This window comes from Phacochoerus africanus, chromosome 4, assembly GCF_016906955.1.
Source record: "Phacochoerus africanus isolate WHEZ1 chromosome 4, ROS_Pafr_v1, whole genome shotgun sequence".
NCBI classification, from domain to species: Eukaryota; Metazoa; Chordata; class Mammalia; order Artiodactyla; family Suidae; genus Phacochoerus; species Phacochoerus africanus.
This window is the reverse complement of record NC_062547.1, coordinates 64,224,921-64,297,009: the sequence shown is the minus strand read 5'-3', so window position 1 is coordinate 64,297,009 and position 72,089 is coordinate 64,224,921. Positions and strand designations below refer to the sequence as shown.

The 72,089-nt window shown below is 37.0% G+C and overlaps 2 protein-coding genes and 3 pseudogenes across 2 annotated transcripts; 3 read left to right on the top strand and 2 right to left on the bottom strand.

Moving 5' to 3' along the window:
• The first annotated feature begins 19,700 nt into the window (after positions 1 to 19,700).
• On the top strand, positions 19,701 to 20,664 carry LOC125124246 (olfactory receptor 7A17-like). Its single transcript, XM_047774395.1, has one exon. It carries the CDS (start codon positions 19,732 to 19,734, stop codon positions 20,662 to 20,664), a length of 933 nt encoding a protein of 310 aa, XP_047630351.1. The 5' UTR covers positions 19,701 to 19,731.
• Positions 20,665 to 27,166: 6,502 nt separating this feature from the next.
• Positions 27,167 to 37,176, bottom strand: LOC125124627 (putative olfactory receptor 7A2; annotated as a pseudogene).
• Positions 37,177 to 38,092: 916 nt separating this feature from the next.
• LOC125124626 (olfactory receptor 7C2-like) lies at positions 38,093 to 38,664 on the top strand (annotated as a pseudogene).
• Positions 38,665 to 54,957: 16,293 nt separating this feature from the next.
• Positions 54,958 to 55,890, top strand: LOC125124245 (olfactory receptor 7A17-like). The gene has a single exon (XM_047774394.1). The coding sequence runs from the start codon at positions 54,958 to 54,960 to the stop codon at positions 55,888 to 55,890; it is 933 nt and encodes a 310-aa protein (XP_047630350.1).
• Positions 55,891 to 62,135: 6,245 nt separating this feature from the next.
• On the bottom strand, positions 62,136 to 68,284 carry LOC125124625 (olfactory receptor-like protein OLF4; annotated as a pseudogene).
• Positions 68,285 to 72,089: the final 3,805 nt, after the last annotated feature.

Here is a 72,089-nt window from a genome sequence, read left to right as displayed (position 1 = left end):
ACTACTTTCAGAAAATCAAGGCTCAAAAGTCATTGTGTCCAGGGGAATGTACATGAGTGAGAGCTATGATAGATGCTGTCAGAGTATTTGGAGGGACAAGGTGGCCTCTCTGCTACCACTGAAACTTCAAATCACAGGGAGTCCCTGGTTCTCATGTTGTTACTTGCACTTTATTAGTTTGTGTCCACAAAATCCTGTGATTTGAAATGGGCCACCTTCATGTTTTTATATGTTGGTTAATATTACAGCACCTGTAAATGGAGTCATTTGCAGCACCTGTAAATTGGAGAATATGGGCTCAGGTATCCTATTCTTTGCATTGAGAAGTGTTCATGCCCCACAACAACAACAACAACAACAACAACAACAACACATACACACACACACAAACTGTAGCCTCCTGGATGATGCTACTACCAGGCTATTTTCACCCTTAGCCACAATAATTAGGAAAACAGTGATACAAGGCAAGATGTTAATATTGGATTATCTTTCCCAGAAACTGTACTATCTATATTCCAGTTGTTAAGTCTCCTCTAAACATGTAAACATGTGGCTTCATCTTTTTTTAATTTTTAATTTTTAAAATACTGCTGATTTACAATGTTGTGCCAATTTTTGCTGTACAGAAAAGCAACCCAGTCATACGCATACATACATTCTTTTTCTCATATTATCTTCTATCATATTCTTTCCAAAATACTCATACAACTCAACAACAACAAAAACAGCCCAAGCAAAAATGGGCAGAAAATCTATGGACATATGGATGGCCCAAAGATAATTGAAAAGATGTTCAACATAATTTTTTTTTAGAGAAAGGCAAATTAAAACCACAATGAGGTATCACCTCACACAGGTCAGAGAGGCTCCATCTTAATATGAATATTTTGTATAAAATATTTAAGGAAACAAAAATTCAGTTTAAAAAACAGACAAGAAAAAATGATATGTGGGGGAAAATAATCAAATAAACTGAGGTGGTCCCTAAAGTTTGTGATGAAGATAAAGTTTCCTTGGTTCAGCAGCTTTCCAACCCCAGTTATATCCCCCTGATGCCCAGAATAAAAAAGCAGCAAAAAAGCATTTTATTTAAAAAAGAAAGGAATGAAATATTTGCATTATCAGATATTTTACCAAATGTACATTGCATTAGAAAAACGAACAAAGGGAATAAACTCACAGTTTACAATAGCAAATACACAAAGCACAAAACTGGAGGATTTTTAAAAACATGAATTGATAAAAGACTTTTCTAAAGGATATCAAATGCAAAACCTTTGTAGCTTGGAGCTCTAGATTTGAATTTTGGATTTTCATATATTTGATGTTTGAATGTGGAGAGCCACCAGAACCATTCTAGGTGTTAGTATCCTTACTTAAATTGTAGGGGTATTGGTATCAATCCAAAGGTAGTTGACCAATTTAATCAATACATATATATAAAGCTTAGCATAGTTTCTTCCTGTTAGTAAATGAATGGTTACTTCTGGCAATGAGATTTGACTGTTTTTCTCTTCTCTCTCTCAAATGTGCCCATTGCTTTCTCATCTCTTGGTCCACATTTCCACAGCCTTTTTTCAGTTACTTGTCATCTTTGGCACCCCTCTATCCAATATTCACATTAACCCAGAAAAATATTTCCATGTTACAAAGCTGAGTGTCCAACTCCTTAACTTAACTCTCTTCCAAAAACTCTCTACTGGAGAAGGAACCCCAAATTCCATAGTTTCAAATCCTAGGCTTGCCTGACTGTACTGCCAAATTTACATTCATGCAGTCCTCACCCATATGAATCTTATAAATATTGAACTTGAGTTTGGGGTTGGTAAATGCAAACTGTGATGTTAGATTGGATAAGCAATGAGATCCTACTATACAGCACAGGGAACTGTACCCAACCTGGTGGGATAGAACATGATGGAAGATAGCATGAGAAAAAGAATATACATATGTACGACTGGGTCACTTTGCTGTACAGAAGAAATTGTCATAATGTTGTAAATCAGCTATAGCCTAATAAAAATAAAGTTAATTTAAAAAAGAAATGAAAGTACAAAAAGTATTGAAGTTGAGTCACAACTTCACTTGATGCCACAGGCTCAAGACTCAGAGCCTATACACACCTGTTTCCCTCTGCTTGGAGAGTCATCACTGGTCTGTTTGGAATTTTTCACTCCTATCTTCAAAACTCCATCTCCTTTTTCAGACTGCCTGGATCATGTTCTTCATGAAATCTTTTTATACATTCTCACAGAAAAAGGACACTTTTTCTTGCAATGATTTAGATATAGGTTATTTATTGTATAATTTTTATTCAACTCCATATCTTTTATTTACTGCTAGACTGTGAGTATCTTGAGGCATGAATCAATGTTATAAATATTCTCCAAACTCCCTAAACAGTAGATGAATAAATATTTATTGCATAAAGAATTGAAAGAATATATCTTCACAGAAATTTCCAATGATGAAATAACAAAAAGAAGCAGGGAAATATTAACAGAGGAATGGAAGACATGATGCAGGAATGTTTTTACATACTCTGAGATCAGACCTATTAGGAGGGCAAATTATGGTTTGGAAGAATAAAATAGAATAGAATAAATTAAACACAAAAGAAATAATCAGGGTGCATCATATATAGAAAGGTCTTTTAGTTCTCTTTGTTCAAGTGTGTGTGTATGTGTGTGTGAGTGAATGTGTGTGTATACACATACACAGTCATGTATATATATATATATTGCTTTTTCAGCCCCACTTGTGGCATATGTAAGTTCCTGGGCCAGGGATCGTATCAGAGCCATGGCTGTGATCTGCTGCAATGCTGGATTCTTAAGCCACTGTGCCAGGCCAGGGATCAAACTGGCAACATCATAAAGACAAACCAGATTATTAACTCACTGCCCTGCAGTGGGAACTCTGATACATATGTTTTTCTTACTTGCCTGTGGGCATTTCTGGATCACATGTAAAGGGCATGTTTTCTCTGAGACATATGCAAAAAAGTTTCTTATCCCCTGAAGTAAATTCAGGAATGACTTTTATTTATTTATTTTTAGGGCCACACCCATGGCATATGGAAGTTCCCAGGCTAGCTGTTGAAATGGAGCTGCAGCTGCCAGCCTATTCCACAGCCAGAGCAGCACAGGATCTAAGCCACATCTGCGACCTACATCACAGCTCATGGCAATGTCGAATCCTTAACCCAATGTGCAGTGCCATGGATTGAACCCACATCCTCATGGATAGTAGTTGGATCTATTTCCACTGAGCCATGACAGGAACACCCTCAGGGATTATTTTAAATAAAGGCTACTTCCTGCTGAGGGAGAAGCAATATAAACAAAGGATTCAAGAGAAGAGTCTGGTTACAGAGAGCACAGGCAGCAGCATGGGTGATGAAGTGAAATAAGACTCAAGGGATCATACATTGTCTGCATATTCATTTCTCCATTTACCTTATTATCACATCCACATCAGGCCCTGATCAGATTTTAATTCCATTTTTATTCCTATGTATTTGTCCACACTTTTTTTTATATGATTCATTAGTGGATGAGGCTGCCTTTTCGAATTTTCCTCTTGTGGCATCTTTTGTCTTATTCTTGGGCTTTAAGCTTTGATCTTTTTTTTATTTTTAAAATTTTGTATTAAAGTATAATTGATTTATATTATTGTGCCAATTTCTGCTGTATAGCATAGTGACACAGTCATTCATACACACACACACACACACACACACACACACACGCACATTCCCTTTCTCATACAATTTTCCATCACATTAAATCACAAGAGACTGGATATAGTTCTCTGTGTTATATAGCAGGACCTCTCTTAATCCATTCTGAATATAATAGTTTGCATTTACCAACTACAAATTCCCCATCCTTCCCAACTCCCTCCTCCTCCCCCTTAGCAACCGCTAGTCTGTTTTCTATGATTGTGCATCTGTTTCTGTTTTGTACATAGGTTCATTTGTGCCTTTTTTTGTTTTTAGGGCCACATCTGCAACATGTGGAAATTCCAGGGTTAGGGGATCTATAACTGCCAGCCTATACCACAGCCACAGCAACAGGCAACATGGGAATGGAGCTGTATCTGACACCTGCATTGCAACTTTCTGCAATCCTGAACCCAATGAGTGAGGCCAGGGATTGAACTCACATTGTCATGGATACTAGTCATGGCTAGTTCCCTCTGAGCCACAATGGGAACTCCCATTTGTGCCTCTTTTTGACAAACCCATTTGGCACACTTTAGTTCTGGTTTTGAATTTGTTCCACAGGCAAGGGCCACCCTGAAATATACTCTATAATGAGCTACATATGCCACAAAATTCTACCCTTTCCTTTAATTGATATATGCCTGAGGATATTTTGTCATATATTCATTTATCTTATCTTAATCTTCTTTCTCCATTAAAATGTGATCAAGATGGGCAGGTACCTACCTGCTTTGTTCAGCTTTCATGCTCTTATAAAAGTTAACATTTATATGGAAACAATTTTTTTTATAATTCTTTTTATTTTCCCACTGTACAGCAAAGGGGTCAGGTTATCCTTACATGTATACATTACAATCACATTTTTCCCCCACCCTTTGTTCTGTTGCAACATGAGTATCTAGACAAAGTTCTCAATGCTATTCAGCAGGATCTCCTTGTAAATCTATTCTAAGTTGTGTCTGATAAACCCAAGCTCCTGATCCCTCCCACTCCCTCCCCCTCCCATCAGGCAGCCACAAGTCTCTTCTCCAAGTCCATGATTTTCTTTTCTGAGGAGATGTTCATTTGTGCTGGATATTAGATTCCAGGTATAAGTGATATCATATGGTATTTGTCTTTGTCTTTCTGGCTCATTTCACTCAGTAGGAGAGTCTCTAGTTCCATCCATGTTGCTGCAAATGGCATTCTGTCATTCTTTTTTATGGCTGAGTAGTATCCCATTGTGTATATATACCACCTCTCCCTAATCCAATCATCTGTTGATGGACATTTGGGTTGTTTCCATGTCCTGGCTATTGTGAATAGGGCTGCAATGAACATGCGGGTGCATGTGTCTCTTTTAAGTAGAGTTGTGTCCGGATAGATGCCCAAGAGTGGGATTGTGGGGTCATATGGAAGGTCTATGTATAGATTGCTAAGGTATCTCCAAACTGTTCTCCATAGTGGCTGTACCAGTTTACATTCCCACCAACAGTGCAGGAGGGTTCCCTTTTCTCCACAGCTCCTCCAGCACTTGTTATTTGTGGATTTATGAATGATGGCCATTCTGACTGGTGTGAGGTGATATCTCATGGTAGTTTTGATTTGCATTTCTCTTATAATCAGCAATGTTGAGCATTTTTTCATGTGTTTGTTGGCCATCTGTATATCCTCTTTGGAGAAATGTCTATTCAGGTCTTTTGCCCATTTTTCCATTGATTGATTGGCTTTTTTGCTGTTGGGTTGCATAAGTTGTTTATATATTCTACAGATTAAGCCATTGTCCATTGCATCATTTGAAACTATTTTCTCCCATTCTGTAAGTTGTCTTTTTGTTTTCTTTTGGGGGGGGGTTGCCTTTGCTGTGCAAAAGCTTTTCAGTTTGATGAGGTCCCATGGGTTTATGTTTGCTCTTATTTCTATTGCTTTGGGAGACTGACCTGAGAAAATATTCATGATGTTGATGTCAGAGAGTGTTTTGCCTATGTTTTCTTCTAGGAGTTTGATGGTGTCCTGTCGTATATTGAAGTCTTTCAGCCATTTGGAGTTTATTTTTGTGCATGGTGTGAGGGTGTGTTCTAGTTTCATTGCTTTGCATGCAGCTGTGCAGGTTTCCCAGCAAGGCTTGCTGAAGAGACTTTCTTTTTCCCATTTGATGTTCTTGCCTCCCTTGTCAAAGATTCATTGACCCTAGGTGTCAGGGTTTATTTCCGGGTTCTCTATTCTGTTCCATTGGTCTGTCTGTCTGTTTTGATACCAGTACCACACTGTTTTGATGACTGTGGTTTTGTAGTATTTCTTGAAGTCTGGGAGAGTTATGCCTCCTGCTTGGTTTTTGTTTTTCAGGATTGCTTTGGCGATTCTGGGTCCTTTGTGGTTCCATAGAAATGTTTGGATTGTTTGTTCTAGTTCTGTGAAAAATGTCCTGGGTAATTTGATAGGGATTGCATTGAATCTGTAGATTGCTTTGGGTAGTATGGCCATTTTTACAGTATTGATTTTCCCAATCCAGGAACATGGAATATCTTTCCATCTTCTTTGATTTCTTTGATTAAAGTGTTATAGTTCTCGGCATAGAGGTCCTTTACCTCCTTTGTCAGCTGTATTCTGAGGTATTTGATTTTGTGAGGTGCAATTTTAAAAGGTATCATATTTTTGTATTCCTTTTCTAATGTTTCATTGCTGGTATACAGAAATGCAACTGACTTCTGAATGTTAATCTTATAGCCTGCTACTTTGCTGAATTTATTAATCAGTTCAAGGAGTTTTGAGGTTGAGTCCTTAGGGTTTTTTATGTATAGTATCATGTCGTCTTCATACAGTGACAGTTTGATCTCTTCTCTTCCTATATGGATGCTTTTTATTTCTTTTCTTTGTCTAATTGCTGTGGCTAGGACTTCCAGAACTATGTTGAAGAGCAGTGGTGAGAGTGGGCATCCCTGTCTTGTTCCAGATTTGAGTGAGAAGGTTTTCCGTTTTTCCCCATTGAGTATTATATTTGCTGTGGGTTTCTCATAAATGGCTTTGATTATATTCAGGAATGTTCCTTCTATACCCACTTTTGCGAGGGACTTCATCATGAATGGATGTTGGACTTTGTCCAATGCTTTTTCTGCGTCTATTGAGATGATCTTATGATTTTTGACTTATTTTTTTGTTAGTGTGGTGTATGATGCTGATTGATTTGCATAGGTTGAACCATACTTGTGAACCTGGGATAAACCCAATCTGGTCATGGTGTATAATTTTTTAGATATGTTGTTGGATTCAGTTGGCTAAGATTTTGTTGAGAATTTTTGCATCTATATTCATCAATGATATTGGGCGATAGTTTTCTTTTTTGGAATGAGGGTGATGGTGGCATCATAGAATGTCTTTGGGAGTATTCCTTCTTCTTCAACCTTTTGAAAGAGTTTAAGGAGGATGGGCACCAATTCCTCTTTGAATTTTTGATAGAATTCGGCTGTGAAGCCATCTGGTCCTGGACTTTTATTTGTAGGGAGTGTTTTTATGACCTCTTCCATTTCTTTTCTAGTGATTGGTCTGTTCAGTTGGTCTGTTACTACTTGATTCAGTTTTGGCAGGCTGTAAGATTCTAGAAAATTGTCCATTTCTTCCAGATTGTCAAAGTTGTTGCCGTATAGTTGTTCATAGTATTCTCTTATGGTTTTTTGTATTTCTGCTATATCCGTTGTGATTTCTCCTTTTTCATTTATAATTTTAGTTATTTGGGTTCTTTCTCTCCTCTTTTTAGTGAGTCTGGCCAGGGGTTTGTCAATTTTGTTCACCTTTTCAAAGAACCAGCTCTTGGTTTTATTCATTTTCTCTATTGTTTTTTGAGTCTCTATTTTATTGATTTCTTCTTTGATCTTTATAATTTCCTTCCTTCTGCTGACTTTAGGACTTTTTTGTTCTTCTTTTTCTAATTCATTGAGGTGGAGGGTTAAGTTGTCCATTTGGGATCTTTCTTCTATTTTGAGAAAGGCCTGTATTGCTGTAAATTTCCTTCTGAGCACTGCTCTCACAGCATCCCATAGATTTTGAGCGGTTGTGTCTTCATTATCATTTGTCTCAAAGTAGATTTTAATTTCCTTCTTGATTTCCTCATTGACCCATTGGTTTTTGAGTAGCATGTTGTTTAGTCTCCATGCAGTCGGTTTTTTCTCTTTCCTTTTCCCATGATTGGTTTCTAATTTCATGGCATTGTGGTCAGAGAAGATACTTGAGATAATTTCTATGCTCCTAAATTTATTCAGGTTAGTTTTGTGTCCCAATATGTGGTCGATTCTTGAGAATGTTCCATGAGCATTTAAGAAGAATGTATATTCTGATTTTTTTTGGATGTAGTGTCCTGAAGATATCAATGACATCTAACTTTTCTATTGTTTCCTTTAGGCTCTCTGTTGCTTTATTGGTTTTCTGTCTAGAGGATCTGTCCATTGATGTGAGGGGGGTATTAAGGTCTCCTACTATGATTGTATTCTCATCAATATCTCCCTTTATGTCTGTTAATATTTGTTGTATGTATCTGGGTGCTCCTGTATTTGGGGCATATATGTTGACGATAGTAACATCCTCTCCTTGGATGGATCCCTTAATCATTAAGTAGTGTCCTTCTTTGTCTTTCTTTATGTCTTTTGTTTTAAAGTCTATTTTGTCTGATATGAGCGTTGCAACTCCTGCTTTTCTGTCATGTCTATTGGCGTGAAATATTTTTCCCCACCCTTTCACTTTCAATCTATATGTATCTTTTGTCCCAAGGTGAGTTTCTTGTAGGCAGCATATTGGAGGTTTTTGCCTTTTTATCCACTCAGGCACTCTGTGTCTTTTGATTGGGGCATTCAGTCCATTGACATTTAAGGTGGTAATTATTTATTGCCATTTGAACCTCGTGTTCCAGTTGATTCTATGGTTCTCCATTCTTCCTTTCTTTTTTTTTTTTTTTTTCTGGTTGGATGGTCTCCTGTTATTATCTGCTTGAGTGTTTTTTTTTTTTCATTTTTTGGGAATGCAATATTTGGTTTTGGCTTGTGGGTGCCCTGTTTTTTAAGTATGCTAACCCCTTCCCATAATTGTGTGTTTTAGCCTGATGGTCCTGTAGGTTCAACCACTTCATTACTATATTAAAAATTAAGAAGAGAAACATACAAACAAACAAAAAGGGTTATTTACTTCCTAACATCCCTTGCCCACATTTTATGGTTTTGATGACTCTTTTCTATTTTTTTCTTTTTAATTTTATTTTGTTTGAAGCATGTTCATGATTAAATCTGTATGCTGGGTTATTTGAGTGACTGCTCTCTGATTGCGCTTTCCTCAGTCCTAGTTCTTCCTCCTCTTCTTCTTTTTTTTTTTTCTTTTCTTTTTACTTCCCTTTCCTTCCTTTCTTTTTGGTTTGGAGAAGCCCTTTCAGTATTTCTTTCAACCTGGGTTTTGTGTTGCTGTATTCTTTAAGTTTTTGTTTGTTGGAAAAAATTTTTACATCCCCTTCTATTTTAAATGATATTCTTGCTGGATAGAGTATTCTAGGTTGCATATTTTTTCCTTTTAGCACTTTAAATATCTCTTGCCATTCCCTCCTGGCCTGTAGTGTTTCTGTAGAGAAGTCAGCTGATATTCTCATGGGGGTTCCCTTGTAGGTAACATTCTGTTTTTCTCTTGCTGCCTTTAGGATCCTCTCTTTATCACTAACTTTTGCCATTTTTATTATGATGTGTCTTGCTGTGGGTCTATTTGGGTTCAGTTTGTTTGGGGCCCTCTGTGCTTCCTGTATCTTGAACCCAGTATCCTTTAGATTTGGGAAGTTTCCAGCGATAATTTCTTCAAATATATTTTCCATCCCCTTATTTTTTTCTTCTCCTTCTGGAATTCCTATTATGCATATATTGGCCCACTTTATATTATCCCATAGGTCTCTTAGATTGCTTTCCTGTTTTTTGATTCAGTTTTCTGTCTGCTGACCTGATTGGGTGATTTCCATTATTCTATCTTCCATATCACTGATTCATCCTTCTGCATTATTCATTCTGGTTTTTACTGCCCTTAGTTCAGTTTGTATCTCTGCAAATGAATGTTCTAGTTTTCTTGGCTCCTCCTTATATTTTCTAGTTCCTTTCTGAGGGTATCTTCATTACTGTTCATATCTTCTCTGAATTCCTTCAGTATTTTCACTATTTCTCTTTTGAACTCCGGGTCTGTCAGACTGCAGAGATCTGTTTTAGGTGAGTTCTCCTGTTGGTTTGACTGGGGTGATTTCTCAGCTTCTTCGTCTTGCTTGTTGTTTTCTTTCTCCTGAGGGAGTTGTACTCTCCGTGATTGGGCAGTGTTTGCCTTGTCACTGCCATGGAATGTTTCCTGAGAGCTGGCGTTGTTGGTCAATCTTTTTTGAGGCAGTGTGGCTTTTCTGGAGTGTTGATGGGGCTAACAGGGTCTCTTTGAAGCAAAGGAGGACTTCCTGTGGGCAGACAGGACTGGGAGGTCCACACCACGATGGTAGCAGATTTCACTCGGTCATGCAGAGCTTGCTCTGGTGTTTTTAGGCTGTGGGGTTCTTGCAGGGGGTTGGCAGTGTTGGGCAGCTGTTCCTCAGGAGTGCAGCGCACCCTGGGGGCTGGAGCAGCTATCTGGGTCACTGAGAACCTAAGAGGCTCTTCCCTAGGGCAGCCCAACTCAGAAGGATGGCCTGAGAATGTAGGTGGATCTTTTAACAGTCTGGCCAAGCTTGTTGCAGCTTTTCTGGGCTGCAGGTGCTCCTCCAGGGGGCTGGTGGTGCTGAGCAGCTATTCCGCGGGAGTGGGGCACCCCTGAGTGCTTTGGCAGCTATCAGGGCCACTGAAAACCCAAGAGGCTCCTCCCCAGGGCAGCCCGACTCAGAAAGACCATCTGAGATCTTTTCATGGCTCAGCCAAGCTTGTTGCAGCTTTTCTGGGCTGCAGGGGGTCCTGCCTGGAGCTGGCAATCCTATGCAGCTGATCTGCTATAGCTCGGCACCCCCTGGGGGCTTGGGTGGTTAGCAGGGCCTCTGAACCCAAGAGGCTCTTCCCTAGGGCAGCTCAACTCAGAAGGGAGACCTGAGAATGTAGGCAGATCTATTCACAATCTGGCCAAGCTTGTTGTAACTTTTTGGGCTGCAGGGGCTCCTCCAGTGTCACCCCAACTCAGAAAGACTGTCCGAGAATTAGGCTGATTTTTTCACAGTCTTGCTAGGTTTGTTCTAGCTTTTCTGGGCTGCAGGACTTTTCTCGGGGGCTGGTGGTGTTTGGTGCTGCTCTGTGGAGGTTTAGCTCCTCCAAAGGGCAAGCAGGCCTATGCAGGGACAGCCCGTGTGGTGGTAGGCTTCAGGCAATTGTTGAGGCCAGCCCTCCTGGATGGCAGGCAGCCCCAGGTCTGGCGAGAGCATAGAGGGTGGCGGGGGTGGGGGGAGGGGATGCACTGGGAAGCACAGCTTTCTTCTAGCTAGCAGGCCTGTAAGCTTGCTGTGGTGTGGGGAGTATTCTATGGGGACCCACTGCTTCTTCTCTCCCCTACCCAGCATGGGCGCAGACCAGGCTCTTCTCCCAGGTTCCCTCTGATGTGGCTTTCCATTTTCCTGACCCTAGAGTATTGCTCCCTTCCCCTGAGACAGCTTTGTTTTCTAGTCTCCCAGGCAGTCTCTGCCCCTTCAAACTTTACAGACCGGTTTCTAGACCTCCCAAGCAGTCTCCCCTCTGCCCCGCCCCCCCAGCCCATTCTCAGGGACTAACTTTCGGAACAGAGGTCTCCGTGCCAAGCCCCCACCCAGGCGTCTTAATTTTTGTTGACTGTGCCCATAGTTCAGATGGTCCATTTGGTTCTTGATCGGCTTTACAGTACTCCAACTTACTGCTACACTCTTCTCTGCATCTGGAGATTCCTCCGGTTCATTTGATCTTTCCCTTGAGTAGGTGACTTTCCAGGGTGCAGGATCCCTTTCTCCTCCTCAGTTCCCTTTCGGGAGTGCCTGTCCCGCTCGGATTCACCTTCTCTCACTCTCCGCTTTTCTCTTGTTTTGCCTATTAATGTCACAAACTTCTTACCGTTATCAGAGTTTAGGTTCTTCTGCCAGCAATTGGTTGCTGTTCTGTGTGAGTTACTTGTTCTGTTGTGCTTTTTTTGTTGTGTTTGTGGGAGAGGGTGAGCGTGTTCCCCTACTCTTCTGCCATCTTGTCTGCAATCTCTATTTAGACTTTTTGATGATAGCCATTTAGATAGGTACCTAAAAATGGGTTAATTGTCTGAATTACATTTACATTCATGGTTGCTGTAATGATTTACCACAGTAGGGGTTTACAGTAGCATACAGAAGCTAAACAATCTTGGTGAGCTAAAATCAACATGGCTGTTTGGCTGGGTACAACTTGGGTTCTTCACAGGAAAACCAATTTCTTTTCATTTTCCAGATCATAGTGGCCACAAGAATGTCTTGACTCAGGGGCTTTTCTCCTGCTTGAAAAATAGCAATGTAATATTTTCAAATCTCTCTGATTTCAACTATTCTATATTCCTCTTCTGCACTCAGAGGTTCATTGTGATTTCATTAGTCCCATCCAGATAATTATGGTCAATTTTATTATCCTAAGGCCAGCTAATTAGCCACCTAGTTAGTCAGAGTCCAATAGTGCAGTCCAGACTATTAATTTGAAGAAAAATATCTATTCATAAAGCAAGGGGCAATGTAATATGTATGTGTCACCCTTCCTAATGAAAATCTTTTAATGCTTTTAGTCCTAATTCGTATGATTCATCTTCTGTGAACATTTTCTTACTCATAGAGGTAAAAGTAATACCCCTGTGACTCCCAGAGTATGTACACTGTTTACCATATTATTCAGCAATCCCACTCCTGGGAATAAACCTGGACAAAACTACAATTCAAAAGGATACATGCACTCCTATATTCATTGCAGCACTATTCACCATAGACAAATATGGAAACAAACTATATTTCCACTGATAGAAAAATGGATTAGGAAAATGTGGTACATATATACAAGGGAATAGTTCTCAGCCATAAAAAGAACAAAATAATGGCACTGGCAGCAACATGGATACAACTAGAGATTCTCATAATAAGTGAAGTGAGTCAGAAAGAGAAAGACAAAAACCATATGATATCATTTATACATGGATCTAAAATATGGCGCAAATGATCCTACTGATCCTACCTACAAAACAGAAACAGATCATGGACATGGAGAGCAGCGTTTTCATTTTAAAGGGTGGTGGGAGGGATGTGGTTGTGCAGGGAGTTTGGGGTTGGTAGGTGCAAACTATTACATTCAGAATGAATAAGGAATGGGGCCCTACTGTACAGCACAGAGATTGATATGCTTTCCATATTTCTTTTTTTTTTTGCAATTGTGAATATTTTATTATCTTTAAAAAAATTTGTTTGCATTATATGTTTTGTGTTAGTTTCAGGTGTACAATAAGTAAACAAGAATGGAATATTACATACTACTATATACATTTCCCTGAGCTACACCATAGGTTCCACATTTATACACTCTATGCAGAAACCGAAATTTACAACTCTTCTTTGAGTTGTTTGGAGCAAAGAGAGAGTGAATGAGAATTTCTTAAAGTCTAATAGAAGGTATAGTACAAGTATTCCTTAGTATGAAAATCTATTTGATTCCTGAATTTTGGAATGCAAACCAAGATCAATTTGACCTCAGAAAACAAAGTATGGATATAATTATTTTATTATCTTTCAATGAATTAAAAATAAAATGAGTGGGGAATATATGAGAGTACCAATGTTTATATTTTTAAAATCTCAAGATTAATTTCTATTTTGGAGATTTTATTTTCATATGCACATCACCAGGGGATACATACTTGAAGAAGTCTGTATCATGCAGTGTCCATTCAGCTGGTAGGTAAGTTTTAATGATTATTAAACATCATGTAATTGGGGTATATTGATCAGCTTTGGTGTGGTAACAAGCAACTCTCCATCACAGTGGCTTAAAATAACAAAAGTTTATTTTTTATCACATTAGACACATCCTGCAAGGTGTCTAGGCTCTGTCACAACTGCATTAGGCTACATGCATGTCTCCTTACCGGAAGCCATGTCAGTAAATCAGCTTCTATGTGAGAGGTTACCATTCTCACAATAGAGGGGAACAGTTATAGAAAGGGTGGAATGTCACATGCCTCTTACAGCTTCTCCTTAAACATTGGGCATGTCAAGACTTCCCTCATTCTGTAAACCTAAGATTGTCACAGGTCCAAGTCCAAAACCAAACAGTGGTGACCTGCACTCCTCCCACTTGAGGCACAATAAAGACTCAAAGCAATGCGTGAAGATGTACACTCCTAAGATAATGAGGATAAGAACAATAATTTTGAAAAATAAGGAAATTCTACTTGGGGTAGACAAACATGCAGGCATTTTATATTTCTAATGACATCGCATCTTCCTGAATTATATGTTACAGATTTGCAAAAAGGAATATAAGAAGAGTTGGAGGAAACTATGACTCACCAGGAAAGAGGAGCTTTACACATATTCTGAACAGATCATATAAACAATAGTAAAATAACTTGAAAGAGTCTAAAAATTCTTCCTGAGACCCAAGGAAACTCAAGACATGTTGAGTTTCCTTGAGACCCAAGGAAAGTCAAGATAGCTTCCTCAGGCTTAGATTTGGAGAAACTTTGACTAAGGGTTATAAAAAGTTTCGACATTAGGCCTCTGGAGTAGCAATAAGAATTGGATACACCTAACATCTAACCTGGTCTCCTGGGAATAGCAAATCTGTAGGAAAATATTCCATTCTGGCTAGACAAGTTCCTCTGGGAAAATGATGCATTCAAGGGTATGAGTATCCATGAAAAAAGTGTTGAGCAGATTCAGCAAATATACAGAGCTCTAAATATCTCCAGTGCTGCAACGTCTGAGCATGTTCGACCTTGACATGGTTTTTTCATTTAGATACCTAAGTCTAGTTCAGAGATCTATGCTTTGTTACTTACTTTTCTCTCATCTCGAGACAGAGTTGCAATCTCCATCATCAACCATCCAGGGAGGAATTTGGACTTCAGCACAGAGAACTTCCTCTCAGAGTCCCTATCCAGGTGGGTACAAGAGCTCAACAGATGCTGCAGGAGGACAGTAAGTGAGAATGAAACCCTAGAATATTTTCTGAGGTCACCTGAAAACCCAAACAGCTCACCCTGGGTAGAGAGATCTTCATGTTTGTTTCAGGCACAATTTCCCCCAAAACTGCCCTTGCCTGAAAACACTTCCCTTACTCTAAACTCTATATTCAAGTCTCACTTTATGCTTATTTTATTGCATTGCATTCTTCCAAACAAAGAATTTTTAAAAGAGTTGGCTATTTGCCATTTAATTCTTGTGTGTGTGTGTGTGTGTGTGTGTGTGTGTGTGCACGCATTTCTATATAAATGCACATTTTATGAATCTATGAAGGTGAAAAAAAGGTGAAGTTCCTTCCCATTTGGATCTAACATTTTAATGGAGAAAGAAGTTTAAGATAAGATAAATGAATATATGAGAAAATATCCTCAGGTATAAATCAAGTGAAGGAAGATGCAAGTTTTGTGTCATGTGTAGGATTTTATAGAGTATATTGTGGGGAGGCCATTTCATGTGGGACAAGAATCAAAAACAGAGGTATAGTGTGATCAATGCATTTGACCAAAAATAAAACAAAACAAAACAAACAAAAAAACTACAGCCCAAGAATATAACAGGGAAAATTGCCACATAAGAAAAGTTAGAAAAGGGCCAGCCTCGCCCACCATTTGAACATATAAAAGCAAATATGGTCAAATATATAGGAATAAACATGGAATAAAAATTCAGTCAGGGATCTAACAATGATAATGTAATGAGGCAAGTGCAGGAATGAAAATGCAATCAGCATGTGGTCCCTTGATTCTGAGGTTGCTTTAACTTGACCCTTCTATTGACTCTTGTTTATACTGCTTCTCCATCATCAGGAAACAAACTTTTTAAAAAACTTAAGTTTACTGCAATGGATAAATTTTTTTTGACTATGTCCCAGGAAATACATACCTTTTACATGTGATCCAACATGTGTGCACTGGCAAGCTAAAAAAATGCACACATATGCATGTGACATACACAAAGAGAACCAAAAAACCCTTAATATGGATGATGCACTCTGATATTTTCATTTGTGTTTTAATGATTCTATTCTATTTTATTCTTACAAATCACATTATCTGATTTTCAAAGAGGTCTTTTTCAGAGTATAGAAAACATGACTCCAGTCTGTCTTCCATACCTATGTAAGTATTTACCTGCTTCATTTTGTTCTCTCATCATGAGCAATTTCTGTGAGAACACTTTCTATCATCCCTTCATGCAATATATATATATGTATTTTTATACTGTTTCCAACTCGACTAAGTCTGAGAGAGTTGGGGAGTGTGTATAATATTGATACATGCTCCAAGGCACTCAACGTGTAGCATAGAATAGAATATATGGAATTAAATTAAAGTTACCTAGTAATAGCACTGTATCTAAATTATTATAAGAGAAATTTTATTTTTCTGTGGGAATGTTAAAAGGGACGTACATGAAGGAGATGACCTAAGTAGTCTGAAAAATAAGATGGAGTTTTCAAGGTAGAGAAGGGTGAAAAATTCCAAATAGACTATTGGTTGACTCTCCAAGCAGAGGGGAGCAGGTGTATATACGCTCTGATTCTTGCCACTAAGGCATCAAGTGAAGCTGAGACTCAAGGTCAATATTTCTGAGATTGCTGTGGAGGAGGGCAGCATGAGGGTAAAGTTTGTGGTTCAATCATGTAAAACCAACACTACAGTTTGAAGCTATGGAATATGGGGCTCATTCTTCACTGGGGAGATTGTTAAGTCAGGGAGTTGGACAATATATTTTGTAATATAGAAATATTTTTCTGTGTTAATATGAATATTGGCTAGAGTTGCCAGATATCGTAGATGGGAAAGAGGACCAGAAGCTGAAATAGGATGTGGAACTGGGGACCAAGAGATAGGAAAACAGTGGAAACACGAGAGGAAGAAGAAAAACATCAGTCAAATCTCATTGCCAGTGGTAACCATTCTTTTACTAACAAGAAGGAACGATGCTAAGCCCTTTACATATAATGATTATATCAATTACCTTAGGAGGACGGATACAGATGCCCCAACTCTTTGGGTGATAATATTAACATATTCAATGGTTCCATTTCTTCTCCAAATTCAAACAGCAAGTATGTGCTGGTCCCAAAATTCAAAATCAGAGTTTCAAGCTACCAAAATTTTGTATCTGATATCTAAATGACCTTTTATCAAATCATTTTTATATCCTCCTTTTTATTTATTTTGTGTATTTCCCTTTTGTGGATTTTCAATTTATTTTCCTTGACAGTGTTCCTAGTAGGATGTTCATTCTTTCAGATAGCTTGATAATGCAAATACATCCTTCTATCTCTGTTGGATAAAAAGCATTTTGTTGCTTTACTACTTTGGGCATCATGGGGATATAATTAGGATTGAAAAGTTGCCCAAACCTAGGAAGGTTTATCTTCATCACAAGTTCTAGGAATCACCTGAGCTGCTTAGATCTTTTTTCCTTAACATAAGCTTTTTTCCTCTTTTTGCCAGAACTCAGCCTCTACTCACAGGTGCTGAAGAGAAATTCAGAGACAGAGTTTTGGTCAGAGGAGAAAAAATAGATTTATTGCTTTGCCAAGCAAAGGAGGGTCACAGCAAGCTAATGCCTTGAAGACTGTGCCCTCTTTAGGAGAGATTGGGAGCTGGTTTTATACTTTGGGGAGCAAAAAGTAGGGGTACATATAAAGATTCGGGTAGAGACAAGCTTGTATTGTTTTCAAAGCTGGTGTTCAGTGGTCTGATGGTCTTCTTTCCTGAATGAAGAATGCTTCATTAATATCTTTCATTTTTTGGGGGTTTTAGTTCTGCATAAGAGCTCAAAGATATAGTTATCTATATTCCTTGAGGAGGGACCAGTACCCTGCCCTAGGGCTGCAGTTTTGTCTCTTGACTGCTCCTCCCTGGTCTCTACATTCCCTCTCTTCCCTGAGTAGCAACTGCTTGAACCTGCCCTTTGAAACTCAGGGAAGGTCATGGAGGCTGAATTTTATTCCCTAAATACGAGAAATGGAGGACACAGAAAAGTTTGTTTGCCCAGGAGTCCCACAGGTCCCTGCTCAGTTTCACTTTCAGTTTTTAACTGATAGTTTGTTTTTCTTTTAATGCTGGGCACAAAATGATCATACTAAGATAGAGTCACATGTTTACATGTCCATAGGAGACTTAACAGCTGGAATTTAGGTATTGTTTCTACCATTTTTAGGTCAAAGATAATCTAATATTAACAGTTGTTTTGTATCAGTGTTTTCCTTATAATTGTGAATGAGTGAGATTAGCCTGGTAGTAGTATCACTCCAGGAGGCCTCAGTGTGTGTATGTGTGTCTGTCTGTCTGTCTGTGCCTGTGTGTCTGTGTATTTATTGTGAGACATGAGATGTTCCCAAGGTAAGGAAGAGGTAACTGAGCCCATATTCTCCAATATGAGACCCTTAAAATACATGTGTCAGAATATTAATCAACATATAAAAATAAGGAAGGGACCCATTTCTATTCATAGGATTTATTTTTCTACATTTTATTTTTAAAATTTTAATAGATTATAGTTAATTTACAGTTTTGTGTCATTTTACATACAGCATAGTGTACACTCCCTTTCTTATATTATCTTCCACCATGGTCTATCCCAAGAGACTGTATATAGTTCCCTGTGATATACAATAGGGAATCATTGTTATAGGACTTCTTGGAAACAAAATAAAGTTTAGCAGACCTGGGAACTAGGGACCACTATGACTTGAAGTTTCAGCTTTAGCAGAGAGGCCACCTCATTTCTCCCAATTGTCTGATACCATCTATCATCACTCTGCATCTTGTACTTTCTGCTGGAAACAGTGGGTTACTTTTTGGCCTTGATTTTCTGACATGAGTGTCTTTTCAGAGTCTTTTCGCTGGGGTTCCCTCTGACCAGGATATACTTCCCTCAAAGACTCATGTCTCTGTTCTCTCTTCCATGCCATCTCTGTTCAAATGTTTTTCAGTCTACATAATGCACAGTTAGAAAGAATAGCCCTACTAACTCTGTGCTTCATATTTGATTTATTTTTCTCAGAGCATCTTTTACCATCTAATAATTTGTATGAATTTTTACTTGCTGATATTTTCTCCATCATTGATCTATTGGGACTACTGTCTCTCAGGACCCTCTACTCTTTATTCAAAAGTTGGTCATTTCTTAATTTACCAAAATGCTTGACAAAATTCCTTATTTAAAGTGTAGAATGCATGAAAATGCAGTGGAAACGCTGAAAGTGGAATAGACAGTCCTATTCAGAGATGGCTCAGGGGATCACTTGAAAGGGAAATTTCCATTAAAAATTACAGATATCAGGAGTTTCTGTCATGGCTCAGTGGTTAACAAACTCGACTAGTAACCATGAGGTTGCAGGTTTGATCCCTGGCCTCCCTCAGTGGGTTAAGGATCTGGCATTGCCGCGAACTGTGTTGTAGGTCACAGACGTGGTTGGGATCCTGCATTGCTGTGGCTGTGGTGTAGGCTGGCGCTGTAGCTCTGATTCAACCCCTAGCCTGGGAATCTCCATATGATATGGGTGTGGCCCTAAAAAGCAAAATAATAGTAATAACAATAATAATAATAAAATAAAATGAAAATTATGGATATCAATTTTTGAAAGCAAAATACAAATTATAGAATTTCAGCAGTTTGGAAGTGCCAATGTTTTGGCCATACCCATGACATGTGAAAGTTCCTGGGCCATGAATCAAACCTGTGCCACAGCGGTGACCAGGGCCACTGCAGTGAGAATGCCAGATACTTAACTTACTGCACCACAAAGGAACTCCATGCAATGCCAATTTTTGAGTTATTTTTGTTTGTTTGTTTTTAGGGTAGTCACCTCTACCACATGGATCCAGGGAATAATACGCGAATTTCAGAATTTCTTCTTCTGGGATTATCAAATGAACCAGCATTGCAGCCTCTCATTTTTGGGCTTTTCCTCTCCATGTACCTGATCGCTGTGTTTGGAAACCTGCTCATTATCCTGGCCGTCAGCCTAGAACCCCACCTTCAAACACCCATGTACTTCTTCCTCTCCAACTTGTCCTTTGGAGACATTTGTTTCACCTCCACCACCATCCCAAAAATGCTGTGGAACATCCAGATGCAAAGCAAAGTTATCACGTACGAAGGCTGCATCATCCAGATGTACTTTTTCATACTCTTTGGAACATTGGACACGTTCCTCCTGACCGTGATGGCCTATGACCGCTTTGTGGCCATCTGCCACCCCCTACACTACCCAGTCATCATGAAACCCTCACTCTGTGGATTGCTGGTTTTGGCATCCTGGGCCGTGAGTGTCCTGAATTCCTTATTACAGAGCATAATGGTTTTGTGGCTGTCTTTCTGTACAGATGTGGAAATCTCCCACTTTTTCTGTGAAGTTAATCAGGTGGTCCAACTTGCCTGTTCTGACACCTCTGTTAATGACACAGTGATGTATTTTGCAACTGGGGTTTATGCTGGTGCTTCCCTCACTGGAACTCTTTACTCATATTCTAAGATAGTTTCCTCCATAAGAAGAATCTCATCAGTGCAGGGAAAATATAAGGCATTTTCCACTTGTGCATCACACCTCTCTGTGGTCTCGTTATTTTACTGCACAATCTTAGGTGTGTACTTTAGTGCTTCTACTACGCATACCTCACACTTGAGTGCAGTTGCCTCAGTGATGTACACTGTGGTCACACCCATGCTGAACCCCTTCATCTACTGTCTGAGGAACAAAGACATAAAGAGGGCTCTGAGAAGAACCATTGGGATGGCAGCTATATAAGGGCCATTTGTCCTGGGGCTGAAAATATACTCATTACTCTAAGGTACAAATCCTCAGGGCCAGAAATTGCTATTCTTTAATCTGATTGTTAAAATAGAACTTTCTCCTTCTCTTTATTTACTGGAATTCCCAATTTTTTGGATTCAACTGCTCTACATAATTTAAGGAACTCAATTTATTAAGCTCTGCTCTGCTCAATACTCAGACAGTTTTCCCCTTTGTCCATATTTATATATTTTCAAAGATTTTTCAAGCTTGGATCAGAAATATTTGAAAATGTCCATATCTTAAATTAGACAACTGGAATTTTTTAAAAAAAATTGTCCTCAAATGATACACCTCATGTCAAGTAGCTGTTTTTTGATTTTTTGTTTGTCTTTTCTGAAATAATTATCATTAGGTGTTTTACTCATATGAGTGGAAAAACTACACTTGGCAACTTAGGCTCTTTATGCAATTTCATTTCAGAGGAAAATACAAAGTTCTGATTTTACTTTAGTCCATCGTTTCTTTCATAATTATCTTAACTTCTGTTCTTCACAATGAAAACCATAACATTGCTCCAAATAATTCTCATCCTATTGATAATAATGTTGTTAGCTATGAATGTTTGAGGCCCTCACCTGGGCCTGTGTTACTTGTGACAATATCTCACAGACATTTTCCTGACCAAGTGTCTGCTGTGGTTGGTTTGGCCCTGTGGTTCTTATTAGGAATGCATTATGCATTTCAGCAATATTTATTGGGGAACTTTCAAACAATGAATTCACATGTTTTATAGGGTACACAGCAAGACCATGGGCTGTGCAGGTAGGTCTCTGGTAGAGAGAGAGAGAAAGAAGAGAGCACCAACTGGGGGCCCTACCTTTATTGGTCCGTTCAGATGGGATGGCTAGGATTCTGCTAGTTCTCGCATTTTTCTTTCTTTTTTCTTTTTCTTTTTAGGGCTGTACTGACACCATATGGAAGTTATAAGGGTAGGGGTCAAATCAGCGCTGTAGTTGCCAACCTAGGCCACAGCCACAGCAATGCCAAACGTGAGTCATATCTCTGTGACCTACACCTCAGCTCATGGAAATGACAGATCCTTAACCCATTGAGCATGCCATGGATCAAGCCTGCATCCTCATGGATGCAAGTTGGGTTCATTACTACTGAGCCACAATGATAACACCTAGTTTAATGTATTGGTTAATTTAAAACTCTGTCCAATCTCTTGGGTTAGAACATGATGGAAGGAAATATGAAAAAAAAGGAAAAAAATGTGATGTGATATATATGAATGGGTCACTTTGCTGTACAGTAGAAATTGAAGGAACATTGTAAATCAACTACACATTAAGAAAATTAAAAAAAAAAAAAAAACTAAGAATGGAATTAGGGCATGGGAAGGGGGAAATTGTTTCAAACACATGGCCAGTTATCTATTTACTCAAGGCTTTCTAAAAGAAGAGCTTCATGGGTGGGAATGGCCTTGGTGTTTATATTGTATTGTATCATAAACCTGGCAATTCAGATATTTAACATGATTATCCTTGAAATGGATGCTTCAGAAACCAAAATCTGAATTTCAGGCACTTATATTGCAATCAAAACCTTAATGTCAGATACTTATTGCAATCAAAACCTTAATGTCAGATACTTACACTGCAAATATTCTACTATGTTTTATAACTGTTCTTCTGGTCATATTGGTTTTATTTTACTATTCACCTTGGTGTCCAGAATGCCTACCAGTCATTGGCAAAGCCTGATTATCAAATATATATCTCCCAGTGAAGTTTACATAGAAAGACTAACCATAATAAGTGGGCCTAACATGTACTTAGTGTAAGAGAAGACCTTTAATATGAGGAAGCAAAATATTGAATCACATATTTTGTTACTATGCAAGATATTATTTTTATGCTATGCATATATTTATTAAAGCATGTAAGATAAGTGCCCAAAATTGACTGTTTTATTCATTGAAGTAAAGATTGGTTACTGTATTTTACATTTTATTACTGAGTTATCTTCCACTTCTGCTTGAAAATTTTTAATGTGATCTGACATTGCTGTGAGCTGTGGTGTAGGTAGCAGACATGGCTCAGATCTGGTGTTGATCTGGCTGTGGTATAGGCTAGAAACTGCAACTCCAATTTGACCTCTAGCCTGGGAACTGCCATATGCCATGGGTGCAACCCTAAAGTTACAAATAAAATAAAATATCTGCTCAATTCATTAGTAAAGAATAGAAATGCAATTCAGATCATTTGGTAGATGTGACATAAAAATTTACTATGATTGGTAGATGTCACACAAAAATTTACTATGACAGGTAGATATGACCCAAAAATTACATATAATTACAATTTCTCTTAAATACTTCTATATTCACATAAAATAACTACAATAAAACATATAGTTTGTGAAACAGAAATCCAATTCTTTAAAAGATTTACTCAAACATAAGAATAAAAGTTCTCCAAACCTATTATACAAAAGCAGAAAATTCACACAGGTAGTTTGAGATAAAATAGATGACTAACAATCCATATACATATTTGCCCTCAGAGGTAATTAAATAATTGCTAAGAAAGCTCATTAGCAACCCCTGTTTACATCTTTATTTTTTTTCCCACACAAAATATTGTGTAGTGTATGTCTCAGGCAACTGCTCTTACAAGGATGTATTTTCAAGCAATATTGAAACATGGTCATATATGCTCAGTCACAAAAATTATAAAGAAATGACCTCAATATATTTTATATCCCTCCATCACTAATATGCAATTTCTCTACTTAAGATAATTAATAAGATCTTGGACATATGTTCTACTTTTACGGGAAGCACTTCATGTTTCTCATCCTTCTTCCAACTGTGTTTCCATTCCTACCATTGAATTGACATCACTGAACATTGCCTTAGTGAGTTTAATGCTTACTTCTCTATTTAGCTTCACAAAAATATATTGCTATTTAATCAAAGAAGCAAATAACCACAGTGGCCTCTGTGCTTTGAGTTCAGCTCATTTGGCTCTCACGTGACATCATCTAAGTATTTCGGATTTCATGTTGCATGACCTGTTTCTGAAGTTTCATTTGGGGTGTTGGACTCACCTGCAGGGGACACTGAGAGCAATGTCTCTGTGTGAAAGTCTTAATCTCTTCCTGGATGGTTGATGATGGAGACTGAAGCTCTCTCCCCAGACAAGTGAGCAAGAAATAGACAAGCATACAAAGAGGAACTTATATCAATCTTCCTTAATTTTTCCAAAAGTTTGAAAAAGAAGGAACATTCCCAAATATATTCTATGAAGCCAACATCACCCTAATACAGAAATCAGGCAATACTACACAAAAGAAAGTTAATGGCCAATATCCTTGATGACTATAGATGCAAAATTCTCAACAAAATTTTCACCAACAAAATACCTCATATAACAAAGATCATACACCATGACCAGGTGGGATTCATCCAAGTTTCACAAGGATCATTCAACATACTCAAATCAATAAACATCATACACCACATTAATAGAAGAAAAGTTAAAAACATGATCATCTCAATAGATGGAGATAAAACATTTGACAATGTCAGTTAACCAGATTTAGGACTCCAAAAGCACAACCTGTCATTTTTTTTTCCCCTAGGGCTGCTCCTGTGACATATGGAGGTTCCCAGGCTAGGGGTCGAATTGGAGCTGTAGCTGCCAGCCTACACCACAGCCACAGCAACGTGGGATCCGAGCCACGTCTGCAACCTACACCACAGCTCACGGCAATGCTGAATCCTTAACCCACTGAGCAAGTCCTGGGACTGAACCCACAGCCTCATGGTTCCCAGTCGGATTCATTAACCACTGAGCCACGACGGGAACTCAAAGCACAACCTGTCTTGTCCATGCCCAGGTTGTACAACCTCAGGAACTACAGAAGAGATATTAAGAGCTTTTTTTGTCTGCTTATTAGGTACATTTCCCACATGTTACACTGACTTGTAAGCAAATGATTTCCCCGTGGGACTTGTCCTGGACAGAAAGGATAGTTTTCCTGCTTATTCTCTGTTCCCAGGATACCAGATATAATCCAGATGAATTCAAATTTTATTCAAGTATGGTACAGTGTTTTGCGAATTTCTGCTGTATAGCATAGTGACCATGTTACACATATATGTACATTCTTTTTCTCATATTATCTTCTATTCTGTTTTATTACAAATGACTGGATATAGTTCCCTGTGCTATACCACAACACCTCATTGCTTATGCATTCTAAATGTAACAGTTTGTATCTTCTAACTCCAAACTTCCAGTCCATCCCACTCACTCCCCCTTGAAACCTCAATTCTCTTCTCCATGTTTATCTGTCTATTTCTGATTTACAGATTGGTTCACTTGTACCACATTCTAGATTCCACATAAAATAATATCATATGTTATTTGCCTTTTTCTGACTTACTTCACTTAGTTTGAGAATCTTAAGTTGCATCCATTTTGCTGCAAATGGCATTCTTTTGTCCTTTTTATGGATGAGTAGTATTCCATTGTATATATGTACTACATCTTAATCTATTTATCTGTAGACGGACATTTATTTTGTTTCCATTTCTTGGACATTGTGAATAGTGCTGAAATGAATACAGGGGTGTATGTATCTTTTTGAATGAAAATTTTGTCCAGGCTTTTCCCAGGAGTGGGATTACTGAACGTGAATCTTAGGGAAAACTTGGGGGAATAAAGCTTTTAGACAAACAATTTGGAGGGGAACAAAAGGCTCTCTCCCTGGGAAGAACCCACAGGTCCTGTTCACTTTCACTATAACTAACTCTTAAATTAAAAAACTTAACAGAACTGAAGGCAATTTAATACTCTGATTCTTCTTTATCAAGGCATTTTTTCTGGTACTTAAAGAATACTTTCATGACCACCCTAATCAATTTATTTCAAATATTTGTATGAAAAAAGTGACTCCATTGGTGTCTGTTTGTGATCACATGCAGAGGCTGGAATAAAAGGAATATTTGCATAACCCTTGTTACCTTAAATCACATACCTGAACAGCTTTCCAGGTTGTCATCCTTTGATTATGAGATGATATATAGAGGGTGATATATGATGGCTGATAATGATACTTTTCATTTTCTGCCCTTTTATTGGTTATGAGAACATTTTGAAGAGTGGGAGATATTTCATTTAGAGAAATGGAAGGAATCAAAGAGGCTGTGTGGAGACACTGAAAATTTTCATACAGTACAATAAAATAATTTAATAAAAACCCCAAACTTTCCTCTATTACATCAGGTCTGTAAATGGACCCTGGTGGTCCATATATCAGTGAGTTGATGAGCTGCCATAAAAAGAAATATTTTGCATTGTATTAAATATATAATGTACTGTTTTGTTTCATTACACTTAAGGTCAAGTCTAATGAAGGCAATATTATATCAATCTATCTTTCTCATTTGTCTTTCTGTGTGGATTCCACTTGGAGGCAGGCATTTTATTATCATTGTTTTGAAGCTGACTATGGTAGATACAGTGGACCCAAGTTGTATAGCTGAACAAGATCCTAATGGATAGAAAATTCCCTTGAACAGTGATAACAGCCACTATGTTAACATTTGAATTATCAAGTAGAGCAATTAATGTAGTGATTTGCATAGAATGATTTTCACTAACATTAAAAACAGTGGTCACAGGTTTTTCTCTCTTATAAACTTGAAAATTCTGGTTGCCAAGAGGACATTTTTTTTTCACAAATGAGAGTTACATCTCATGGCTTGTGTTTTTGTCAAAGAAAAAAGAAAAAAAGGAAGAAAATACTCCATGAGATGCATTTTATTTTAGAAAAATTTATTCTTAAGAAATGCCTGGGAGTTCCCATCATGGCACAGTGGAAACAAGTCCAACTAGGAACCATGAGGTTGCAGGTTCAATCCCTGGCCTCACTCAGTGGGTTAAGGATCTGGCATTGCCATGAGCTGTGGTGCAGGTCACAGACGTGGCTTGGATCTGGTGTTGCTGTGGCTCTGATGTAGGTCAGCAGCTGTAGCTCTGATTAGACTTCTAGCCTGGGAACTTCCATATGCCGCAGCACAGGTGTGGCCCTAAAAGGGCAAAAAGAAAGAAAGAAAAGGAAATAAAGAAAGAAAGAAAGAGAAAAAGAAAAAGAAAAAAATAAATGCCTATAGTCCCTTGAGATAAAAGAGAATTTCTAAATATTTCACATGCAAGATAGGAAATGAAATTATGAGAGTAGAAAAAGGAAAAAATATTCAGTATTGGAGATATTACAATGTATCATACTGAGTTACATAAGTTATGTAAAGCCAAAATCAAAATAGAAACGCTAAGAAAAATAGAATAATATGTAGGTTCATTCCACTGTTTATTCAAAGCCTGGAAACATTGGGATAAAGCTAAAACTCTGCTATCGTGGGCATGTCATAAACTCTTGGCCAAGAGGACCTTTTATAGTCAACTTTTCAGCAGGCATTTTCAGGGCCCCCTTTAAGTCTTCATTTCTCAGACTGTAGATGAAGGGGTTCAGCATGGGTGTAACCCACAGTATACATCACTGAGGCTGTTGCACTTGAGTATAAGCTGTGGGTATAAGCAGAGCTAAGGTTCACTCCTAAGCCTATGCAATAAAATAAGGAGACAACTGAGAGGTGAGATGCACTGGTGGAAAATGCTTTACACTTTCCTTGAGATGAGGCTATTCCACATTATGAGGAAACAACCTTAGGGTATGAGTAAAAGATACTAGCAAGGTAACCACCAGTCAGAAACAGAGCTAGCTATAATGAAAAAAAAGTATTAAAAAAAGAAACAGAGCTACAAAATATATCACAATATTGTTGAGAGATGCATCTTGAACTGTAAAGTTGGATCATCTGATTGAGTTCACAGAAAAATGGGGGCGGGGGCGATTTATAAGACTGTGTGGAAGGACAGCCTCAACACCATTTATCTTTCTAACAAGGAATACAGGTCACTAATGATCCAGGACACCAGAACTAGCAGTCCACAGATCTGGGTGTTCATGCTGACTCTTTAGCAAAGGGGGTGAAGATGGCCACAAAGTGGTCACAGGTCATCACTGTCGGGAGTAAAATGACCAATACCACAAAGAGTGCAAATAATAACACCTGAATGATGCACTCCTCATAGGTTATTACTTTGCTCAGTGTCTGGATATTCCAGAGCATCTTTGGGATGGTGCCAGATATAAGGCAGATGTCCACAAAAGATAGTTTGGAAAGGAAGAAGTACAGGTGTGTGTGAAACATTGCAGTAAAAATAAAGAGCAGAAATCCTCTGATCCTAATACACAAAAGCAAATGACTCACATAGGTAATTTGCTATAGAGAAAGTAAATGGCTAACAAATCCACATAATATTCAGACTCATGGAAATGAAATAATTGGAAAGTAAGATAACAAGCATACCTCCTTCCACCACTTTTTTTCCCCTTCATTTCACTGAAGACACAGAGAAATGTATGTCTCATAGACTGAAAAATGTGAACTACTGTTGCAAGTATGTCTTTGCAACATGCATTGGTATGGAAACATGGTCATATATGCCCTGTCTTAAAAGTTAAAAATAAATGTCTTTATTTCATTGTATAACCCTCCACAGCTAATACTCTATTTCTCTACTCCAGTTAATTAATAAGATACTTGGACAATGGTCTGCATTTGCTGGATGTACTTTATGTCCCTCATCCTTTTTCTAATGGGGATAACCTGCCTATCACTGAATTGGCATCACTGAACATTGCCTTATATAGTTCAAGATTTGTTAAGATGATAATCAGAGAAGATGCTTCCTATACCCTGGACAATCTGTAGTCCAAAATGGCCATGTGCATGTAAGTATTTTGTGTATGTGTGTGTGCCCATTTGTGTGTTAATAATCTACATAATAAATATTAAATATTAATTAGTGAAAATGTAGAAGAATAAAATTTGAGAGTGATGGGAGAACACAGAGATTTTAAGAAATGAAATTAAAATAGTAAAGAGTTCCAAGGAAGCAAGGTTAATATGTCCAACATCAGAAAACAATTAAAAGAATGATCATGAGATTTGGCTGTTAATAAATCATTGGCAATATAAACAGGTACAGATGTCTTGGTAATAAAGGAGGAAGTGAGATTAATGAAGAAAGATAAAGAAAAATTTCCATGTATAGGAAGATCCCAGTGGTTATAAAGCTTGGGAATTCAGATCCACCATCAGGAGAATAAAATTATTCTCCAATGAATGGAGCAATTCCCCAATAAATGGAGAAAAGGAAGTAAAATCTCACAGACATGCAGGCTAGTATTTATGGAGAGGAATATTAGGCAAATTAGAAATTGAGCATATCTGCTAGATAAGAGTAGACAGATTTGAGGTAAATTGAGAAGACTCAGGGTGTGGACTGGGATGCTTGCCTGACAAAAGTTTGTGGGATGAATGAGAAATGAAACTGGGAGGTAAATGATGGAATGAGAAAACAAGGAAGATTTGAGAGCTCTGAATTTTGGCAGGCAGCAAAGCCAGGAGATAAGAAAACAGAAGAGAGGAAGGCTTGATAAAAAATTAGGATATTGGAAGTTAGGATTCAAGAAGATGTTAAGATCCAAGTGACCATCCTTGCAAAAATCTTTCCACAACACTAAAATTGTAATGCATATTTTCACTTACTTCCAAATGCTTGATCTCTTCCTTCTTTTTCTTTCTTCTTTCTTTCTTTTTTCTTTCTTTCTTTCTTTCTTTTCTTCTTTTCTGTTTCTTTCTTTTTCTTTTCTTTCTTCTTCTTTCTCTTTCTTTATTCTGTTTCTTGTCTTTCTTTCTTTCTTTCTTTCTTTTCTTCTTTCTCTTTCTTTCCTTTCTTTTCTTTCTTTTCTTTCTTTCTTTCTTTTTTCTTTCTTTTTTCTTTCTCTTCCTTCCTTCTTCTTTCTTGCCTCTTTCCTTCCTCCTTCCCTTTCCGCTTGCTTTTCCCTACTTTCTTTCTTCCATTCCTCTCCTTCCCACACTCCTCCTCTCCTTTTCACCCTTAGATGACTGTTTCTATGAACCTGTTACTATAGACACTGTTCTTCAGTGAGACCCAAAATCTCCATATGGGCCCATGACAAATTCCCCTCCCTAACCCAAGGATAGACCCTCAGAAAATCTCACCTCTTCTGCAGCATCAATTAATTGCCACTGGTAGATTATGCCTGGAATTATACAAACATGTTCCCATTTTTTCCATTTAAAATATTTCCTGGGTGAATTTTATAATATGTGATTTTTATGTTAATACATTTATGTTTTCTTGATGCTACTTTCATTTCTAGATACTGTCTCTATATTTCTGCTCTCCATTTCATTAAAACTCCTCAAAAGAGTATTCCAAATGCACTAGCTCCCCTTTCTCTCCTTTATTACATTGCAAACCTTTTCTAATAAGACCTTCACACACAAAATATCACCTAAGCAATTCTCATTTAAGTTGCCAGAGATATCAAAATCCAATGCAATGGTTGCTTGTCAATAATGCTTTCATTTCATTTTACATCTTTATTTGTTATAATTGAGCACTCAATTTATATACATATAATGGATATATATATATTTATATACATATAATGGATATATATATATACACATATAATGTATATATATATATAATTATATACATATAATGGATACATATATATATACATTCATTTTCAGATTATATTCCTATATAATTTATTAAAAATTACTTAGAAGATATCCCTGTACTACAGTGTGAGTCCTTGTTACTTTTTGTATATGGTCACATGTATATATTAATCCCAAACACCTAATTTATCAACCCCCCAGGTTTCTAATTTGGTAACCAAGTGTTTGGTTTTGAAGTCTTTGAGTCTATTTCTGTTTTATAAATTAGTTCATATGTATAATTTTTATTAAACTCCACATATAAATGAATCATATTATATTTGTGTTTTTGTCACTTACTTCACTTAATATGATAATCTCAAAGTCAATATTTGTTGCTGCAAAAGACATTATTCATCCTTTTCTATGGCTGAATAACAATCTTCTCTCTATATATATTTTTTTCCAAATTCTTTTAATGAGACCTAATAGTTTTCTGATACCACCTTTAGGATTTTCTATGTATAGTATCATATCATCCGCAAAGACTGACAATTTTACTCTCTTCTTTTCCAATTTGGTTTATTTTTCTTTATTTTTCTACTCTGATTGCCATAGCTAAGATTTCCAAAGCTATGGTGAATAAATGTGATCATAGTGGACATCTTTGTCTTGTTCCTGATCTTAGTGGAAATACTTTCAGATTTTCACTGTTGACGATGATGTTAGATGTGGGTCTGCTGTATATAGTCCTTATCATTGGAGATGGATTCCCTGAATGCACCTGATCTCTTTTTATCACTCTTTCTTAATACTTTCATTCTCTTGGTTTTGATCCTACTTTACTTGCATCTCCTTCTCAATATTTTGCTGGCTTCTTCGCTCATCATTTACATTCCTCATTGCTGCAGGACATCAATCAAATCGAAGATATCAAACTTTGATTTCAGACTATACTGCAAAGCTACATTACCAAATTAGTTAGAGAGAGAAAGAAAGAGAGCCAGAGAAAGCAAAAGAAAAGGAGAAAAAGACAGAAAACAAATGAAAGAAGAAAGAAAGAAAGAAGAAAGAGCAGAAGATAGAAAATAAAAGCAAGAGAAAAAACAAAAAAAGAAATAAGAAAGAAAGAAAAGAAGAAAAAAAAGAACGCAGGGAAGAAGGGCCAGAAAAGAAAGGGAGAAGGAGGCAGAAAAAAAAGCAAAAAAAGAGAGGAGAAGAAGAGACTTATAGAATGTGAATAACTGACGCCCCAATACCACACTTATATGGTCAGTAATCTTGAAAAGGAGGCAAGAAATAAAATGATGGAGAGACTGCCTCTTCAATAGATGTTTGGGAGAACACTAGACCGATAGATCTGAAATAATCTAACTGGACTACTTTCATAACATAAACAAAAATAATTTCAAAATGGATTAAAGTCCTAAATGTAGGACCTAGAACTATTGAGAGAAGAAGTAGAATTATTAGAAGAAAATGTAGGCAGTTCAGCCCTTGAATATTGTTATTGGCAATGTAGTACTTCTGGGTCTGTGTCTTCAGTGAAGGAAAAAAAATAAAAATAAACAAATGAGGCTACATCAAACGTAAAAGTTTCTGCATAGCAATGGAAACCACTGAGAAAACAAAAAGGCAGCCTACTGAATGGATGGAGATATTTGCAAACAATATATTTGATAGAGGGTTAATATCCAATATGTACCAAAAACCCATACTATTCAAATTAAAAAGCCAAATGATCTGTTTTAAAAATGGGCAGATAACCTAAATAGACACTTTTCAAAAAAGAAGAAAAAATTCAGTTTTCCAGCAGAAACATGAAAAGATACTCAAAACCACTAATCACCCAGGAAATGCAAACTAAATCACAATGAGATACTATCTAAAACCAATCAGAACAGCTATCATCACAAAGACAACAGATAACAAATGCTAGTGAGAACACAGAGAAAAGAAAATATTTGTAGATTTTGGCTGACACTTTACCTAGTTTCTTCCACTCTGGAAAACAGCATGGCAGTCCTCAAAACCTAAAAATAGAACTACTATATGATCCTGCAATTTCACTTCTGGGTATTTACTTGAAGAAAATGAAACATTAATTTGAAAGGGTATATTCACCTCAGTGTCTGCTGAGCATTATTTAAATAGCTAAGCTATGGAAGATACCTAAATGTTCATAGATAGATAAATGGATAAAGATGTGGTATATATTTATAATGGAATATTACTCAGCCATATAAAATACGAAATCTTGCCACTTACCAAATGTAGGTGAATCTAGGGATATCATGCTAAGAGTCAGAAAGACAAAAACCATGTGCTGTCACTCATATGTGAAATCTAAGAATCCAAACACACACAAAATAAAATGGAAACAATCATAGACACAAGAAACACATGTAAGGTTCCTAGAGGGGAGTGGTATGAGAGCAAAATAGGAGAAGGGGATTAAAAGGTAAAGTTCTCTAGTTATATATAAGCCACAGGGATGTAATATGCTGCATAAGGAATATGGTCAATAACAATGTAATAACTCCTTGGGGACTGGTGATTACTAGATTACCATGATCATCATTTTGCAATGTGTCCAAATAAATCTCTATGCAGTATATGTGAAAGTAACATAATATTATATGTCAACCATATTTCAATTTAAAAGTCACTATGTGTTGTATGCAGTATCATCCTCAATAATTTTAATTTTGGATTCAATGTGGATTTCACAGGGCTGTTTTTTTGAAGCATGCTTTAGTAGAGATGGATGTCTTCTTATGGTGTGTGATACAGTAATGGCAGTAAGGAGGGGAGAAGTAAGGTAATCCAGGAGTAAGTTATTGATTAGATAGGTGGTACAACAATTGAGGTAATAATGTAAACCTGTGAACACCATAATAGGCCCATTCTTTCAGTGAAAAAATTTCATTCTTTAGCATTCCCTGCTTGGGCTGAAAATAGTCTCAAAATAGTCACCATGGAGTTCCTGCTGCAGCACAGTTTGTTAAGACTCCAATTTTAGGTTAAGAATCTTCTATAGGAGTTCCCGTCGTGGCGCAGTGGTTAACGAATCCGACTAGGAACCATGAGGTTGCGGGTTCGGTCCCTCCCCTTGCTCAGTGGGTTAACGATCCGGCGTTGCCGTGAGCTGTGGTGTAGGTTGCAGACACGGCTCGGATCATGCGTTGCTGTGGCTGCTGGCGTAGGCTGATGGCTACAGCTCCGATTAGACCCCTAGCCTGGGAACCTCCATATGCCGCGGGAGCGGCCCAAGAAATAGCAAAAAAAAGACAAAAATTAAAATTAAAAAAAAAAGAATCTTCTATAGAGGTTTGGGTTAGATTTCTGGATCAGTATCAGAACTCAGATTTAATTCCTCACCTGGGAACTTCCATATGTCATGGGTGCAGTCATTAAAAAACAAACAAACAAACAATAAAACCTAAATCTTTCCCTGTTCTTATTTTCTGACAATGCTTTAATAATGTTGATTATTACTTTAAAATCAGTTTCTTCTTCATTAATAAAGATGAATATTTCCTCTGTACTGAGAATACTGAAGACTGCTCACCAGACTTTTTTTGACCCTGCAAAGCTGTAGATATCAGCAGAGTCCTGCCTGTACAACTAGTCATCCACCTTTCACCATATTTCTCTCACTGCATGCCTGGAACTTTCTGTAGTTTGTACCTTCATGAGTATGAATAGATGTCAATGGAAATGGTTTTCTTGTAATTTGGGCATGTCCCAGATCCCTGATGACAATTCCAAGTCCAGGTGTTTGGGACTCACAAGGTCCTGAAAAAAGAGTCATCATGTCTTTGATATTTAAAGAAATTCCATATGCAATGTTGAGGAAATACCCATGGGAGGACAGTGGAGGTGAGATCCATGGAGAAAAGCACATCATGACTAAGGTGCTTGGGGAGGTCATGCACATATCTCACATCCAAGATGCTCCCATGGATAGAAAACTAGCAGAAAATAATTTTGTTTCTATTTTGGCTCCCTAACACATGGGAACCAAGTTGCTCAGAGACTAGAGTAACAATGGAATAATTTAATGAGCATCTACAAAACTTCAACCACAGAAACCACAGAAATGGTTATCCTCTATTCTACAGCTCCACTATTCCAGGAAGAAAGGAGTTCAATGCTGCCATTTCAGAGAACTCATTCTTGGTGACACTTCCCTGCCCTTCCTTGGAGCTGAACTGTGAACTTCCATCATCCAAGGAAGAAAACACCCAGGGAACTAGAGGCTCAGGGATAATATTACAGTACTGCTGCAGGAAACAGGTATGAAGGCAGGAAGAATTCTCAGAGTATTAACTTTAACGGCATAGGTGGAGATGATGTGATGGTGAGATTCTGTTTACTAAAGCATTCTACACTCTCCCTCTCTGCTTCCTTCCTCTCTGTCTTCTGAAACCCAATTCTGAGAAGCTGTCATCTTCCTAATGGAACCTGACCTCTCAGACCCCGACCTCTCTCCAGAGTTTCTTATCCAATATCCATACATCATAGTCATTCTTCAGGAGTCATACACGTGCCTCTATTGTCCTCTATAAAAGCTGTTCTTTATTCCTGTAATTATCAAATCTTATTCATTCATTCATTCATTCAGACAAGCAATGTTCACTGGGATTTCACATAGTTATCACTTACAAGTTCATTCATACATCTTCTGATATTAGTTACTTAATGATTCTGTATCTCTCTTTCAATTTTTGTAAAATGGGGATAAGACCACTTCACAGCATTAATATGGTTAAAGGAGATAATGTATTTTATTTTTAACTGATTCTAACAGCTAATGAGCAGTTATACATTTTAATCATTATTAGTGCATTACTATATGCACATATTCATTATTTTTTAATTTTTATTATGATTGATTTTCAATATTCTGTCAATTTCTATTATACAGAAAAATCACCCAGTCATATATATATATCATATATATATATATATATATATATATATATATATCACACATATATAGATTATTTTACTCACATTATCCTCCCATCATGTTCCATTACAAGTGATTAGATATATAGTTCCCTATTCTATACAGCAGGATCTCATTGCACGTCCACTCCAAATGCAAGAGTTTTCATCTACTAACCCCAGATTCCCAATCCATCCACTCGCTCCATTTCCGCCCTGGAAAACAGAGTGCATCCTACATGTCTATGACCTTTTCTGTTTTGTAGAAAGATCATCTGTGCCATATTTTAGACTCTACATATAAGTTATATCATATGGCTATGTCTTTCTCTTTCTGACATACTTCAAACTCAGAGATTTGAAATGAATCTTAGCTGTCCATCCATGTTCGTCCAAATGGCAGGACAGGAGGGGGGCGGGGGAGGGCGGTGTGGGTGCTCCCCCCCCCTCACGACCTTTTTTGTTCCCCCCACCACCCCCCCCCCCCGTCCTCCCCCGTTTTTTGGTTTTTTTTGTTTCGTCTCGTTTTCCTATTGCTATCACTCCTTAACTAATCGCTATCTATTTCTTCCTATATATATCTCTATACTAACGGCGATCCATACCCCGATCAATCTTATCAGACCCTACCCACCTTTTGGGTAGTGGTGGGTGGTGGTTATTTCACGGAGTGAGGTCTGGGGGGGTGTGGTGTTTTGAGGGGTGAGCGGGTGAGTTACGGAGAAGAGAACGAGGCGGAGATTCCCCCGTCGCGTTTTCTTACTTGTGCCAGCGTCACGACGACGCAGACACAGAAGAGGTTTTGTTGGGTGGGGGTATGGGGGGAGTGGGGGTTGATGGGGACGTGAGGGAGCCTCCCCGGCTGAGATAATGTACCTCTACAAGAAGAATAGTTTTAAACAAAGATTGAAATCTGAAGCTACTGTATTCTATTGCAAACATGTACAATATCTTCCTTATCCATTCATCCGTCAATGGGAGTTTAGGTTGTTTCCATGTTTTGGCTATTGTGAATAATGCTGAAATGAACATACAGGTACATGTATCTTTTTCAATGAAAGCTTTGTCTGTACATATGCTCAGGAGCGGGATTGCTGGGTCATGTGATAGTTGCATATTTAGTTTTCTGAGGTATTTCCATACTGTTTTCCATAGTGGTTTTACCAATTTACATTGCCACCAATGTAAGGAGGTTTCCCTATCTCCATACACTCTCCAGCATTTGGTATTTGTTGACTTGTTAAGGATGGCCACTCTAACTGGTATGAGGTGGTATCTCATTGCAGTTTTGATTTGCATTTCTCCAATATTTAGAGCTTTTGAGCATTTTTTTCATTGCCTGCTGGCCATCTGTATGTCTTCTTTGGTAAAATGTCTATTTACATCTTCTGCCAATTTTTCAATTGGCTTGGTTGTTTTTTTGTTGTTGGGTTGTATGTGTTTCTTGTATATTTTGTAGATTAAACATTTGTTGGTTGAGTCATTTACAAAATTTTTCTCCCATTATTTTTGTTGTCTTTTCATTTTTTAATGGTTTCTTTTGCTGTGCAGAGGCTTTTGAGTTTAATTATGTCCCATTGGTTTATTTGTATCTTCATTGCCTTTATTCAAGAAGGTGGGTCAAACAAGATTTTGCTGTGGTTTATGTCAAAGAGTGTTCTGACTGTTTTCCTCTAGGAGTTTTATAGTGTCTGGCCTTACATTTATGCCTTTAATCAATTTTGAGTTTATTGTGTATGGCATTAGACAATATTTTAATTTAATTCTCTTACATGCAGTTGTACAATTTCCCAGCACCATTTATTGAAGAGATTATCTTTCCTCCACTGTATGTTTTTGCCTCCTTTGTCATAGATTAATTGACCATAGGTGTTTGAGTTTATTGCTGATCTTTCTATCCTGTTCCATTGATCTATATTTCTGTTTTTGCACCAGTACCATACCATCTTCATGACTATAGCTTTGTAGTAGAGTCTGAAGTCAAGAAGCCTGATTCCTCCAGTCCTTGTTTGTTTGTTTGCTTGTTTGTTTCAATACTGCTTTGACTGTTCAAGGTCTTTTGTGTTTCCATGCAAAGAGCTGGTTCTTTGAAAAGGTAAACAGAATAGACAAGCCTCTGGCTAGACTCACCAAGAAGAGGAAAGAAAAAAGCCAAAATAAACAAAATAAGAAATGAAAAATTAGAAGTCACAACAAATACTACAAAAATGCAAAAAAAAAACATGAGAATACTATGAACAATTATATGCTAACAAATTCGACAACCTAGAAGAAATGGACAACTTTCTAGAATCCTACAGCCTGCCAAAACTGAATCAAGAAGTAGATCAACTGAAAATCACTAGAAATGATATTGAATATATCATAAAAACACTCCCTACGAATAAAAGTCCAGGACCAGATGGCTTCACAGGAGAATTCCACCAAACATACAAAGAGGAACTTATACCCATCCTCCTTAAACTTTTTCAAAAGGCTGAGTAAGAAGGAACACTCCCAAAGACACTATGACTCCACCATCATCCTAATTCCAAAACCAGACAAAGATACTATGAAAAAAGAAAACTATTAGCCAATATCTTTGATGAATATAGATGCAAAAATTCTCAACAAAATTTTAGCCAACCGAATCCAACAACGTTATCAAAAAGATCGTACACAACAACCAGGTAGGATTCATCCAGGCTGAACCACAAGGATGGTTCAACATACGCAAATCAATCAACATCATACACCACATTAACAAAAGAAAAGTCAAAAACCACATGATCATCTCAATAGATTCAGAAAAAGCGTTTGACAAAGTCCAACATCCCTTCATGATTTTAAAAAACATGATTTTTTAGTGTTTGGGTGTGTGGACAATTAATGCCCTATGACCAGTGTATGGCCATCTGGAACCCCCTATACTACACAGTCATCATGTCCCCCAGGTATGTGGAAAGCTGGCTGTGTGGTCTCAGTGCATCAGTGTCATGGGATTCCTGTTGAGACCTTGACTGTTTTGAGACTGCCTTCTGCATGAACATGGATATCCCACACTTTTTTTGTGATCTTCCTAATGTCCCAAAACTTGCCTGTTCCAATACCCTCATCATTAACATAGCGGTATATTTTGTAGTTGTTGTCCTAGGTGTTTTTTCTTACTCTGGGATCCTCTTTTCTTATTTTCAGATTTCCTCCTTCATCCTGAGAACTTCATCATCCAAGGGCAAGTTCTAAGCCTTTTCCACCTGTGGATCTCATCTCTCAGTTGTTTCCTTGTTCTATGACACAAGTCTTGGGGTCTATACCTCCGTTTGGCAGTGACTTTATCCTCTAGGACAAGTCTGGTGGCCTCAGTGATATACACCATGGTGACCTCCATGCTGAACCCCTTCATCTACACTCTGAGGAAACAGGACATGAAGGGGGCCTGGGACGACTCCTCAGCAGAGTAGCATCTCTCAGTGATGGGGATGTTGCAGGGTTCTCATATGTAGAAAGCCTCAAATAATTGGTAGGTATTTCTCATGAATTTTGCTTGTCTCCAAATATTGGTTTATTCTCTCCTACTCCTGGAATCATTATGTCTTATTGTTTCTTGATTTTGATCATATTTAAAGACACTGTATTACTTTTCTAGGGCTGCCATGGCAAAGTACCACAAACAAGTAACAGACCTTTCTTGTCTCACAGTTCTAGAAACTAGAATTTGGAAATCAAGGGGTCATAAAGATTGGTACCTCCTGAGGGATGTGAGGAAAAATTTGTTGCATATCTAGCTGCTTTTCATTAGTGGGCCATCTTTGCCATTCCTTAGCAAATAGATGCATCACCCTGATTTCTGAATTTATCTGCATTTTGTGTCACAGCTGTGTGTGCCTGTGTATGTTGAAGTCTAAATTTCCCTATTTTATAAGAGTGACAGTCACATTAAGGGAATAATCTACTCTACTATAAACATCATCTTAAATTGACTAATTATATCCATAATAAAACTATTTCCAAATAAGGGCAAATTCTAAATATCTGGTTGTTAGGACTTCAGAACATGAATTTTAAGGAAGCAAAATTCAACCCATAAAATAAGCAGCTACATCAAGACTAGCTTCAAATGTGAAGTATGAAAAATAACACACTTTGACCATTTTTTCTGTGTTTTTTTAATTAAATCAAGTTTTATTGAAATATAGCCAGACTCAGGTATGTAAATATTTTCTACAGTTACTTTAATTTTACAATGGTAGATTTGAGTAGTTTCAGAAAAAGACTTAAATATTTATTATCTGGCCCTTCAATGTAAAAGTTTGCTTCTTCCTGAATCAAACTATTGCTTTCACTTCAGTTCAGTAGCTAGATGTGTAAGCATCTCAGTACACCATCAAAATCCCCTAATGATAACATGAAATTCTCCACAAAACTACCTTATTGCTGTTAATGTATTTTAGAAGTTGGATTATTTATTTAATTATTTATTTATTTATTTATTTATTTATATATTATATTTTTAAAATTTCTTTTCCATTGCTGTACAGTATAAAATTGACAGAACACTGTAAATCAGAAGTTGGATTTTTAAATGAAATATTAAGCAAACATAAGTGAACGTTTTCCTAGTAATATAAATAATAATTTTATTAATCTACATATCTTCTCTGCCTTGAAAAGAATTCTTACATAGAAGGAAAATGGAATAAATCCTTGAAAAAATAAATTAGTCTAAGCAAATAATGAATAAATAAATGGAATTAATAAGGTCCTGAACCTAGAAAATCTCTTAGGTATTGTATACATAAACTGTAGTAATGCTATTACGTGAAAGTTTTGTTTCAAGTTTATGAACTTGCCCTCATGTACATGTTAAGGAAAAGGTTATTTATCCGCTCCAAGTGGACTTGTGTGTAATGGGAAAGACTTGCTAAATGGTCAAATTTTTGTATTACATATTCAGTTATGCAAATGATCCTACTATCTCTACAAGAAAGACTGCTTTTGAAATTCATTCAATTTGGGGGCAATACTCAATATTAAAGTCATTTCTTTATTCTAAATCTACAATATCTGTGATAGATTTAGTTCTTTTGAAGGCATGATACTGGCTGGTAATATTCTTTTTTGTGTAGTGTCTTTGTCTGATTTGAGTACCAGGTTGATGTCAGCCTCATGGGATGAATTTGGGAGTGTTCCATCCTCTTGAGTTTCTTGGACCAGTATGACAAGGATAGGTATGAGTTCTCCTTTAAATACTTGTTAGAATTGCCATGGAAAGCTGTCCAGTCCTGGAATTTTGTTTGCTAGGAATTTTTTATATATATAAATTCAATATCACTTATAGTGATTGGTCTGTTCAAATTCTTTCTTTCTTCTTGGTTTAGTCTTGGCAGTTTGTAAGTTTCTAGAGTTGTGTCCATTTCTTCTGGTACTCCAAACCATTCATAGTATTCTTTTATGATTTCTATCACTGTTTTATCAATTGTTATTTCTCCTCTTTCACTTATTACTTTCTTGATTTGGATCCTCTATCTTTTATTATGAGACCTGATAAAATTTTATCGATTTTATTTATCCTTTCAAAAGCAACAACACTTTGTTTCATTGATCTTTTCTTTTTTATCAATAGTTCCTCTCTGATGTTTGTAATTGCCTTTCTTCAGATAACTCAGGGCTTTGTTCTTCTTTCTAATCCTCTTTAGAAATAGGGTATATTGCTTATTTGAGGTTGTTTTTGGGGGGTTTTGTTTTTTGTTTTGGTTTCTGAGGAAGGCCTATATTGTTACAAACTCCTCTCTTAGAACTGCTTTTGCTGTATCCCATAGATTTTGGAGTTGTTTGTGTTTCCATTTTCATTTCCCAAAAGTATTTTATGATTTCCCTGTTAATTTCATCATTTACCCACTGACTTTTTTGTCCACAGAATGTTGTTTACTCTCCACGTGTTTGTTCTCTTCCTACTTTCCTTTCTGAAGTTCTCTAGTGTCATAATATTGTGGTCTAGAATAATGCTTAATATAATCTCTATCCTCTTAAATGTGTTGTGGGAGATCATCCCATATGCACTTGAAAAGAATGTATATTCTGCTGGTTTTGGAAGGTAATGATGTGTAGATATCAACTTAGTCCAACTGGTCTATTCTATCAGTTGGTACCTCTGTTGCCTTATTGATTTTCTGTCTGGATGATCTGTCAATTGAGGTATGTAGGTATTAAATTCCCTACTATTATTGTATTATCATTAATTTCACCCTTCATTAGTCTGCTAGTATTTGCTTTATATATTTAGGTGATCCTCAAAGTAGTGCATATGTATTAATGAGTATAAAATAGTATCATCTTCTTGTAGTGATCCTTTTATCATTATAAAAGGCCCTTATTTGTCTTTTGTTGTAGCCTTTGTTTTAAAGTCTATTTTGTCTTTATGGAAAATTTTGTCTTTATGACAAATTTTGTTTTTATGACAAATTTATTATCTCTTTATTTTGTCTTTTATGAGTACAGCACCTCTGCTTTCTTGTTGTTTACACTTGTATTAACTGTTTTTTTTCCATCCCTACACTTTCGGTCTGTTTGTGTTTTTAGCCCTAAAGGGTCTTTGCAGGTAGCATATTAAATTTTTAATCCAATCAGCCACCTAGTTTCTTTTGATTGGAATAATTAGACCATTAATATGTAAGCAAATATTAATAGGTATGTCCTTATTGCAAATCGATACATTATTTTTCAGTTGTTTTTGTAGATCTTCTCTGTTCATTTCTTCTTTGTGTTTATCCTGTTGTGGCTTAATTATTTTCTTTAGTGTTGTTGGGGTCCTTCCTTTTTTTATTTTTGTGTATCTATTGTATATTTTTGATTCTTAGTTACCATAGAGTTCATAGTTTTAAAGCATAATTAAATCTACTTGAATAAGCTAATAGTCATTTAGGTTCAAACACATTCCAAAAGACCTACATTTTATACTCCCTTCCCCCACATTTTTTGTTTTTACTGTCACATTTTATATCTTCATGCTTATATCTTTACAGTTTATTGAAGTTATAGTTGTTATTTACAATTTTTAAAATCTATGCACTGGTTTATTTAAGGGATCTTTAATCCTTAGTATATATGTTTGCCTTTCATAGTGGGATTTTCCCTATTCTATAGATTGTTACTAACTTTCCATATAGAGAAGATCTTGAAAATTTTCTTTTATGGTATATTTAGTATTACTGTGTTCTTTAAGTTTTTATATCTGATTTTATTCTAAATGACGGTTTTACTGGGTAGAATATCCTAGGTTGCAGGCTTTTCCTTTTCAACACTTTGAATATGTCATGTCACTCCATTCTGGCCTGCAAAATATCTGTAGAGATATCAGATGATAACCTTATGAAGATTCCTTTGTATATGAGTCTCTTTTTTCTCTTAATGCTTTTAGAATTCTTTATTTATCCTTATGTTTTGCCATTTTAATTATGATATATCTTGGTCTGGGTTTACTTGTGTTCTTCTTGGTTGGGACCCTCTGAGCTTCCTATACTTGGATATCTATTTGCTTCTTTAGGTTTGGGATGTTTTTTACTATAATTTCTTCAAATACTTTTTTGATCTACTTCTCTCCCTCTAACTCTGGAATGACTATAATGCAAATATTGGCACATTTGATATTATCCTAAGTATCTCATGTGTTGCACTGATTTTTTTAATTTGTCTTTTTATTCCTTATTTTGTATTATTTAGTCTGCTAGTTATTTCTTCTACCATGCTTTTATTTCATTTATTTATTTATTTTTGTCTTTTTTGTTGTTGTTGCTATTTCTTGGGCAGCTCCGGAGGCATATGGAGGTTCCCAGGCTAGGGGTTGAATCGGAGCTCTAGCCGCCGGCCTACGCCAGAGCCACAGCAACGCGGGATCTGAGCCGTGTCTGCAACCTACACCACAGCTCACGGCAGCGCCGGATCATTAACCCACTGAGCAAGGGCAGGGACCGAACCCGCAACCTCATGGTTCCTAGTCGGATTCGTTAACCACTGTGCCACGACGGGAACTCCCATGCTTTTATTTCAGATATTAAATTGACTATTGTTGATTGGGTCTTCTTTATATTTTCTAGTTCTTTATTGAAATGATCTCTGTTCAGATAGATTTTCTGCCCTAATTCAGTTAGAATTTTTATTACCAATGTTTTGAATTCTTTGGGTGTTTCATTATTTTCTCAAATGGTTTCTGTTGATATTTCAATTAAAAGTACTTCCTCTGCCTTTTCATTTTAGTTAAATTTCTCTGTCTCTATGAATTTAGGTGAAACAGTTATGTATTTTATCCTGAAGGAATGTTCTTATGTGTCAGTATATGTAGAATGCATGTGTCTACTGCCTTTTATGGGAGGGCTAGATTTGGTTTGGATGACAGTCATATATTTTCATAGGGGAAGCTATCATTTTTGTGGTAGGTGTAGCTGATGATGGAGGAGCTAAAACCTGCAAGGGATGTGATGTGGGACTTCCTCCCTGCTCAGTGGTCATCACCACTCTGTCTGCTCCCAATTTGCTGGAATGGAATCCCTGAGAGTCAGACTAGAGGTGGTTTTTTTTCCTTTAAGAGTGCTTGTTCTACTTCCACCACTTGGGTCTGTGTCCACAAAAAAAAAAAAAAAAAAAAAAAAAAAAGGAAGTGCTGACACAATAGGGGTACATGCACCTACAAAAGGCCAATGTTCTTCCTTTGGAGTCATCCACAGCTGCCCTCAGATGCAGAACACATTCACTACTTTTCCCCTGACACGGCCATGTCAGACTTGTGCAGAGCTGTGACATGGAGTGTGTGGGGTCAGAACATACATTAGGCTTGGGGTGGAGTGCACAGTGAGGTGGTCATGGGAATTCCATAGCTGATGTCTTATAATAATAACTTGCAATTGAGTGTAATTTGTAAAATATTATCCCTTTGATATTTACAACTAATATAATATTTTAAATCAACTATACTTCAAATTAAAAACTTTAAACAAACAAAAATAAAAATATGTTGAAAATAACATGTCACAGTGATTCTTTGGTAGTGGCAGAAAGAAAGATTTTGTGTTTATTGTTTTGTGTTTTTCATGTTTTAAAAATTGTATTGCTATGTTTACTTTTTGCAATCAGAAATAGCAATATATGTTATAAATTAAATAAAACTGACAAAAGATATAGCAAAATAAACTCAAACAAAAAATGAATAATTGTCTGATTACATTTATATTCATGGTTGCTGTAACACATTACCATAGTAGGGATTTAAAAAAAAATACTGTGTTCTTATACTTGGAGTTCAGAAGTCCAATAGTCTCAGTGAACTAAAATCAACAATTCTACTTGGTTGGGTAGCCCCTGGGCGCTTCATAGGAAAACCTGTTTCTTTTCATTTTCCAGTTCCTAGTGGCCACAAGAATGTCTTGACTCAGGGGCTTTCCCCAGCTTGAAAAACAGTAATGTAACATTTTCAAATATCTCTCTTATTTCACCTATTCTGTCTTCCTCTTCTACACTCATTCATTGTGACTGCATTAGTCCCATCCAGATAATTACGATCAATTTTTGTATCCTAAGATCAACCTAATTAGTCAGAGTCCAATATTAATTGAAGAAAATATCTGACCATAAACAAACTACAAAGTCATATTTATGCATAAACCTTTCCACCTCTACCTTATGAAAATCTTTTCATGCTTTCAGTCCTTACACATACGATTCTTCTTCTGTCGAGTTTTTCTTACTCATGGAGGAAAAAATAGTACCTCTGTGATCCCGAAAGTATGTTCACCATTTACCATATGGTCCATCAATCCCACTCCTGCTCATAAACCCGAACAAACTACAATTCAAAAGGATAAATGCACCACTATGTTCATTGCAGCACTATTCACAATAGTCAAGACATGGAAACTACCTAAATATCAATTTACAGAGAATGGATTAAGAAAATGTGGTACATAGCCATAATGGAATACTACTCAGTCACAAAAAGAACAGAATAATTGTGCTTGCAGCAACATGGATGCAACTAGAGATTCTCATACTAAGTGAAGTGAGTCAGAAAGAGAAAGACAAAGACCATATGATATCACTTATATGTGGAATATAAAATATGTCACAAATGATCCTATCTAGAAAACAGAAACAGGTCATGGACATGGAGAGCAGACTTGTGGTTACCAGGGAGGAGGTGGAAAGGAGTACAGGGAGTTTGGGGTTGGTAGATGCAAACTCTTACATTTATAATGGATAAGCCAGAGTTCCCATTGTAGGTCAGTGGAAATGAATCTGACTAGAATCCATGAGGAGGCAGGTTCTTTCCCTGTCCTCACTCAGTGGGTTAAGGATCTCGTGTTGCCATGAGCTGTGGTGTAGGTCACAGATGCTGCTCAGATCTGGTTTGGCTGTGGTGTAGGACAGCAGATACAGCTCTGATTTGACCCCTGGCCTGGGACCATCCATATGCTGTGGGCTCAGCCCTAAAAAAATAAAAAAAAAATCTTACAATGGATAAGCAATGGTGTCCTTTGTACACCACAGGAAACCATGTTCAATCTCTTAGGTTAAATGATGGGAGAGAGTATAAATATATATATATATACATATATATATATATATATATATACATACATATATATATATATGTATTACTGGGTCACCATGCTGTACAGCAAAAATTGAAGTAACAATGTAAATAAGCTATATTTAATCAAAAAATTAAAAAGTAAATTTTTAAAAAATATTTGAAATTAATAGTTTACCATTCTTTTGTACAGTCTGAATTCTCTTTACATTCACTAAACTTTCTATTAACTTTCACTTTGCGTACCATTGAGTGGATTGATAGCAATTCATTGTTTAACAACGAATACTAAGCTTAATCATTAAAAAAAGACATGGTCTTATAGATTACCTGCCTTTTCCCCTTTAGGTTGAAATTGATGTGCTTTCTACATTTCTTTTTTTTTTGCAATCTTGATTATTTTCTTATATTTAAAAATAATTATTGGAATATAATTCACTTATAATATTATATTAGTTTTAGGTGTACAATAAGTAAAAAGTAACGGATCAATATCTATATCTATATCTATATTTATCTATCCTATAAAGGTTATTACAAACTACTGAGCAGACCTCCCTGAGCTATACAGTAGGTTCCACATTTTTACATTCTAGACAGAAACAGAAATTTACAACTCTCCTTAGAGTTGTTTGGAGCAGAAAGAGAGTAAATGAGAATTTCTCTAATGTCTATTAGAAGGTAGAGTACAAATACTCCTCAGTATCCAAATTTGTTTGATTCCTGTATTTTTTAATGCAAGCCAAGAACAATTTGATTTCAGAAAACAAAGTATACATATAAGTATTTTATTGTCATCCAATGAATTAGTAATCAAATCAGTGGAGAATAGATGGGAGTACACATGTTTATTTTTTTAAGTTTCAGGCTTTAATATCACTTTTGGGGACTTGATTTCCATATGCACATCACCAGGGGATATATACTTAAAGAAGTATGCATCCTGCAGTGTTCATTTATCTGGAAGATTAGTATTAACAATTATTAAACATCAGGTAAAGGGGGGTAGTGATCAGCTTTGCTGTGTTAACAGGAAACTCCCAAAATCACAGTGGCTCAAAATAACAAAAGTTTGGAGTTCCCCTTGTGGTGCAGTGGTTAACGAATCCAACTAGGAACCATGAGGTTGTGGGTTCAATCTCTGACCTTGTTCAGTGGGTTAAGGATCTGGCATTGCCATGAGCTGTGGTGTAGGTCACAGACTGGGCTTGGACACCGCATTGCTGTGGCTCTGGCATAGGCCTGCAGCTACAGCTCCGATTAGACCCCTAGCCTGGGAACCTCCATATCCGTGGGAGCGGCCCCAGAAAATGCAAAGACAAAATAAATAAATTAAATAAAAATAAAATAACAAAAATTTATTTTTATCGCATTAAACATAAGCTGCAAAGTGTCTATGGCTCTGTCCCAACTGAGTTAGGCTACATGCATGTCTCCATTCCAGAAACTATGCCGATGGATCAGTTCCATTCTCACAATAGAGGAGAACAGTTATAGAAAGGGTGGACTGTCACATGCCTCTTACAGCTTCTCCTAATGACATCAAATATTTTGTGAGTTATATCCTACATATTTGCAATAAGGAATATAAGAAGGGTTGGTGGAAAATATGGCTCACCAACAAAGAGCAGCTTTACACATATTCTGAGCAGATTATAGAAACATTAAAATAACTTGAAAAAGTTTGACTTATTCCTGAGGATATATGCAGCCAGCATGAGGGGGACATAATTTATGTTCTTGTGTAGAACAAAGCACAGGATGGTGGCCTCTCAAGCATTCTGCTTCCTGAAGGGGGGCCTGGGAGGAAACCAAGATCACAACTCACTATCTCCCAAGGTCAAAGTAACCCTGAACTCATTTCCTATTTCGAGATACTCTCTCGAGTCCCAACAAGCTTTGTAAGTTTTGAACTTGAACATAGTCAAAAGAGCTGCTATGGACCTATATGTGCCAGATAATTTCCTGTGAGATCTAAAATATTATAAATTTCTCACACCAACTCCTTAGGTGGAATTTACCCTGTTATATGTAAGGAAACAAGTCAAAAATTTACTTTTTGTTGAGGGGTAAATACTCTAGAAGCACATGTAAACTTTTCTATGCAGACACTGAAAATCTGAGTCCAACATTATACCACCTTACATCAGACCTGAGGTGGGAAAGAAAGTTATTAATGGAAAAGGCCTAAATTACCTACACCTGATTCTAACACTGGAACACAGTCTTGATACTCACGGTGTGGTCCACAGAACAGGACCTGCAACATTAACAACATCTAAGAATTTGTTACAAGCTAGGCATCTCTGTGTCACCTTAGTCCTGCCAAATCAGAATCTGTTTTTAAACAATAATCTCTAAAGCTTTATATACATTGATGTTCAAAGAAGCACTTGCTTAGAATGTTTTTCAAACTCACCACAATTCACTGTGTGCTGGATAATTCCCTGTAATGTAGGCTTACATGAATTTATATGTAGTTGAACTGCATCTCTAAACTTAACTCACTATAAGTCAGTAGCCATACCCCAAAGATGACAATCAAAATTTCTCCAGATACTACCAGCTGTCCACTGGAGGGAAAAACATCTCTGATTGAGAACCACTAGCCTAGAGCTCAATAACTAGAAATACATTATGTTCTAATCAAAGCACATGCCTTATTCAATTCATAACTTTGGCCAATCACCTAATTCTGCAAATCTAGAATGAGGCTCACAATTGCACAGTTGTCATAAAATGAACTATTGCAAAAAAAAGAAAAAAACAATACGTATATGATTATAATATCAACTCATGGTATATTAAAAGATCTAGATGTATCTTTCATAATTCCAAATATTTTATGAATGGTCAAATACACTTGTTATTTGCATTAAAATATGAAATTCCTAATTGGTGTGTCAAAGGCATTTTGAAACCAAGGATTATTCTGCCCAGGGTTTTCTAGCAAAGGAATATAGTTCTCTAGCTTATGGAAGAAGAAATAGTAATTTTCTGGATAAATCTGATCTGTGTTCCCATCACAAGCCAATGCTTTCAAGACCCAAGGAAACTCAAGATAGCTTTCTCAGGCTTACATTTGGAAAAAAAACTTTGATTGAGGCTTGTAAAAATTTCAACATTAGACCTCTGGAGTAGCAATAAGAATTAGATACACCTAACTTCTAATCTACTCTCCTGGGAAATCAGCAGGAAAAATTCCATTCTGTCTAGACAAGTTCCTCTGGAGAAATGATGTGTTTGAGGCTGGGAGAAACCATGGAAAATGTGTTGCACAGATATAGTAAATACATGGAGCTGCATATATCTCCACTGCTGCAATGCCTAAGCATGGTCAACCTTGACTGTAGGGGACATGGTCTTTGCATTTTGATACCTAAGTCTAGCTTAGAGATCTATGTTTCAGTAGCTCCTGTTCTCTTGTCTGGAGACAGAGTTTCAGTCTCCATCATCAACCATCCAGGCAGGAATTTGGACTTCCACACAAAGAGCTTCCTCTAAGAGTTCCTCTCCAGGTCAGTACAAGAGCCCAATAGATGCTGCAGGAAAACAGCCAGCGAGAATGAAACCCTGAAATGTTTACTGAGATCACCTGAAAACTCAAACAGTTGGCTCAGTATAGAGACATCTTCATTTTTATTTCAGGCACCATTTTTGTGGCACCATTTCAAGAAAACACTTCCCCTACTGCAAACACTTACCTACAAACACTTCCCTTACTCCAGACTCCCTAGTCAAGTCTCTCTTTATGCTTGTTTTATTTTATTGAATTATTCAAAACAAATAATTTTGATTTTAAAGATGAGTTTGCTATTTGCCATTTAAGTCTTCTATGAGTGTATGTTTGCCTGTATGCATGTATGTGTGTCTATGTATATATTGGTTGGGTTGTGTGAGAATTTATAAATTTTGAGGGGTCACATATATCAGCTGGTCATATTTTGTCCTCCTCTCATTTCTTTGCAAACATAGAAAATTATTCTGCATCCTTAGCAATAATAAAATGCCATTTACATGAATTGTCATCTTATTTTACATATTTTTAATTCCTGCTACGTTTGCCTTTTGTGATTATATCTGTTTTTTAAATGGCAATTATTTGTGGCCATATTGTGGAACACATGATTTTGCATTCAACTTAATATTGCTTATGTGTTTTTCAAAAGTATTTTTGAATCTGTTTATGTTTGTATAGGCAGAAATTATAATTTTAGATCCTGCTTCCTGCAATAATTTTTAAAAATCACATTTCCTACTTTTTTATGTTTTTGTCCATTTCATTTATATTTAAAACTGGTGTTAATGTGACTATTGTTGTTTTATATGTATTTTTTCAGAAGTTCATTTACTATTTTATTCAAAAATTTTAAGTAAATTTGTTTTGAATCCACTACATTTAATCTGGTTTGTACTTCCCCTGCTATCATTTTTATTTTATGTTATGTTTTCTAAAAATATTTTATATAAATGCACATGTTTATGAAACCATGAGAGAAAAAAATACCAACAACAAACAAGTGAATTCTCTGCCCATTTAGATCTAACATTATTAATGGAGAAAGAAGATCAAGATGAGATAAATGCATTTATGACAAAATATCCTCAGGTATAAATCAAGTGAAGGAAGAGGTAAATTTTGTGTCATATGTAGGATTTTATAGAGTCTATTGTGGGGAGAAGGCCATTGCATGTGGGACAAGAATGAAAAACAGAAGTATGGTGTGACCAATGCATTTAACCAAAAAAAAAAAAAAAGAAAGAAACATGGGTGCACTGGCAACCTAAAAATCCACACATATCCATGTGCACATATACAAACACACACACACAGCTAATCAAACTGAACCAAAAAGCCCTTACTATGAATGATGCAATCTGATATTTTCATTTGTTTTTTATTGAATCTATTCTATTTTATTCTTACAACCCCATTCTCTGATCTTCTAATAGGTCTTGATTTCAGAAGATGGAAAACATTCATTCCTCCATAATGTCTACAATACATAATATTTCCCTGTTTCTTTTTTTCCTCTCATAATAAGCAATTTCTGTGAGAACACATTTTTCACCCCTTCATGCAATATATATTTATTTAGATATTCTTTCCAACTAAACTAAGTATGAGAAGGTTGGGGAGTGTGTATAATATTAATACATGCCTCAAGGTACTCACAGTCTAGCAGAGAATTAAAGCCATAGAATTAAATTAAAATTTCACAGTGAAAAGCACTATATCTAAATTATTGTAAGATAAAATTTTTTTTTCCTGTGGGAATGTTAAAGGGACACTCATTAAAGAGATAATATAAGCAGTCTGAAAAATAAGATGGAGTTTTGAAGGTAGAGAAGGGTGAAAAATTCCAAGTAGACCATTGGTTGACTCTGCAAGCAGAGGTAAAGGAAGCAGGTGTATATACACTCTGAGTCTGTGTGGCTGAGGCATCAAATGAAGCTAAAACTCAAGGTCAGTATTTCTGAGATTGCTGTGTATAAGGGCAGCATGAAGGTAAAGTTGGTGGTTCAATCAGGTAAAATCCAGCCTGGGGTTTGAAGCTATGGATTGTGGGGCTCATTCTCCTGTGGGGAGATCATCAAGTTGGGTAGTTGGACAAACTGCTTTCTAATTTAGAAATATTTCTCTGGGTAAACATGGATATTGGCTAGAGAGGTACCAGGAATCATAGATGGGAAAAAGGAAAAGACACTGAAATGAGGCTGTGGAACTGGGGATCAAGAGGTGGGAAAACAGTGGAAACATTTGAGAGGAAGAAGAAAAACATGTCAAATCTCATTGCCAGAGGTAACCATTCATTTACTAAAAGGAAGGGAATATGTTAAGCTTTTTACATGTTATGACTACATCAAGCACAATAGGAGGATGGATACAGTTACCCCAACTATCTGAGCTGGTATATTAACATTTTAAATAATGGTTTCCTTTGTTCTCCACATTCAAACACCAAGTATGTCCAGGTCCGTCATTCAAAACCAGAGTTTCAAACCTCCAGTTTTGTATTCGATGTCTAAATGACATATCTTTTATCAAATAAAATTTATACCCTCAATTTTTATTATATTTTGTATGTTTCCCTTATGTGGTTTTTTTAATTTATTTTCCTTGCCCACTTTCCTAGTAGGATGTTCAGTTTTTCAGATAGCTTGAAAATGTAAAAATATCCTTTCTATCTCTTTTGGATAATATGCTTTGTGTTGCTTTACTATTCTGGGCACCATGGGATATAACTAAGGTTGAAATGTTGCCAGAACATAGGAAGCTTTTTCCTCAGCACAAACTCTAGGGATAACCTGAGCTCATTAGATCTTTATTAGATATTTTCCCCCAATAGCCATTTTTCCTCTTGTTGCTAAAATTCAGCCTATACTCACCAGTGCCAGATAGAAATGTGGAGAAAAAATTTTTGGTGAAGGAGAAAAATATAGCTTTATTGCTTTGCCAGGCAAAGGAAAGTCACAGCAGGCTAATGCCTCAAATACTATGCCCCCATTTAGGAAAGATTGGGAGGTGGTTTTATAATTTGGGGAGTGAAAACAGGGTCAAAGATAAGGATCAGGGTATTGGATAGCTTGCATTATTTTAAAAGCTGGTCTTCTTTCCAAAAATGAAGAATTCTTCATTAATATCTTTCATTTGTTGGGAGTTTTAGTTCTGCAGAAGAAGTCAAAGACATTATTATCTATATTCTTTGAGGGGGGACCAGAACCCTGTCCCAAGGCTGCACTATTTTCTCTAGACTACTCCCTGTTCTCTGCGTCACCTCCCTTCCCTGATTAGCAGCTGTTTGAACCCGCCCTTTTAGAACTCAGGGAAGGTCATGGAGCCTGAAGTTTATTTCCTAAAAACAAGAAATGGGGCACACAGTAATGCTTGTGTGCCCAGGAGTCTCACAGGGCCCTGCTCAGTTTCATTCTCAGTTTTTAACTCATATGTTATTTTTCTTTAAATACAAGACACAAAATTGTCATATTAATATAGTCACATGTTTACATGTCCATAGGAAATTTAACATCTGTAATTTAGTTACTGCTTCCACATTCTTTAGGCAAAATATAATAATAACAGTTGTCTTATACCAGTGTTTTCCTCATTATTGTGATTGAGCATGAGAAGAGCCTGGTAGTAGCATTGTTCCAGGAGGCCACAGTGCGTGTCTCTCAGTCTGCCTATGTCTGTGTGTCTGTGTGTTGGAAGACATGAGAAGTTCTCAAAGGAAGGAAGAGGCAACTAAGCCCATATTCTCCAATATGAGACCCTTCAAATACACCTGCCAGAACATTAATGAGCATATTAAAATAAGAAAAGACCCATTTCTAAGATTATATAATTATATTTTATTTTTATAGCTTTTTTTTATTTTTTCATTAGAGTATAGTTTATTTACAGGGTTATGTCAATTTCTGCTGTACAGCATAGTGACACACACACACACATATATATGTATGTGTATATATGTATGTATGTATACGTGTGTGTGTGTGTGTGTGTGTGTGTGTGTGTGTGTGTGTATTCCCTTTCTTATATTACCTTCTCTGGTTTTCTATCCCAAGACACTGGTTATAATTCCCTGTTATATACAGTAGGATCTCATTGCTACAGGATTTCTTGGAAACAAAATATAGTTTAATGGACATGGGAACTATGGGCCCCTGTGACTTGAATTTTCAGCTTTAGCTGAGAGGCCACCAATTTTTGCCAATTCTCTGACACCATCTATCATCACTCTCCCTCTTGTATTTTCACCTGGACACAGTTGCTATCTTTTGGGGCTTGATTTTCTGAAACTGAAACGGACATTTATGGCTTGAACCCAGCCTAAACCCAGATTGGGATTTGAACCCATGTTTTTTAAATTAGAATCAGTAAATGGTTTTTGGACTAACTGAAGTTCAGGTTCTTTGCATCTCAGTGTAGAAGGAATTCGGCAAGAGACAAATTAATAGCAAGAAATAGATTTATTAAATAGGACACTTGTGAGAGATGCAAGTGGGCACAAAAAGAGGTTCTGCCAGGAGGATCAAGTGAGCTACAGATTTATCATCCAAGGGGAGAGGGGATGGGAAAGCACCACCTCTTCCTCTTTCTTTAAGTAGTAGCTCCTCCTTAGTATCCAGTAAGAGAATATTTGATGCTCTAAGGTCAATTTAGTACTGTCATTGTGCTTATTCAAATCAGCAGAAAGGTGGTCCTTAAACTCCTGCCCTTGGTCTGAACCTGAATGCAGGCCTCACCCTGTCCCCCATCACAAAGACCCGAGCCGTATCACTTGCTTCCACTAGTCAAATAATCCTACTGTGTTCTGTTGGCCCTCTTGAGCAGTAATTAACTTATAGTGATCTCTCAAAGTCCCCTCGGTTTCCCTCTATATCTATGGTCCCTTATTGGGACTTCAATAACTACCTGTGCAACTATCATACTCTATCAAAATGAGTGCTTTTTCAGAGATTTTACCAGTAGTTCCCTCTGGGCAGCATGTACTTCCCTCCAATAGAATCATGTCTCCTGTTCTCTGTTCTGTGTGGTGTCTGTTCAGAAGTTTTCCAGTCTACCTAAAAACACAGTTAAAAAGAATAACCCCGCTAACTCTGTACATCACACTTGATTTATTTTTATCATAGCATCCATTACCATCTAATAAGTGGTATGATTTTTTACTTGTTGATATTCTATCACCACCTTTTAACTATAGGGACTATTGTCTTTCAGCAACCTCTACTTTTTGTCCAGAAATTGGTCATTCCTCAATTTACATTTCCCAAATACACTACAAAAGTACTTATTAAAAGTGAGGAATGCATGACAATGCAGGGGAAAAACTGAATGTGGGATAAATATTCCTCTTCAGAGATGGATCAGGGGATAATTTGAAGGGAAATTTCTATACAAAAATTGAAGATATCAATATTTGAATACAGAAAATAAATTATAGAATTTTGACAATTTTGGAATGCCAGGTTTTTTTTACCATGCACACAGCATGTGAAAGTTCCTGGGCCAGAGGTAAAACTTGCACCATAGCAGTGATCTAGGCTTCTGCCGTGACAGTGCCAGACCATTAAACATGTACAATACAAGAGAACTCAATGCAAAGCCAATTTTTAGGAAAACAGTTATGTTATTTTTGTTTGTTTGTGTCCTGGTAGTCGCCTCTACCACATGCGGCCAGAGAATGATACACGGATTTCAGAATTTTATCTTCTGGGATTATCAAAGGAAGCAGCATTGCAGCCTCTTACTTTTGGGCTTTTCCTCTCCATGTACCTGATCACTGTGTTTGGAAACTTGCTCATCATCCTGGCTGTCAGCCTAGAACCCCACCTTCAAACACCCATGTACTTCTTCCTCTCCAACTTGTCCTTTGGAGACATTTGTTTCACCTCCACCACCATCCCAAAGATGCTACATAACATTTGGATGAAGAGCCAAGCTATCACCTATGAAGGTTGCATCATCCAAATGTATTTTTTCCTACTCTTTGCAACATTGGACATGCTCCTCCTGACTGTGATGGCCTATGACCGCTTTGTGGCCATCTGCCACCCCCTACACTACACAGTCATCATGAAACCCTTGCTCTGTGGACTGCTGGTTCTGGCATCCTGGATCATGAGTGCTCTGAATTCCTTATTACAAAGCATAATGGTGTTGTGGCTGTCCTTCTGTACAGACTTGGAAATCCCCCACTTTTTCTGTGAAATTAATCAGGTGATCCAACTTGCTTGTTCTGACACCTCTCTTAATGACATGGTATTGTATTTTGCAGCAGGGGTGTATGGTGGAGCTTCCCTCACTGGAATTCTTTACTCATATTCTAAGATAGTTTCCTCCATAAGAAGAATCTCTTCAGTGCGGGGAAAGTATAAAGCATTTTCCACCTGTGCATCTCACTTCTCAGTTGTCTCCATATTTTATTGTACAGCCTTTGGAGTGTACCTTAGTGCTTCTGCTACCCACAGCTCACACTCAAGTGCAGTTGCCTCGGTGATGTACACAGTGGTAACACCCATGCTGAACCCCTTCATCTACAGCCTGAGGAACAAAGACATAAAGAGGGCTCTGAGGAGAATCACTGGGATGGCAGCTATGTAAGGGTCCGTTGTCCTGGGGCTGAAAATATGCTCATGAATTTAAGGCTCAAATTCTCAGGCCAGAAACTTCTATTCTTTAATCTGATTTTTGAAACAGAATTTGTTCCTACTATTTATTTCCTGGAATTCCCATTTTCGTGGATTAAACTCCTCCACACAATTTACAGAACTCACTTTATTAAGCTCTGCTCTGCTCGATATACAGTTTTCCCTTTTGTCCAAACGTTTTCCAAGCTTGTATCAGAAATATTTGAAAATGTCCATAACTTACCTTGAACAACTGGAATTTCTTAAAAATAATTTTTCTCAAATGACACACCTCATGCCAAGTAGCTTTCCCCTTGGTGTCTCTGAGGGAATGTTCATAAGGTATTTTATGGTATCTTCTCTGACCACAATGCCATGAAATTAGAAATCAACCATGGGAAAAGGAAAGAGAAAAAACCTACTACATGGAGACTAAAAACATGCTACTCAAAAACCAATGGGTCAATGAGGAAATCAAGAAGGAAATTAAAAACTACCTTGAAACAAATGATAATGAAGACACAACCGCTCAAAATCTATGGGATGCTGCGAAAGCAGTGCTCAGAGGGACATTTATAGCAATACAGGCCTTTCTCAAAAAAGAAGAAAGATCCCAAATGGACAACTTAACCCTCCACCTAAATGAATTAGAAAAAGAAGAACAAAAAAGGCCTAAAGTCAGAAGAAGGAAGGAAATTATAAAGATCAAAGAAGAAATCAATCAAATAGAGACTCAAAAAACAATAGAGAAAATGAATAAAACCAAGATCTGGTTCTCTGAAAAGGTGAACAAAATTGACAAACCCCTGGCCAGACTCACTAAAAATAGGAGAGAAAGAACCCAAATAACCAAAATTATAAATGAAAAAGGAGAAATCACAACGGATACAGCAGAAATACAAAAAACCATAAGAGAATACTATGAACAACTATATGGCAACAACTTTGACAATCTGGAAGAAATGGACAATTTTCTAGAATCTTACAGCCTGCCAAAACTGGATCAAGTAGAAACAGACCAACTGAACAGACCGATCACTAGAAAAGAAATGGAAGAGGTCATAAAATCACTCCCTACAAATAAAAGTCCAGGACCAGGTGGCTTCACAGGTGAATTCTATCAAACATATAAAGAGGAATTGGTGCCCATCCTCCTTAAACTCTTTCAAAAGGCTGAAGAAGAAGGAATACTCCCAAAGACATTCTATGATGCCACCATCACCCTCATTCCAAAACCAGACAGAGATACCACCAAAAAAGAAAACCATCGCCCAATATCATTGGTGAATATAGATGCAAAAATTCTCAACAGAATCTTAGCCAACCGAATCCAACAACATATCAAAAAAATTATACACCATGACCAGATTGGGTTTATCCCAGGTTCACAAGGATGGTTCAACATATGCAAATCAATCAGCATCATACACCACATTCACAAAAAAAAAGTCAAAAATCATATGATCATCTCAATAGACGCAGAAAAAGCATTTGACAAAGTCCAACATCCATTCATGATGAAGTCCCTCGCAAAAGTGGGTATAGAGGGAACATTCCTGAATATAATCAAAGCCATTTATGAGAAACCCACAGCAAATATAATACTCAATGGGGAAAAACTGAAAGCCTTCTCACTCAAATCCGGAACAAGACAGGGATGCCCACTCTCACCACTGCTCTTCAACATAGTTTTGGAAGTCCTAGCCACAGCAATTAGGCAAACAAAAGAAATAAAAGGCATCCATATAGGAAGAGAAGAGATCAAACTGTCATTGTTTGCAGATGACATGATACTATACATAGAAAACCCTAAGGACTCAACCCCAAAACTACTTGAACTGATTCATAAATTCAGCAAAGTATCAGGATAGAAGATTAACATTCAGAAGTCAGTTGCATTTCTGTATACCAGCAATGAAATATTAGAAGAGGAATACAAAGATATAATACCTTTTAAAATTGCACCTCACAAAATCAAATACCTCGGAATACACCTGACAAAGGAGGTAAAGGACCTATATGCCGAGAACTATAAAACTTTCATCAAAGAAATCAACGAAGAGGTAAAGAAATGGAAAGATATTCCATTTTCCTGGTTTGGGAAAATCAATACTGTAAAAATGGCCATACTACCCAAAGCAATCTACAGATTCAATGCAATCCCTATCAAATGACCCATGACATTTTTCACAGAACTAGAACAAACAATCCAAACATTTATATGGAACCACAAAAGACCCAGAATCGCCAAAGCAATCCTGAGAAACAAAAACCAAGCAGGAGGCATAACTCTCCCAGACTTCAAGAAATACTACAAAGCCACAGTCATCAAAACAGTGTGGTACTGGTATCAAAACAGACAGACAGACCAATGGAACAGAATAGAGAACCCGGAAATAAACCCTGACACCTATGGTCAATGAATCTTTGACAAGGGAGGCAAGAACATAAAATGGGAAAAAGAAAGTCTCTTCAGCAAGCCTTGCTGGGAAACCTGGACAGCTGCATGCAAAGCAATGAAACTAGAACACATCCTCACACCATGCACAAAAATAAACTCCAAATGGCTGAAAGACTTAAATATACGACAGGACACCATCAAACTCCTAGAAGAGAACATAGGCAAAACACTCTCGGACATCAACATCATGAATATTTTCTCAGGTCAGTCTCCCAAAGCAATCGAAATTAGAGCAAACATAAACCCATGGGACCTCATCAAACTGAAAAGCTTTTGCACAGCAAAGGAAACCCAAAAGAAACCAAAAGACAACTTACAGAATGGGAGAAAATAGTTTCAAATGATGCAACCGACAAGGGCTTAATCTCTAGAATATATAAACAACTTATGCAACCCAACAGCAAAAAAGCCAATCAATCAATGGAAAAATGGGCAAAAGACCTGAATAGACATTTCTCCAAAGAAGATATACAGATGGCCAGCAAACACATGAAAAAATGCTCAACATCGCTGGTTATAAGAGAAATGCAAATCAAAACTACCATGAGGTACCACCTCACACCAGTCAGAATGGCCATCATTAATAAATCCACAAATAACAAGTGCTGGAGGAGCTGTGGAGAAAAGGGAACCCTCCTACACTGTTGGTGGGAATGTAAACTGGTACAGCCACTATGGAGAACAGTTTGGAGATACCTTAGAAATCTATACATAGAACTTCCATATGACCCCGCAATCCCACTCTTGGGCATCTATCCGGACAAAACTCTACTTAAAAGAGACACGTGCACCCGCATGTTCATTGCAGCACTATTCACAATACCCAAGACATGGAAACAACCCAAATGTCCATCGACAGAAGATTGGATTCAGAAGAAGTGGTATATATACACAATGGAATACTACTCAGCCATAAAAAAGAATGACAGAATGCCATTTGCAGCAACATGGATGGAACTAGAGAATCTCATCCTGAGTGAAATGAGCCAGAAAGACAAAGACAAATACCATATGATATCACTCATAACTGGAATCTAATATCCAGCACAAATGAACATCTCCTTAGAAAAGAAAATCATGGACTTGGAGAAGAGACTTGTGGCTGCCTGATGGGAGGGGGAGGGAGTGGGAGGGATCGGGAGCTTGGGCTTATCAGACACAACTTAGAATAGATTACAAGGAGATCCTGCTGAGTAGCATTGAGAACTATGTCTAGATACTCATATTGCAACAGAACAAAGGGTTGGGGAAAAATGTAAATGTAATGTATACATAAGGATAACCTGACCCCCTTGCTGTACAGCGGGAAAATTAAGAAAAATGGTAAAAAAAAAAATAAAGAGTAGGTGTACAGCATGAAAAAGAACTATTTTGCATAATAATATAAAGTACATTTTTAAATTTTGATTAATTATATTTCACATATTTATTATGTCACACTATTCAAGTTTGAGTTACCTTGGAGACTCTACATGGAAATAGGTGTTCCATAATATATTTTTTCCAGTGACTATGGTAGACATTGTCAATATAGAGCTGATGAACAGAATAGGATCCTAAGGGAGAGAATATAATTCAATGACACATTACAAAACACAATACATTAAAGTAAACAGTATTGGGGAGAACCTTTAAGGTAGGAATAATCAACAGAATTATGTAACCAAAGTGAAATCTGTAGTCTAAGATTTTTTATTATAATCATATAAATAGCTATGGGAAGCAAAGATAGTTTTTTTCCCATAGCAGAGATATAATTAACGACTAGCAAAAAAATAAGTATTTTGTACTACATGTATGTTACCTGAGAATAAATTGTTCCTAAGAAATTTTTCTAGGGCCCATTTGTTTATTTTGGTTTTTATTTCCACTACTCTAGGAGACAGATCCAAAAAGACATTGCTATAATTTATGTCATAGAGTGTTCTGCTTATGTTTTCCCCTAAGAGTTTTATAGTATCTGGTCTTATATTTGTTTTTTAATTTATTTTGAGTTTATTTTTGTATATGGTGTTATTGTTCTAATTTCATTTTTTACATGCAGCTCTCCAGTTTTCCCAGCATCACATATTGAAGAAGTTATATTTTCTCCACGGTATATTATTGTGTCCTTTTCATAGATTAATTGACCATAGTAGTGTGGGTTTATTTCTGGGCCTTCTATCCTGTCTCACTTATTTGATGACTATAGCTTCAAAATATGGTCTGAAGTCAGGGAGCTTGAATCTTCCAGCCCTGCTTTCATTCTCAGGATCACTTTGGTTATTGGCCTTTTTGTGTTTCTATACAAATTTAATTTGTTTTGTTCCAGTTCTGTGAAAAATGCCATTGGTAATTTTATAGAGACTGCATTGCATCTGCAGATTGTGTTGGGTAGGATAGTCATTTTGATGATATTGATTCTTCCAACCAAGAACATGGTATAACTTTACATTTGTAAGGAAACCATTAAAAAAATGAAAAGATGACCCACAGAAGGGGGGGAAATATTTTCAAATGATGTGCCCAATAAGATTAATACAGCTTAATATAAAAAATAAAACCCAATAAAAATGGGTATATGATCTAAACAAACATTTTACCAAAGAAGACATATAGATGGCCAAGAGGCACATGAAAAAATGTCAGCATTGTTAATTATTAGAAAATTGCAAATCAGAACTATAAGCTGTCACCTCACACTGTTCAAAATGGCCAAGAACAAAAAAAAATCTATGAATAATAAATACTGGAAAGATAAAAAGGAAACTTCTGACACTGTTGGAAGGAATGTAAATTGGTACAACCACTATAGAAAACAATATGGAGTTTCCTTAAAAAGCTAAAAATAGGGTTATCATATGATCAAATGATCACACTCCTGTACATATATCTGTAGAAAACTCTAATTCCAAAAGATATATGCACCACAATGTTTATAGCAGCACTACTTATGATAACCAAGACACAGAAGCAACCTAAATGTCCATCCAAGAGGAATGAATAAAAAAGTTGTGGTACACACACACACACACACACACAGAGTGGAATGTTACTCAGCCATAAAAAAATGAAGTAATGCCAGCCATAAAAAAAATGAAGTAATGCCATTTGTAGCAAAATGGATGGACCTAGAAATTAGAGACAGAGAAAGACAGATACCATATGACACAGTTTGTATTTGTAATCTAAAATGATACAACTGAACTTATATACAAAAGAGAACTAAACCTACAGACATAGGGAAAAAAAAAACTTAGAATTACCAAAGTGGGAAGAGAGAGGGGGGTTAAATTAGGAGTTTGGGATTAATATATACACAGTAGCATATATAAAATAGATAACCAACAAGAACCTTCTGTATAGCACAGAAAACTATACTTAAGAATTTGTAATAACTTATAAGGGAAAATAATCTGAAAAATATATATATCTTGATTTTCTGTACCCCTAAATGAATAACATTGTAAATCAACTCTACTTCAATAAAAAGATAAATACTTCTGTTCATATGATAAATGTAACTTCCCCAATTTTTCAGATACAAGGTTGAGAATCAACTTGAAAGAGTGGGAAAAAGCACAAAAGTGAAAACTTTTAGGTATGAGGAAGTTCAAGTGAGTTATATAAATTGTCTGGAAGAGTTGTCAAAGAAATTAAAATTGCAAGAAAATGAAAAGAAGAAGCAGCTTCTGCTTCCACAATCTAATCAAAAATTATGATCAAAGTGTTGTATTTTCTGGCACTGAGGCTTTAAATCTTTCAATCATGTGCCCTTCTCAGCTGAAGACAAATGTACCTTTTCTAGATGTCATTCTAAAGAATGCCTTCAAAGCCCTCTTTATGGCTTCATTTCTCAGGCTGTAGATGAAGGGGTTCAGCATGGGTGTGACCACCGTGTACATCACTGAGGTGATTGCACTTGAGTGTGAGCTGTGGATAGCTGCGGAACGAAGGTACACTCCTAAGCCTGTAAAATAAAATGAGACAACTGAGAGGTGAGACGCACAGGTGGAAAAGGCTTTCTACTTCCCCTGAGATTATGAGATTCTACATATGGCATAAACTCTTAGAACAGCTGCAAAATATATTACCATGTTATTAAGGAAGTTATCAGAACATGCAAGTTGGGTCAACAGCTTGAGTTCACAGGAATACTGAGGGATTTCCACTCTCTACAGAAGGACATCCTTAAGGCAATTAAGGTTTGTAACAAGGAATGCAAGACACCTATTATCCAGCTAACCAGAACCAGCAGTCCACAGAATTGGGGGTTCATGATGACTGTGTAGTGCATGGGGTGACAGATGGCCACAAAGCGGTCATAGGCCATCACGGTCAGGAATAAATTGTCCAACCCTACAAACAGCATGAAAAAGTACATCTGGATGATGCAGCTTTCATAGGTTATTACTTTGCTCTGTTTCAAGATGTTCTGCAGCATCTTTGGGACAGTGGTATAAGTGGAACATATGTCTACAAAGGACAGGTTGCATAAAAAGAAGTACATGGGTGTGTGGATGTGGGAGTCTGAGCTGGCAGCCAGGATTGTGAGCAGGTTTCCAAACACAGTGATCAGGAACATGGAGAGGAAAAGTCCAAATATGACAGGCTGCAATTCTGGTTCCTCTGAAAGTTCCAGAAGAAATTCTGCATCTCCTGTTATGTTTCTTGGTGTCATGTGGTGGAGGTGACTACAAGGAAAGAGGAAAATAACATGCTTATTTTTATACACGTGGAGGATAATCACACTTTTAAATGCCATCACTTATATTTTGCTGTCAAAAATTAATATCAATATTTTGTTTATAAGTTTGGTCCTCTTGAGGGAATTTCCTGTGTCATCTCTCAGCAGCAAATTTCTCCCATTCTCAGCTTTTCCCCCAAGATATATTAGTTTTAACAAGACATTCTTCATTCATTCAGGGAATACAAATTGAATTGGACAAAGTGCCAAGTGCCGTCTAGGCGATAAATATTGGGTAATGAAAACAAAAGCTCCTGAAATCCAGTGATGAGAAACACCATTGTGTGTGTGTGTGTGTGTGTGTGTGTGTGTGTGTGTGTAATGTCGAATGATGACAGGTTCTATGAAGAAAAGTGAAAATGCTTATGAGAAAACAAATGAAGAGTATCAATACCATCCATTATATATCATCTTCATGATCAAAGGATGAAACCAGGAAACCTTGCATCCCTATTCAGGTATGTGATTCTGGGTCAGAAGTGTTGTGCAAACATCCATGTCTTTCCAGGCTCTCCATGTGACCTCCAAGCAACATCATTATTAATGTTTAGGGCAGCATGATTATTTGTTTTGAGAGCTGTCCTATGTATTATGGGAATTTAACAGCATCCATTCAGATACTGTCAAAATCCCCAGAAGCAAAACCATCTCTGGTTGAGAACCATGACCTAGAGTTTGATAACTGGAGCAACTTGATAGAATTCCACTCCTTCTTAAAATCAGATTGCAATTTTGAGAAGAACATTAAATGCTTCTAAACCTCATTCCCCAAATGGATGATGGAGTTAAAATTGTATGACCTCACAGAAGGAACTTCTCTAACAATTAAATTTATTTAATCCCTATGATGTGCTAAGGAAGGTTATGGTGCTTAAAAAATGTCTAAATATATCTCAGAACTTACTTACAAACTTTTTAAATTAGGGGCTAACTGTTAGCCTTTAGCTTCAGATAAAAGTGAAATTCACCATAGCACTAGTAAGAGTGTCAGAAAGCCAAAGGAAGTACTTCCCAGGTTTTATATTACAGGAACAAAGTTGTGCCTCCTGCATAGAGGGGAATCATAATTTTCTGAGTGCATCATGGGCTGTGTCCCCATCAAAAGTCAATGCTTTGAAGACTCAAAGAACCTATTCAAGACAGTTGCCTCAGTCACACAGGGCTTTTAACCTATCTCCTGAGAAACAGAGTATCAACAGGTAGACCAAGCCCCATAGGAAAAGCATGTGCTCACAGGTCACAGTAACGTGAGGGAAACATACCTAATGAGCAGACATTGAGAGTTGTAAATATCTCTTCTGCTGCAGTCCTTTAGCCTGTGCAGTTTGTGTGGGTGAGATGTGGTTGTTGCTTTTGGAGTCCTAAATCTGGTGTGTGTACTGATGCTTGACCTTTTCCTGATGTCTTATCTGGGGACAGAGCTTCAGTCTCCATCATTAACCAGGCATGGAAGTGATTCCGACTTCCACACAGAGACCTTTCTCTCAGAGTTCCCATGCAGGTGAGTCCAAGAGACCTAAATACACTACATGAAAAGACCAAAGAGAATGAACTCCAAGAATATTTACCTGAGGTCACTTGAGGACCAACTCAGCTTAGCCTACATCCCAGATACCACTGTGGTTGTTTGCTTGGTTGATTAAATATCAATGTGTTTTTATGAAGCTAGAAAGAGAAATGAACATTGAACTTGATAAACCATGTTCAGTGATGCCAATAAATGATAGGAATGTAAGCTGAAATAGAAGAGGGATGAGAGGCATAAAGTTCTTCCAGTAAATGTCCAAGTATCTTATTAGCAAACTAGAGCAGAGAAATGGAGTATTATCTATGGAAGAATATAGATGAAGTGAAAACATTTCTTTTTAACTTTTAAGATAGGGCATATTTTATCATTTTTCCTCATTGATGAGAAAGAACCACACCAAGGCATGCTTGCAAATATATCCTTCCACCAGGAGTACACATATTTCACAGTATATGAGACATACAAAACACAGCATTTTCAGCAAAACAATTGAAAAATTTCACATATAAAGAGGGGTAGGCTTGTGAGCTTACTATGCAATTATTTTGTTTCCCATGAGGCTGAATATATATGTGGATTTGTTAGGCATTTACTTTATCTCAAATTATCTGCATGACTTCTTTGTTTTTTGTATACTAAGATCAGAGACCTTTAACTCTTGTTTTTTATTGCAATATTTTAAATAAGTAAATGAAGTACTACACACAAGCTAGAAGGCTATTTTGACTTTTTGTTGCTTTATGTAGGTAAGTTGTACTGATGGGAAATATGAGTGTATATAAATTCTGTTTGGTCAAATCTATCAATCACTTATTTGCATTCTCTTCATAGCTTTCTGACAAGTCATGCTGGACACCAATGGTCCAGGACACCAGCACCAGCAATCTACAGTCAGGGGGTCATGATGACTGTGTAGTGAAGGGGGTGGCAGATGGCCAAAAGCAGTCATAGGCCATCACTGTCAGGAGTAAGATGTCTAAAACTACAAAGAGTATGAAAAATACACCTGAGTAATGTAGCCTCCATAGGTTATGACTTTGCTCTGTGCCTGGATGGTCTGAAGCATCTTTGGGACAGTGGTGGAGATTGAACTGATGTCCACAAAGGACAGGTTGGAGAGGAAGAAGTACATGGGTGTGTGGAGGTGGGAGTCTGAGCTGATAGCCAGGATGACGAGCATGTTCCCAAACACAGTGATCAGATACATGGAGAGGAAAAGCCAAAATATGAGGGGCTGCAATTCTGGTTCCTCTGAAAGGCCCATAAGAAGAAATTCTGAAACTCTTGTCAGGTTCCTTGGTGCCATGTGATGCAGGTGACTGCCAGGAGAGAGGAAAGTAGCATAACTACATCTTACAAGAATGACTACATCTCTCACATGACTGAAATGTTACCATTTTTAATTTTCCATTGAGAAATTAATTTTAATATCTTGCTCTTGAATTTAGTCCACTTTAAAGAATCAACTGTGTCATCTCTAATAAGCCTCCCTCCCTACATGTTATGTATTCCACCATTTTAATGAGAAATTCTTTCATACATTTGAAAATACAAGCTGAATTGGGACAATGCTCCTGGTAATCTCTATGCAGCGCATGTAAGATGTTAAAAAACAAAAGCTCCTAAAATCCAGCTATGGAGCCACAATAAAAGCAAAGAAAAAATATGTAGTATGTCAGATGGTTACAGGGGTTATGAAGATAACAATTGCAAGTATAAGGGATAGAGTAAAAAGGTATTATTTTTTATGCATTTTTAAGGAAGACTTGTGAAGCATGTGCTATTTGAACAGACACCTCAAGTGAGAGATAGTACCATGAACAAACTCGAGGAAGTGTCTGCCTGGTAAGGGAATAGCCCCTGGGAAGGCCCAGAAGGAAGTGCTGGTTTAAGATGTTCCAGTCCAAAAACAGAAACCAGTGAGGGCATTTAACAGGAGGGTGATTGAGGAGAGATGGTATGAGAGAATATTTTAGATTGAGGTGCATTCCTTGCTACTGCTGAAACTTCAAGTCACAAGAGGTCCCTTGTCCATGTTATGTGTCCTTGGCACTTTATGAAATTAAATATTAAAAAACTATTTGAAACTGTTGCATTTGGAGTGGATAAAAATGAAATCCTACTGTATAGCACAGGGAAATATATCCAGTCATTCTTATGGAGCATAACGGAGGATAATAGAAAAAAATATATGTGTGTGTGTATGTGTGTGTATATGACTGGGTCACTTTGCTGTACAGTAGAAATTGACAGAATTGACAGAACACTGTAAATCAACTATAATGGAAACAATAAACATTGCAAAATTAAAAAAAAAAACTATTTGGAGAGTTCCCATTGTGGCTTAGCAGGCTAAGAAACTGACATAGTATCCCTGAGGTTGCAGGTTCCATCCCTGGTCTTTCTCAGTGGGTAAAGGATCTGGCATTGCTGTAAGCTACAGCATAAATCACAGATGTGGCTTGGGTTCAGTGTTGCCATGGCTGTGGCATAGACTGGCAGCTATAACTCTAATTCAGCCTCTAGCTCAGGAAACTCCATATGCCACTGGTGAGGTCATAAAGAGAAAAAAAAACTATAAGTAAGAAAAATGAAGGAAAATAAAAAAACAAATTCTAAAATAAAAGATAATAAAATAGTTATAATTTAATAATATGAATTAATTTTTAGATTACAAAAGACTTGGAGAAAAAATAATTGAAGAGCAAGTTTTAAAACACAAGATGGAAGCACTATTTAGGGTATGATTTCCTTTTCCATAGAAATATATGGATTCAAAATGCATGTGGAAGATAACTAATTTAAATGTAAAGAATACCTTCCAAATGGAGGCCAAATTCAATGCAACGTTTAGAAATAGCTCAAATCAGAGAAGAACAGAAGGACAATAAAGAAGAGATGTGGAAAATAGTTGGAAATATGCATAAAGTGAGATTTACTAGCACCAATTATAAAGTAGGGCATTCATTCTCTTTTAAGGCAAAAATTTGCAAGTGAAGAATATTTAAGTGACAACTTACTTCCTCAGTTAAAAGGATAATGGAGAGAACGTAAGATGACCGACACAGATTTTTACCTCACAAAATTTATAAACTCTCAGATATTCTGCACAAATAATTGTATACATACATAAAGCATCTAAGTGGCAAACAGCAAACTTGATGATAAAAACTCCAATTCTTAATTTGAAAGAATACAATCAAAAACAGGAATAAAAACATGGTGAATTGACTACATGAAAGGAAAGGATTGGAACAGTCATTTTACAGAGAAGAAGTAATAGACTAATTTGCAAATATATTCAAATTACAAGCAATGAAAACTTTGCAAAGCAACACATTGGTATGCCCATTTTCACATGATAAATAAACTTTAAAAATTCAAATATTAAGAAGGAGGAGATCCTATGAAATATATGTCTTATGAACTGCTGTTGCAGAAAAATGTCTGCTAGTATTCCTTGGGCTGTATCTTACTCATGGTCAAATATGCTCCTTCTTAGAAAAAAAATACTACATTATTGTACATCCCTACACAGCCATTACCCTATATCTCTAATCCAGTTAATTGCAATGGTCCTTGGATTTAAGTCCCACTTACTGGAAGAAGCTTACACATCCCACCCCCTCTTCAAATTGTGTTTCCATGTCCATTTTTAATGGTCAACATTGCCCCTCGCATTGTTGAGTTCAATATTCACTTCTGTGGGGAGCCAAGGAGATGCTAGGACTCAAAAAAAGACCTTTCCTGATGGCAGAAAAACCTGAAGGCAAGTTCCTAACCAAGGAAGGGAGCTCACCTGAACAGTACATGCCAAAGGTGGGCCTCTGGACAGGATAAAAGCCTGCATGCATGGTACAAGCCGAGGGCAGGCCTCAGGTTACACAGTTCTCATTTTGATGTTTATGGGGAAGAATTGGGGCTTTCCTGGGAAAACAATTTCCATGTTCATGCCAGAGAACATGGATTGTTTCTTGGGTGACCTAGTCTTTCCTGTTGTTTTATTTGTTATTCAGTTTTCCTCAGTCTTTCCTGATTATTTACTTATTATTCTTATTTTCCATTCTTATTTTCCTGTGGTGATTTGTGATTTAACAAAGTTACAATAATATAATAAAAATTTCATCCTGAAGGACATTTCTCTATTCATATCCAACTTAATTAACATACAGTATTTATCTACTAACTAGTGATAGTAAACTTTAGAGTTAGGATTTTAATGAAGTCTATAAAAGTTAGACATATATTATTCTTGATCAAAAGAAACCCAGCTGTGAGTTTTGTCCTTGATTTTAGAAACTTTTAGTGGTAGCTGGCTAAGTTGATTTGTATTTTCTCATACTGTCTCCCTGCCAAGGACCCTTTAAAGATAGACACTAGTCTGAAGACAGGATTTTTTGTGTTTGTAACTTCTTCAGCTTGTGGAAATTGGCTGGCCATGAGATGGTTTGTGCTGGGTCTCCTCTTTCCCACATTATATGCTGCACATGTTTGTCCTTGAATTGTACTCATTAAATTTAGTTAAGTTGAAGATTTTAAAATGTGATATATTGCTACTGCACCATGTGATCAAAAAAGAAAGCCTAATAGTTAACCAATGTACTTTTAACACTATGATGTGATCTGTAGTGAAAAACTTTCTATATAATCAACCACTTATGCTAATAAAATTTGAGCAGTCCAGCCCCCTAAAAGAAGGGACAAAGAGGCTGTCTCTGTATTTGTACATTGGCCAACACTGTCCATCTTCTTTGGGAAAGTGTACACTCCCTGGCTGCTGGAGCTGGGCTCTGGCACGCTTCTATCTTTGACATGATAAAATAATGCATTAATTAGTTAAGCAAACAAACAACCACATTGATCTTGCTCCTGGTTTAGTCTGGATTGTCTCTCAGGTGGACTCAGGTAAAAGTTCTTGGTTATCATTGCTTGTGACCTTCTCCTACAGTATTCCCTGGGCTCATGGACTCACCTTGGTGAAATCTCTGAGAGGAAGGTCTCAACATAAATCTCCCAGTTCCTCTTCGATGGTTGATGATGCATATGGAAGTTATGTTACCAGACAAGATAGTAGGATGGAGTCAAGCATTAGACCCCTAGTCAGGTTATGAATCCAAAGGCAAAAACTATGTCTTGTCCAAACCAAGGTTGTATAAAATGAGGGACTGCAGCAGAGGAGATGTTTAAAGCTCCTCATGTCTGCTCATTAGCACATTTCCTCTTATTACCACCACCTCTAATAATTGATTTCCTGAGGGACATTGATCTGGAAAGATAGGAAAAACTTCTTGCTCATTCTCTGTGACTGGGACACAATGTTAAAAGCCAGATAAATTCAATGTTTAATACCTCTTCCATGATCTCTCCATCTTACAGAGGAATAAACCTTGTCACAGTACCTTATCCCAACACTGACTTCAAATTTTGTCCCGAGTTTAACTTTGAACATTCAGTTGGTTAAATTCCTAATCACAGCATTTACTCCCAGTAAGCCGCAGCCCCTGATAGCTCTAGAAAATTACTATTCCTATCTTCAAGAAGTAGGATAACTTTTCTCCTTTAATATAAAACATTGGGCAGTACACTGCTTGGATTCAAAGCAGTTTTGCCAAAACAATTAAGAAATTCATACTTATAGAACCATTTAAGAGCTGCCAATTAGTCTCCTGTTAGACAATGTTTCTTAATTATGAGACATATAGATTTTAGCACCTTATAGGGATGGAATGGTTGCATTATTAGAAAATTTAATTCTATGAGGCAGTACTGCTATGAAGTCCATCTTCCACCGCAGAAATTGGGTTTATAGGGATTAGTGATCTGACAATTATAGTCTGAGCAAGGAATGGGAGTTTTATTGGCATTCTATCTTGTCATTTCCAGTTTTCAAACTGTGGACCTGTGGTCCTCAACCAGAGGTGGCTTTGCCCTGAATGATATTTGTTACATGTTAAAAAGATGCTTCTAAACACCTGCAATGCACAGGATAGCATTCAACACAAATAATGAATCTTCCCACAAAATATCAACAGTGAGAAAATGAGTAAAACTATTCTAGACAAGCAATTTCTCCACTCCAATCACCCATAATGCTAAGTCAAATGTGTTTTCTGATTCAGCACATCCTGCCTGGTTGATGATGCTCCTGAATGATGATGATGGAGCAGGTACTGAACTGTGGCTGACTGAGTAAACATGGCTGTCATTAAGTTTTGTTGTCAGGTGTATGTAGTTTCACATTTTTTTCTACCAAAGTCACCTCTACATGAAATTTTGAATGAAAAGTGTGTGTATTCATTTCAGAGGCTGTGAAAAATTCTGTTTAGTTATTTTATATAAGGGCCCTTGAATCATACCAAAGAGTCTAATTCTGAAAAAATTTGTGCTGTAGGCCAATAATGATCTCATATATATATGTATATATATATGTATATATCCATATAATCTTTGAATATGTAATTTTACATAGGAAGTGATGTTTATATTAGCAAGTGGAATAGAGTTTCTAATAAGCTGAACTTAGGAGGTTATCCATGGCTGCATGGTGAAATTAACTTAATTGTGTCTTCCTCTAAATATAGATGAATAGACAGAAGAGTTGGAGTGGACTTCATTCCTCTCTAACTTTCTTTCAAGTTTCCAGTTAACATAAAATATGGGATAGTAAATATTTAATGTGTGCATCAGAGAGGTATTTTGAAAGAGGATATATGCAAACACACATCCATGTGTATGCACACAGACCTGTTGAGCATTTCCTTTTGACTCAGTAAATTATTGCCAGGGAGCTCTTTCTTTTTCTTTCTCTTTTGGCGTCAAATATTTAATGTATAAATTTCAAAAAATATATATACTTTATTCCTGGGAAAGCCAAAGTTTTCCCACTGCCAAGACTGTCTCAGAAATATTGGTGCTTGAGATTAGCCAGTCTCTGAAGGAATGACTCACACAGTAAAAACCCCCACAGAAAAAAAGAAAAGGCCTAGCAATATGGCTGGTAGCTTTCCTTCCAGCTCTATTCGCAATAGTCAAGACATGGAAACAACACAAATGTCGATCGACAGATGATTGGATTAGGAAGGTGGTGTATATACACAATGGAATACTATTCAGCCATAAAAAAGAACAAAATAATGTCATTTACAGCAACATGGATGGAACTGGATACTCTCATCCTGAGTGATGTAAGTCAGAAAGGCAAATACCATATGCTATCACTTATATCTGGTATCTAATGTACAGAACAAATGAACCTTTCCACAGAAAAGAAAATCATGGACTTGGAGAATAGACTTGTGGTTGCCTGGGGGGAGGGGAAGGAGTGGGGTGGCTTGCGAGCTTGGGGTTAATGGATGCAAACTATTGCTTTTGGAATGGATTAGCAAAGAGATCCTGCTCTGCAAAAAAAAAACCAAAACAAAACAAAAAACAAACAAACAAAAAAAAAACTATCCATGG

Excerpts from the sequence above, each read along its gene's own strand:
- LOC125124246 (XM_047774395.1), top strand. The coding sequence starts at position 19,732 with ATGGATCCAGGGAATAATACGCGAATTTCAGAATTTCTTCTTCTGGGA.
- LOC125124245 (XM_047774394.1), top strand. The coding sequence starts at position 54,958 with ATGCGGCCAGAGAATGATACACGGATTTCAGAATTTTATCTTCTGGGA.